Source organism: Sus scrofa, chromosome 12 (genome assembly GCF_000003025.6).
Source record: "Sus scrofa isolate TJ Tabasco breed Duroc chromosome 12, Sscrofa11.1, whole genome shotgun sequence".
Classification (NCBI taxonomy): domain Eukaryota; kingdom Metazoa; phylum Chordata; class Mammalia; order Artiodactyla; family Suidae; genus Sus; species Sus scrofa.
The window spans coordinates 37,485,132-37,557,220 of NC_010454.4; the positions used below are offsets into that span (position 1 = coordinate 37,485,132).

The following is a 72,089-nucleotide window of genomic DNA, read 5'->3' on the forward strand; positions in this document are numbered from 1 at the left end:
CGAACCCACATCCTCATGGATCCTAGCCAGGTTCGTTAGCCACTGAGACACAAAGAGAACTTCAGGATCCAGTGCTGCCATTTCGTGCAGCCTGTTTCGGATGTGGCTCAGATCTGGTGTTGCCTTGGCTGTGGTGTAGGCTGGCAGCTATAGCTCTGATTCAACCCTAGCCCAGGAACTTCCATGTGCTGCATGTGCAGCTGTAAAGACATTAAAATTTTTTTAAATTTCACTTTCTAGAAAAATTCATCACAGCAAAATGAATGGGTTAAGGATTCGACATTGCTGTGAGCTGTGGTGTAGGTTGCAGACGCGTCTTGGATCTGGTGTTGCTGTGGTTCTGGTGTAGGCCAGCAGCAACAGCTCCAATTCAACCCCTAGCCTGGATATCTTCATATGCTGTGGGTGCAGCCCTTAAAAAAAAAAAAAAAAAAAAAAGAGCCACCAACAAAAATCCAGCAACATCAGCAACAGTTCACTGATTTATTAGCTGAACAAACATATCCATATAATCAATGAAAACTGTACGATATATAAAATAATTTAAGAAATGTTGGGAATTAGCAGCACCATCCGTTATTGAAATAGCAATAAAAACTTCACATATTTTTGCAAACACGAGAAGAGGATAACTACTTTTAAGACCTACTAATGCCACTGAATAGCTAGGATGATTGAGAAGGGCATTTTTAGCAAACACGCCTCCTTCTACTTCAAAGATCTGGTGAGCAAATCTGATAATTAATGTTTTATTTTTTATTTTATTTTTTGATACTTAATGTTTTAGAAAAAATGCTACTGAATGAAATACGAGATACTGCATAGTATTTTAATTAGGACAGGAAGTCTAACATCCAGCTATTGTTGCATGGCTCAACACTTCTGCTTCTATGAAAAATTTAGTTCTTAATTATGAAATTAGAAATAAAAATAATTTTTAAAAGACCACTAGTTGTCTCTAAGAAACATTAAGCGGAACACAGGTCACTATGAAAATACATCACTTTTCCAGTTTGCGTAATAATTTACTTTAAAAAGTTGTGTAGCTTTCATCACAAGTGACTTATACAAATTTCTTAATAACCATTTTTAAAAGTTTAAATGTATTTCTAAAATCTAATAGAGTCTTCTGATTTTTTTGTTTAAACCTTTAGCCCTGTTGTTACATTTACCATGTATCAGAGTAAGAGACTGAGTTTGTGTGAAGGATACAAATTTACACACATTTTACAGTAACTTATACCCTAAAATCTACAAAATTCACATTTATAATACAAGCAAGTACAAGGCTAGGATAAAACAGAATTCCAAAAAGTCAAACTGTTTACTATTTTTTATTCTGCCCCCTTAAAAAAAGTTCAACTTCGGCACCAAATTCAAAAAGCCCTCTTAGAAGTCTGGAAAAAAGTTTTCCAGACATATTTCAGCAAACACAAACAGTTTTTCTGTGCTGGTGAAGTAAAGGATTTCCAATTTTCTTCTGGCCCCTAAGTCTGCGCCGCATGGTAAGTTTAACAGAGTTCTTTCGCTGTGAGGTTGTGGGGAGGCTGGCAGGCTGAGCACCGCTGTTTCGACTTAAGCCATTTCTTCTATGCTTCTTCATAAGAGGACCAGAGTTGGATTCTTCTAATGTCCTTTTGAAATTTGCTGGAGGGGTTCTTTCAACTTCTTGGGCTTTCATTTGACCTGGGGTCGACATTTTTAAATTTTTTTGGTCCATGACACTGTTTGTTGAATTGGTAGGCACAAGACCAACTGACAGGCTATTATTCAAAGAATCGTGTATCCTTAGAGTCAGGGCTTTAGTGCAATTTTCTTCAAGTGGCTCTGGATCTTTTGAGGATATGACTGCAGGCTGGATATTCCCTCGAGCCATCTCAGTGGGGACTTCTAAATAATTCTCTGAGAAGGCACTGCTACGGACAAGGGCAGAAATATGGTCCTTAGAGTTCAGCCGTGGCCACGGGTCCTCCTCCAGAGACTGGAAAACAACAGGGTAAAACAAGTAAGAAATAACTTATCCTACAATTAATTCAGCTTAACCACAGGGAGATAAAGGGACTTCATTAGAGTGACACATTTATTTGGGGGATTTCTTTCCTATGTTTTAATTTCTAAATATTTAATAGTGTGGAAAATCCATCTCCTGAACACTAGCTGCTGTTCTGTGATTTGAGAAAACTGGACATATGGGGGGGGAACATACTAACTATGGTGGGGGCAACTTTCAAAGATAAAAGTGAAAGTCATGTGGAAACTTTCCAGCATTTTTTTTTTTTGCTTTTTAGGGCCACACCCATGGCATATAGAGGTTCCCAGGCTAGGGGTCGAATCAGAGCTGTAACCACAGGCCTACGCCACAGCCACAGCAACGCGGGATCTGAGCCACGTCTGCGACCTACACCACAGCTCACAGCAACGGCAGGTCCAAGCCACATCTGTAACCCACGCCACAGCTCACGGCAATGCCAGATCCTTAACCCACTGAGCGAGGCCAGGGATCGAACCCACAACCTCATGGTTCCTAGTCAGATTTGTTTCTGCTGTGCCATGAAGGGAACTCCCCAGATAAGAGTATTCTTATAAAATAGATATCTTCCACTATAATATTTAATAAAGTCATTGCTTTAATACTTTCTCAAAGACCAAGCTTAAGCCTCAATACTGTGTCTTCCCCAAATACATAACATTTCCCTCATTTTCTCTCTCAATCAAATCAAATTTATGAAAACATTAGCATATTCTTAAAAGCCCAAGTAAACTGTTTTTCAGAATGGTAAATGAAGGCATATTATCTGGTTGGCCTCTGGTACAAAATTAAAAAGTGGCCTAATAAATAAAATAATAATATTTCCATTAATGTTTCTGGAATCAAAAAAAAGAAAAAAGAAATTGAAGCAATCTAAAACATTTCAATCTAACCATTCACATGAACATGTTTTACCGAAAAAAATAAACGGATTTTAGGTCCAATGAGACTGGAAATAAGAAACGCTGAAGTTCCTAATTTGGTTCTGCCCCAAATAGAATACTGCTGCTGCTACTACTGCTACTACTTTTTTTTCTCTCTCTCTTAAATTAAGAATATACTCTTTCTTTTGGGGGTCATAGGTTCATTTGTACTTCACACAGTTTATTGAAAGCCCAATTCTCCTTATCCGTTTTCAGACATTGGGCAGCAACCCTATTTCAAAGTACCAGTGTGGAGAAAGGATAACAGGACAGTCTCTGTTCAAAAATATCAACAACCTGTCTTTGAATTTATCACCTCTGCATTAGGTCGATTCCAATGCCTACTTCTTACTACCCTGATCACAAACGTTCTGACTAATCCTAGAAAATTATATCTAGTCATAAGCAACTGCTGCTAAAAGTTCATCTTGTTTGAATACAGAAAAAGCATCTGTAACTAGACCAGGCAGCAGATAAGTTTTTTAGAAGACTTCAGACTATCAAATCACTAATTTAGGCACAAGAAAAAAGGTACTGATCAAGTTATTTATAAGAACAGAACATATTGCCCTAGTTTGTATAAGAAGGTTAGAAACTGGATAGAATTGATTTACAAAAGAAAAACAATGCGGGAGTTCCCATTGTGGCTCAGCTACAGTAACTTACATTTCTAAGCCCTCTTATGAGTTCAGAATGTTCGTGATTTTGCAAGATTACACCCTAAAAATACACACTTTAAAAGGTTCACTACTTCAGAGATCAACTTTCTTGAAAGCCCCATATAGTTTACAATCCAACAGTAAACAACTAATCACTAATTGTGCCTAGAATACAACTGAAACTAAGTGTTGATTTTCTGAAAGAAGTCTCTTCCTCACTGCTCCTTCCTATAGCTCTTGGCTTATTTTAAAAAACAGCTAAATTTAGTTTTGCCCTAAAAAAAAAAAAAGATGGAGAAAGAAATGTGTGCCATAGTAACATATCACTTAAACAGAAGTATCTTTACTCTATCTGTCCCAAAACAAAGATCTGACTACCGGTTTAAGCTTATGATTTAAACAGAAGTTGAAATGTCTATAGATAAATAAGCTAGTCACAGATGCCTAGTCTGAACATGCGTTAAGTCTTAAAAACCACTCAAAATCAACAAAAATATCATTATATTTATCTGGATGTTATTAAACACTGTATTATTATAATAATGAAATAAATCAGAGATACCTGTGAGTAGCCATGGTTAAGTGAATTAAGACAAACAAAACAATCTCTTGAGCAGAAATTTGCCTTTACTTACTTGTTAGGCTGGAGCCAACAATACTAGTTATTCTAAATGGCTCTAAATATTTTTTTCATATTTAGATTGGAACAAATGGTTAACGAATAACCATGTCTACATATTAGTGCATTCATAAATCTCCTAATCTTTACTTTGGTGTAATTATTAGATCATTATTTCTCAGAATTTTAAAATACGTTTTTTGGGGTTTATTGGCCATGCCCATAGCATATGGATTGAGCCACTGCAGTGACAATGCTGGGTCCTTAACACACTGTGCCACAAGAGAACTCCTAAAATATGTTTTAAAAATTATTTTTGGAGTTCCCGATGTGGCGCAGCAGAAACAACTCTGACTGGTATTCATGGGGATGCAGGTTCTATCCCTGGCCTCACTCAGTGAGTTGGGGATATGGGGTTTCGGTGAGCTGTGGTGTAGGTCGCAGACCCAGTCTGGCTCTGGTGTTGCTGTGGCTGTGGAGTAGGCCAGCAACTGTAACTCCGATTTGACCCCTAGCCTGAGAACCTCCATATGCTGCAGGTGCGGCCCTAAAAAGAAAAAAAGAAGAAGAAGAAAACTACTTTCAGGTAATACTAAGCAGAGAAATTCTGTCTATTATAACTTAAACAGTATAGAACTATGTACCTTGACCGGTGGTGTAGAACATGGGGAAGGAGTTATCACGCAGGTTTCTTGACTATTATAGGAAGGACTATCGGTCAGGTTCAGATAAAGCTCGTCTTCATTGGCGAAGTTTCCCTTACTGTCCACTCCCGGAGATATGCAGATCACTATGGCACTAGTGTTATCTGCTCGAAGCATTCGCTGCCTCCAGCGGCCTAGTGCTCGATTCACAAGCATTTTGGCACAAGATTGTCCATGCTCACCCTGTAATTAAAAGAAGGAAGATAACTCACACTTCATTGCCACTACATCTGGAGCAAAAAATTAGGTGTTCAACATGGCCTATATAATTAAATTTGCAAAATTTCAAACATAATCCACAGTCTCCATAACTACGTTAACATAGTAACTGCTCTAAATTTTAAAAAATAATAAAATAAGGCCTTATCCTGTGGTTAAATTTCGCCTTTATTTTTATCTTTTTGGTAGCAAGAAACTTGGTTTACATCTTAAACTTAATGAGGAAAAGTTATACAGAAGTTACCTTAAAGTAGAAGCCTAAAGTAATTATCAACAATTCACAAATGAAATAATCACATACTGCAAAAAAAAAAAAAAAAAAACTCATTGCAAAGGGATAATTTCCTCCACAAATAAGAGCTTTCTGCCAAAGACAATCCTAGCATAAAAACTGTCAAACAATATGAACAAAATTCAGAGATAAGGAAATAAAAATGGCCCTTCAATATATATAAACGGTTAATGTCACTCATATGAAGAAAAACCAATACAATAAGTGGTTATAGTAGGGATCAGGTACATACCAACAGAAACAGTTAAAAAAAAAAAAGAAAGAAAGAAAGAAAGAAACAAAAAAGCTTAAGTGATCTTGTGTTATACAAATAAATGTAGCTTGGAGTAAAATGTATAGCATCCACACATGGATTTAATAATTGCTAAGTTTCAAAGAACAGAAATGAAAATGATGTGCTCCAGAAAACAGAGCTTCATAACTTTAAAAGTACTGAAAGATGAAGAGAAGTGGAAATATTTGACAAAGAAAGATGTCATGAACTAAGTGGGAAAAAATTTAATTAATGTTAATTTATGTAATGTGATAAAAATGTATTAATGTATTAGAAGTGTAAAATATTAAACTACTATATTATAATGTATGCTCTATCATAAATAATGTACTATAGTACTATAAGCACTTTATTAAAAATTATGTAGTGCATATATATCATTTATTGTCAGCTATATCCCTGAAGTTTATATATTCAAACTGGATATATAACTGGGTTTTGTTCATCCTTTCCTTGGGAAACAGGGAATCTTTTTTTTTTTTTGCCATTTCTTGGGCCGCTCCCAAGGCATGTGGAGGTTCCCAGGCTAGGGGCCTAATTGGAGTTGTAGCCACCGGCCTACGCCAGAGCCACAGCAATGCAGGATCTGAGCCACGTGTGCGACCCACATCAGAGCTCACAGCAACGCCGGATCCTTAACCCACTGAGCAAGGCCAGGGATTGAACCTGCAACCTCACGGTTCCTAGTCGGATTCATTAACCACTGAGCCACGACGGGAACTCATGGGAATCATTTTTATTTGGGGTTGTCTGATCTTGGTCATGTTACAGTACTCCAACACTTTGATGATAATGGCAAACTGCAAAACTCCTCTCAGCTACTTTAAAATCTTAATATTACGCCATTCTGGCATTCTGAAGAAAAGTATCACTTTGCATTTTTTTTGGTCTTTTTGTCTTTTTAGGGCCACACCTGCAGCATATGGAGGTTCCCAGGCTAGGGGTCGAATCAGGGCTGTAGCTGCCAGCCACAGCCATAGCCACGCAGGATCGGAGCCACCTCTGCAACCAACAGCACAGCTAATGGCAACACCAAATCCTTAACCCACCGAGCAAGGCCAGGAATTGAACCCTCGTCCTCATGAATACTAGCTGGATTCATTAATAACCACTGAACCATGATAGGAACTCCTTACAATGTTTTTTAAAAATGCTTTTTCTTCTTTACTTTTCTCTTTTATTTTGGCTGTGCCCACGGCATAGAGAAGTTCCTGGGCCAGGGATCATCCCATGCCACAGCTATAACCAGAACCAGATCCTTTAACTGCTGAGCCACGAGGAAACTTCTCCCCCTCCCCCCGTTTTTTTCATTTTAGGATGGCACCTGCAGCTTATGAGCCATGACGGCAACTCCCAACATGCTTCTTCTTGATAACAGCTTCTAGCCACCAGTAAGAAATTTGAGTGTCAGCATATTTTCCCTCCTTAAAAACCCTAGTTGTGTTAATTCTACCACTGACATATTTCTTTTTTGCTTGTATGTGTGGTATGTTCTGTTTGCTTTACCATTACTGCCTTAGGTCAAGCTGGCACAAATTTTCATTTGGAACATAACAGCAGCTTCCAAAGAGAAAGCCTAATAGATCCATTAGTAAAAATCAAATAAGATACACTGGCAATGAGAATCAATATGTGAAGAGAGGTGGAAACAGTCCTTATAAATAGGATTCCATTCATCAACATTTACTATTTCTCAGGATTCTTCACGAATCACTGCTGATACCCATTTTCTTTCATTGCCAGCTCTGCATGAGTTTTATTAAAGGGCTAAGTGGTTTTCCTACATCTCTTAATAAGTAGAATCCTCAGGAGTTCCCACTGCGGTGAAACGGGATTGGTGGCATCTTGGAACACTGGGACCGAGGTTTGAGCATCGGCCTGTCACGTGGGTTAAGGATTCAGCATCACCACTGCTGCGACTTAGGTCACAACTGTGGCTGGATCTGATGCCTGGGCCAGGAACTCCATATGCCATGGCGTGGCCAAAAACAGAAAAAAAAAAAAATTAAAAAACCCCAGAATCCTCGTATATTATTATTTACCCTCTATTTTACATTCCACCCTGCAATGGGTGTGCTTTCTAAAATGCAGCTTTTCAGTAACTCTACTACGGACCATAACGACCTAACTTCATGACAGATCATTTAAAACCATTTTGCCTCCTGTCTTCCACTCACATCAAGTTACTTGTGAAAACCGAATTTTGTTTTGTTTTTTTGTTTGTTTGTTTTTAGGGCTGCACTTGTGGCATATGGTAGTTCCCAGGCTAGAGGTCGAATCAGAGCTATAGCTGCGGGCCTACACCACAGCCACAGCAACTCGGGACCCATACTGTGTCTGGGACCTATACCACAGCTCACGGCAACGCCAGATCCCCGACCCACTGAGTGAGGCCAGGGATTGAACTTGCATGCTCATGGATATTAGTCGGATTTGTTTCCGCTGTGCCATGACGGGAACTCCATGAAACTAAGTTTTGTGTCTCTTCTCTTTGACTTACACATTCTATTCCTTTGCCTGGAAAGCTTTGCTCTCCTTTCTTGATCTCTTTACCTGGCAAATTCAGCCCCACCTTTAAGACTTGCTCAAATACCACTCTTGTCCATGACATTTCCTTATGGAGTCTTGCCAAGTTTCCTATTTTCTCCCTCTCAGTTCTGATAACACTTGTTCTAAGTATTGTTGTATGATGCTTCCTTCACTAGTCATACTAAAAACATAGGTGTTTATGAATAGGTTTTCCCAACACACTACTCACTAGCTCTCGGCCTCATCATTCCACTCTGTCATAGTAAAGAATTCTAAATCCAATAGACAAAACAGTCTATTTTATTTAGTCTTTCTTTCACATCTAACATCACTGATCGAATGCATCTTACTAGCCTCAATTTCATAAAACTGAATAGACATGATTCTTAAACGACTGACAGTCAAATGGTATTGACAGCTATCTATATATCCTATTTGTAATAATATGGTGAATGCTAAGCAAGGACCACATCCTATTTACCTGTGCATTCTTTACACCTAGCACCTAATATGTTAGTTGAGAAAATGAATGGAGGCTATTTAATTTTTTTTTTTTTTTTTTTGTCTTTTTAGGGCCCCAGTGGAGGCGCATGGAGGTTTCCAGGGGTCTAATGGGAGCTGTTGCTGCTGGTCTACGCCAGAGCCACAGCAATGTAGGATCCGAGCCACGTCTGTGACCTACACCACAACTCACGGCAACGCCGGATCCTTAACCCACTGAGCAAGGCCAGGAATCGAACCCGCATCCCCATGGTTCCTAGTCGGATTCGTTTCCACTGTGCCATGATGAGAACTAATGGAGGCTATTCAATACAAATTCTTTTATATTGCCTCCTTGTCATCCTAAAATAGAACCCATCCTAGAAAAAAAAATCATCTTTTCATAGCTCACGCCCTTGAGCCACCGATTCCAGTTACTTCCATGGCTCTGGACCTTCAGTCCACCAATATCCCTACTTCTCTCATACTGTCAGTCTTCCTCTTAAGACTATAAATATGCCTCCCCCTTTTTTTTTTTGCTTTTTAGGGCTGCACCTGCAGCATATGGAAGTTCCCAGGCTAGGGGATGAATCTGAGCTACCAGCTGCCTGCCTACGCCACAGCATAGCAACACGGGATACAAGCCACATCAGCAACCTACACCTAAGCGCACAGCAACCCCAGATCCTTAATCCACTGACTGGGGCCAGGGATCAAACCCATGTTCTCGTGGATACTAGTCACGTTCACTATCGATGAGCCACAACAGGAACTCCTAAAACTGCTTTTAAGACCCTCATTATCTTTTCAAGCTTTCAAGTTAACAATGGCACATTCCCTTGTCTTCTTCAATACCCACGACATCTATTTTCCTAGACTCCCCAAGCATTCTTTCATCATTTCCAATCTGCTGGCTAATGCCCTCACTTCACCCGAAACTCTTCATCCTCAAAGGTCACTAATAAAAGATCCTGTCAAACCTAACACCCTGTCTGCATCTACCTGCCTCTACTTCTTTGTAGAACTTGACCTTGCTGACTACTACACCAAAACTTTCTCTCCTTGTTTTCAAAAACACTGTACTTTCCCAAATCTTCTTACTTTGCTCAGAATGAAGAGAAAATCAATTTTCAAGCAAGCCAGGAAGGAAAGATAAGGGTATTCTTATTAACCGTTTTTTCTGGGTTTGCAATTATCTAAATATAGGTGACACAGAGTTACCATGTGACCCAGTAATTCCACTTCTAGGTAGACACCTGAGAGATCTGAAAACATGTCCACACAAAAACTCATATATGAATGTTAACAGCCCTGACATTCAAAACAGCCAAAAAGTGCAAACAACTCAAATATCCATCAACTGATGAATGGATGAATATTATATATCCATCACTGGAAAATATTCAACCATAAAAAGGAATAACTAATATAAGCAACATAAATGAACCTTGACCATGTTTTGCTTAAGTGAAAGCAGACAGACACAAAAGGTCACATATTGTATGGTCTCATTTATACAGCCAAAACATGCAAATACTCAGATATGAAAAAAAAAGAATTGGTACCAGAGTACCAGAATGACTGTGAATTTTGGCTTTTGTTTTTTGGGAGGTTTTTTTTGGCCATGCCTGCAGCATGTGGAACGTTTCCAGGCCAGGGACTGAACCAGTACCACAACGGCAACCTGAGCAGTTGCAGTGACAATACTAGATCCTTATCCCACTGCACCACAAAGGAACTCCATGCTAATGGTTATGGGGCTTGTTGGGGGGAGCAGTGATGAAATACTGTGGAATTAGTGGTGACATTATAACTTTGAGAATATCCTAAAAACCACTGAACTGAATACTTTAAAAAGGTAAATTTTGGTGCTCCCTGGTAGCCTAGTGGTTGAGGATCCACCATTGTCACTGCTATGACTCAGGTCACTGCTATGGCACGAGTTCAATCCTTGGCCCAGAACTTCTGCATGCTGTGGGCACAAACAAGAGACATAAAAATAACAGGATTTCCCATTGTGGCTCTGTGGACTAAGAACCTGACATAGTGTCTGTGAGGATGCAGGTTTGATCCCTGGCCTCACTCAGTGGGTTAAGAATCTGGTGTTGCTGCAAGCTGCAGCATAGTCACAGATGTGGCTTGGATCCAGTGCTGCTGTGGTTGTGGTGTAGGCCAGCAGCTGCAGCTCTGATTCAAACCCTAGCATAGGAACTTCCATATGCCACAGGTAGGGCCTTAAAAAGGAAAAATAAAAGAAACTTTTAAAATTTAAAAACAAAATAAAAGGTATATCTCAATTTTTTAAAACAAGGATTGTTGAGAGTTCCATAGGCCAGTTAGTCAAGGGCTGTTAGCAGTTGTGTGTTTTGTTATCTAGTTTAATTTAACTATTCCCTGTCTCACTCCCCTAATGAGCTGCAGTCTACATTTTCCTTTCTTCTACAGCCAAGTAAAATGCAAAAATCTACTCAAGGTGAACATCCCTAGTTTATATTCAAGACCCACAACAAAAGTACTAGAACAGAAGTTCCCACTGTGGCACAGTGGGTTAAGAATCCAACTGGCGGAGTTCCCGTCGTGGCGCAGTGGTTAACGAATCTGACTAGGAACCATGAGGTTGCGGGTTCGGTCCCTGCCCTTGCTCAGTGGGTTAACGATCTGGCGTTGCTGTGAGCTGTGGTGTAGGTTGCAGACGCGGCTCGGATCCTGAGTGCTGTGGCTCTGGCGTAGGCCGGTGGCTACAGCTCCGAATCAACCCCTAGCCTGGGAACCTCCATATGCCGCGGGAGCGGCCCAAGAAATAGCAACAACAACAACAACAAAACAACAACAAAAAAGACAAAAGACAAAAGACAAAAAAAAAAAAAAAAAAAGAATCCAACTGGCTCAGGTCACTGAGGAGGCGAAGGTTGAATCTCTGGCCCAGCACAGCCTTGCCACAGCTATTGCTTGGATGTGATCCGTAGCCCAGGAACTTTCATATGCTGTGGGTGTGGCCGTTTAAAAAAAAAAAGGACTGGCGCAATATGTAGATAATAATATTGAATTGAGTTACTTCTCACCATCAAGTATTTTTTCTCCTCTTGGTCCTGGCACATTGAGACAGCATCTTGAGGTGGAATCATATTCCAAAGTCCATCACTCCCCAAGATAATATACTTGTGCTTCTGGGGGTCAAGAGTGTGGACACTTGTGTCTGGTTCAGGTGACACCACAAACTCACCACTGAAGAAATCATAGCTCCACAAATCACCTGGGGAGCAGGAAGCAGAAAAAGCAACAATATTATTTGTTGTCTATCACATCAACAGAATAAAGGACATCCCCATGTTCATCTCATGTACAGAAAAGCATGTGGTAACATTAAAAATCCATTTATGATTTAAAAAAAAATTATTAGCAAACTAGAAATTTTAAAAGGTTAACTCCCTTATAAAAGTATGCCTTTATCATCATTTATCTTCCAGTTCTATACACCAGCTATCCTTCTCAACACAGTAAGATAATAAATATAAATCATATATATGAATTGGAAAGGAGAAATTAAAAATATCATTCCTTGTAGACAATTTTATTTTTACATGGGAAACCAAAAAATTAGACAACTTATCAGAATAGAAACACTCAGCAAAGTTGTTAAATACAAACCCAATATATGTCAGTTTGACTTATTTATTTTTTTGTCTTTTTGCCTTTTTGCTTTTTTTATTGTTTTTATACAATAACAAGAAACAGAAAATGTAATTTTTTTTGGTCTTTTTGACTTTTCTTCAGCCGTTCCCGTGGCACATGAAGTTCCCAGGCCAGGGGTTCAATGGGAGCTGTAGCCACCGGCCTACGCCAGAGCCACAGCAACTCGGGATCCAAGCTGCGTCTGTGACCCACACTGTAGCACACAGCAACACTGAATCCTTAACCCACCGAGCAAGGCCAGGGATTGAACCTGCAACCTCACGGTTCCTAGTCGGATTGGTTAACCACTGAGCCACGACGGAAACTCCAAAATTTTTTTTTTTTTAAGGGCTGCACCCAGGCTAGGGGTGGAATTGGAGTTGCAGCAGCTGCTAGCCTACACTGCAGCCACAGCAATGCCAGATTCGAGCTGCATCCGTGACCTACTCTACAGCTCATGGTAACACTGGATCCTGAAACCCACTAAGCAGAGCCAGGAATCAAACCCGGGTCCTCATGGACACTAGTCAGGTTCATTACTGCCGAGCCAGAATGGGAACTCAGAAAATGTAAAATTTTAAGCAATTCCATTTACAACAGTGAACTAAATGTAAGGTACTAGGAAATCAATTTAAAAAATGGTGTCCAAATCTTTCATGGTGTCCATTATACTACATATACAATCAGATTTCAAAACATTAAAAAGACTAAATAGGAGTTCCTGTTGTGGTACAGCAGAAACAACGCTGACCAGTAACATGAGGTTGTGGGTTCAATCCCTGGCCTCGTTCAGTGGGTTAAGGATTCAGCGTTGTTGTCAGCTGTGGCATAGGTAACAGTCACGGCTTGGATCCTGTGTTGCTGTGGCTGTGGCGTAGGCTGGCAGCTGTAGCTCCGATTAGACCTCTAACCAGGGGAACTTCCATATGCTGTGGGTGTGGGCCCCCCCCAAAAAAAGTGAATAAATGGAGAAATAAACCATAATCAAAGATAGAAGACTTATTATGAAGATGTTAATTCTCCCAAAAATAACTTATAACGTCAATGTAATTGCAACCAAAATCCTAAAAAGACTTTAGAAGAATTTCACAAGCTGATTCTAAAATGTATAAGATCCTAAGATGTATAGGATCTGAGCCCCACCTGTGACCTATGCCACAGCTTGCAGCAACACCAGATCCTTAACCCACTGAGCAGGGCCAGGGATGAACACTCAACCACACGAATACTAGTCAGGTTCTTAACCAGCTGAGTTACATCAGGAATTCCCCCTCCCTTTCTAAACTTTTTTTACAGGCTGCACTTGAGGCATATGGAAGCTCCCGGGCCAGGGATCAAATTCGTGCCACAACAGACACAATGCCAGATCCTTAGCCTATTGCACCCCAGCAGGAATTCCTTCCTAGTTCTTCTTGACTAGCTCCGCATATGACAATGCCTAGACTTCTGCCTTTTAGATTAGATGTAAACCTCAAAATGTTTAATGGAACTTTTAGTTTACTCAGGGCATCCAAAAGATAAAGGAGTTCCCATTGTGGCTCAGTGGTAATAAACCCGACTAATATCCAGGAGGATGCAGGTTCGATCCTGGCCCTGCTCAGTACACCAAGGATTTGGCACTGCCGTTAGCTGTTATACAGGTTGCAGGTTTGACTTGGATTCCAAGTTGCTGTGGTGTAGGCCAGCAACTACAGCTCTGATTCAACCCCTAGCCTGGGAACTTCCATATGCTGCAGATGCAGCCCTAAAAAAAAAAGAAAAAAGAAAAAGATAAATGAAACTGAAATAGAAAAAAAATTATAGAAACTACTGTTTTGTGATACATAAAATACAGTAATAAGTGGGACAACATAAACTCCTCTTTTGTTCCCCAAAACAGGAAGGAAGAGATAGAAAGGAGGAAACATTAATTTCTGCCTCTTTTGTTTGTTGTGAAATACTTTGGGGGATATCCTAAATTAAGAGTAAAAGGTTTTCAACAAGAGGATAAACTGTTTCTGCCATCTTTCAGTAAATCTGACTCTTGCTAAATAAGCTCTTTGCCCTCTCCCTTCCTTATTTATAGGAAGCGCTCTCTGAGAGAATCAGAGTTCATTCACTTCATCTACTTATTTATTTATTGTTGGCTGTGCCTTCAATATACAGAAATTCCCCAGAGCAAGGGATGGAACCCACACTGCAGCAGCTTCCCGAGGCGCAGCAGTGACAATGTCGGATACTTAAGCCACCACACCACAAGGAAAACGCCTCTCATTCTCAGCCACAGCCTATAAAAATGTAGTATTTTCTCATGATATCTATTCCTTTTATTCTCACTTCTCTGTTCCATCTACCCTAGCCTTTCATCAGACTCTCTTCTATTCGCCTTTATTCCTCCTATCACAATGCTGTTGACAAACGCAGTTCCTGTGCCTAGAACACATTTTCTTCCTCTATCAACTTCTAGTAATTCTTCACAACTCAGCTTAAACATCACTTCTCTGAAGTTCCTGATGTGGTGCAGGAGAAACGAATCTAACGAGGAACCATGAGGTTGCAGGATCAATCCCTGGCCTCGCTCAGTGGGTTAAGAGGATCTGGCATTGCTGTGGCTGTGGCGTAGGCTGGCGGCTATAGCTCCGATTAGACCCCTAGCCTGGGAACCTCCATATGCCACGGGTTCAGCCCTATGAAGCCAAAAAAAAAAAAAAAAAAAATCACTTCTCTGGCCTCTCAGGTAATATACTCCTACTCTAAGTTCTCATTAACACACATACAAATACTTTATAGGTATAATTTTTCACCTCTTTTTATGATCAGTTGATGAACGTCTTTTCCCTTTAGGATCTGTCACTCAGCACATATTGCACGCAAATATCTGTTCAATGAATGAATTGCAATATTGAAACGCAATTCCATTAGGCAGCCACTAGGAGGCAACTTTGCTACATGTGCACTTCAGTAATTGTGATCTTCACCAGTGCCTAGATGGTACCAATTTTCAAAAGCAACCTTCTCTCTTTCCCAAAAACTAGAAAAATAGCCATAAGACATAAGAATGGGAGTTCCCATTGTGGCTGAGTGGGCTGCAAACCTGACTAGTATCCATGAGGATGTGGGTTCAATCCCTAGCCTCAGTGGGTTAAGGATCTGGAGCATGCATGAGCTGCAGTGTACGTTGCAGATGTGGCTTGGATCTGATGTTGCTGTGGCTATGCTATAGGCCAGTAGAAGCAGCTCCAATCTGACCTGGGAGCTTCCATGTGCTGTGGGTGTGGCCTTAAAAAAGAGAAAGCAAGCAAGAAAGCTAGAACTTAAGTATTTCCTACATTTTGTCCACAAGTGCCAGAACGAGGACTGGAAAAGTAATATAACAAAGTATTTCTTCCAGCTTAAATGTTCAACTCTAAAGAATATTACCTTTTGGAGTTCCTGTCACGGCTCAGTGGTTAACTAGAAACCATCAGGTTGCAGGTTTGATCCCTGGCCTTGCTCAGTGGGTTAAGGATCCAGCTTTGCCGTGAACTGTGGTGTAGGTCACAGACACAGCTCCGATCTGGTGTTGCTGTGGCTGTGGCGCAGGCTGGCGGCTACAGCTCCGATTACATCCCTAGCCTGGGAACCTCCATATGCCACGGATTCAGCCCTAAAAAGACAAAAAAAAACCCAAACAACAATAACAACAAAAAAACTGTTGTAGGACCCTACTTAGAGCAATCATATTTTCTCTCCTGCAGGGAGTTTTTACTGTTCTTGTGGATCTTTCTCATCAACTGCTATTTTTTCTTATTTATTTTTAATTTTTTTGTCTTTTGAGGGCCGCACCTGTGGCATATGGAGGCTTCCAGGCTAGGGGTCTAATCAGAGCTGTTGCCACAGGCCTACACCACAGCTACAGCATCGCTAGATCTGAGCTGCATCTGCGACCTACACCACAGCTTGCGGCAACGCCAGATCCTTAACCCACTGAGCAATGCCAGGGATCGAACCCACAACCTCATGGTTCCTAGTCGGATTCATTTCTGCTGCACCATGACAGGAACCCCATTTCTTTCCTTTTAAAAATAACAATACTTTCTAGTCTAGCAAAACCTGCCATTTTTCTCCATCCCAAATTCTGAAAAAAGTGTCTAATCTTTTTTTAATGGCCACAGCAGACATTTAATATTTAGTGAAAGAATAAACAAACATGAAGAAATGAGGACTCTGTGTGTGGTTTTAAAACACGACCACATATTCTTTTTTTTTTTTTTTTTTTGCCATGCCTGCAGCATGCAAAAGTTCTTGGGCCAGGGCTCAAACATGAGCCACAGCAGTAACAATACAGGATCTTTAACCCACTGTGCTACCAGGAAACTCCAATGTGCACATATTCTTTTTTTTTTTTTTTTTTTTTTGTCTTTTGCCTTTTTTTTTGTTGTTGTTGTTGTTGCTATTTCTTGGGCCGCTCCCGCGGCATATGGAGGTTCCCAGGCTAGGGGTCGAATCGGAACTGTAGCCACCGGCCTACGCCAGAGCCACAGCAACTCGGGATCTGAGCCGCGTCTGCAACCTACTGAGCAAGGGCAGGGACCAAACCCGCAACCCCATGGTTCCCAGTCGGACTCGCCAACCACTGCGCCACAACAGGAACTCCCACATATTCTTTGAAACTACTTTTTTCTTCTTTTTCCCTGCTTTTTAGAGCTGAACCCAAGGCATATGGATGTTCCCAGGCTAGGGGTCGAATCAGAGCTACAGCTGCTGGCCTACACCACAGCCACAGCAACATGGGATCCGAGCCGCATCTGCAACCTACACCACAGCTCACGGCAATGCCAGATCCCTAATCCACTAAGTGAGGCCAGCCAGGGATTGAACCTACATCCTCATGGATACTAGTAGGGTTCGTAACCCGCTGAGCCACAAGGGCAACTCTAACACTACTCTTTTTAAAGAAGTAGAGCACAATTCCCCTCCACTTACTGATGGGTGAGACTTAGGGATTCAGTGCTAACAATATCAACAACAAAATATATATATATATGGGGCAAGTGATGAAGTGTCATTATGATACTAGATCACAAAAACATATTGTGGGAAGTACCTTGTTCTCAGATCACTCGCTCTGGGGAAGCCAGTGATCATGTCATGAAGACTTTTCAGATGATCAAAGTCATAGCTGACAGCTTGACTGCAACCACATGAGAGCCCCTGAGCCAGAACCACCTGGTTAAGTCACTCCCAGGTTCCTAAGTAACAGAAACCATGTGAGATAATAAATGTTTTGAACTACTCAGTTTGGGAGTATTCTGCCAGATAGCAATAGATAACTAATACAGTGGAATTTTAATAATCTGGTCTAATTATTTTGGGGAGAAATTCAGTAATACCTGAAGCTAAAGATGTATATGTATCTATGAACTGAGCTTTCCAAGTGGTATGCCTTGGATGGCCTGAGTGTGAGCTTGGTCTAGTAGGGTGAATCCTGGGTGGCTAGAGCCTTTAGGCCAGTTACTTCCAGCCTCAATTAGCTTTTCTGTTTTTTCATTTTGTTTTGTTTTTTTAGGGTCACAACTGTGTCATAAGGAGGTTTCCAGGCTAGGGGTCAAATCGGAGCTGAAGCCGCTGGTCTATACCACAGCCACACCAACACCAGATCCGAGTCATGACTGTGACGTACACCACAGCTCATGGCAACGCCAGATCCTTATCCACTGAGCGAGGCCAGGGATTGAACCCATTTCCTCATGGATACCAGTCAGATTCATTTCCGATGAGCCATGATGAGAAGTCCAAGAATTTTTTTTTTAACCAGCTACAATAATTTTTATTTAACTGACCTAAAATTTGCTTCTCCTTTTTCTAGTTCCTCAGACCTATTTAAAAAAAAAAAAAAAATCAGGCTAATTTCTCTTCTAGATGACAAAACTTCACAAATATTAAACCAGCTAGAAGTTTCCTCAGTATTTCTATTCCAGGCTACAAATATCCTTCCAACTTATAGTGTGTAAGTTCAGGAGAGTAGCAGCATCATCTAGCAGAAAGAGCTTATACTCTTAAATTGAATTAAGCCATAATCAAAATGCCAACTATGTAGACTTGGTCAACTGACTATTTCAGCTAAGGCAGTTTCTTAATTAATAAACTGGATATTCTACTGTATTATAGCATTTTAAGACTGGTTTTTTTGTTTGTTTGCTTTTTAGGGCTGTGCCCGCAGCATATGGAAATTCCCAGGCTAGTCAGGTTCATTAACCGCTAAGCCACAGAGGGAACGCCAGGTCTGCATTAGTTTTTATGACTAAAATACATTTAACACTGTGGGATTATTTTATGCTCATAAGCAATCAACTAAAACAAAAAACAGGAGTTCCTGTTGTGGCTCAGTGGTTAAGGAATCTGACTAGGAACCATGAGGTTGTGGGTTCGATGCCTGGCCTTGCTCAGTGGGTTAAGGATCCGGCGTTGTCGTGAGCTGTGGTGTAGGTCACAGACATGGCTTGGATCCCGAGTTGCTGCGGCTCTGGTGTAGGCCAGCGCTGATTAGACCCCTAGCCTGGGAACCTCCATATGCTGTCAGTGCGGCCCTAGAAAAGACAAAATAAAATAAAATAAAATAAAATAAAATAAAACAAAAAACAAAAAAAAACCTTCTCATTCTCTTTCAAATGAAATGTTATGAAAGCAGACAGTCTCCCAAAGAATATTCTGAACTTAAACCTAGCACTTTATATTTATTAAATTTCAGATTACTGTCAGCTTACTTTAAAAAATATTTCACCTGGAGATCATTTCAAATGTACAAAGTTATAAAAATAAAACTGTGAGAAAGAACACCCATCTCTGCTCAGATTCACCTACTGTTGACATTTTTGCTCCGTCTGTTTTCTATCTACATATAAAGATTCTGTGTGTATATATAAACAATATTTTATTTTATTTATTTATTTATTTATGTCTTTTTGCTTTTTCTAGGGCCGCTCCCACGGCATATGGAGGTTCCCAGGCTAGGGGTCGAATCGGAGCTGTAGCCACTGGCCTAGGCCAGAGCCACAGCAACGCGGGATCCGAGCCGCATCTGCAACCTACACCACAGCTCACTGGCAACACCGGATCCTTAACTCACTGAGCAAGGCCAGGGATCAAATCCGCAACCTCATGGTTCCTAGTCGGATTCGTTAACCACTGAGCCACGACGGGAACTCCAACAATATTTTAAATAATGGCCTTTTATTCCTAACTACTTCAAAGAGTATTTTTGAAGAATAAGGACAATGCAGTTATTAGCTCCATAAATTTACATTAATGTAACATTTATCTAATATACCATCTACCAAACATATTCTGAATTATCAGATGGCCAAATAATGTCCTTTACAGGATCCAGGCATAGGATCAGGAATATCGTTTACTTGCTAACATTTATTTAGCCTTCTTTAATCTAGACTGAGGCTATGCATTCTTTTTTTCCTTTTTTTGGCCGCCCCACAGCATACTGAACTCCCAGGCCAGGGATGAGATCCAACCCACAGTTGGCAAACCACGCCACAGAAAGGGCAATACCAGATTTCTAACCCACTGCGCTAGGCTGGGATCAAACCTGAGTCTGAGCGCTCCAGACGTGCTCCTGATCCCACTGGGGCACAGCAAGAACTCTGAAGCTATGCATTCTTTTTTTTTTTTTTTTTTTGTCTTTTTGTTGTTGTTGTTGCTATTTCTTGGGCCGCTCCCGCGGCATATGGAGGTTCCCAGGCTAGGGGTTGAATCGGAGCTGTAGCCACCGGCCTACGCCAGAGCCACAGCAACGCGGGATCCGAGCCGCGTCTGCAACCTACACCACAGCTCACGGCAACGCCGGATCATTAACCCACTGAGCAAGGGCAGGGACCGAACCCGCTACCTCATGGTTCCTAGTTGGATTCGTTAACCACTGCGCCACGACGGGAACTCCGAAGCTATGCATTCTTAACCAGAGTACTGCATGGTGATACATGCATCACACGTCAGGAGGCATATACTGTCCAACTACTCCTCATCAGTGAGGGTGATTTTCATTATCCAGTCAAGGTACTTACTACCTGATTTCTCTACTCTCTAATTACTACGTTTTCTCTCTGGCAACTAAAAGTAGTTAATGTTAACATTTTACCGTGTAAGTACTTTTGAATATTCGTATAATATACAAAAATGAGGACTACCCCCCACCCTTTTTGTCGTTTTGCCTTTTCTAGGGCCGCACCATGGTGTATGGAGGTTCCCAAGCTATGGGTTGAATCGGAGCTGTAGCCGTCAGCCAGAGCCGAGCCGCATCTGCGACCTACACCACAGGGATCCTTAACCCACTGAGCAAGGCCAGGGATCAAATCCACAACCTCATGGTTCTTAGTCAGATTCCCTAACCACTGAGCCACAATGGGAACTCCCCAGGACTACCCACTTTATTTCGTTCTCTAGGTAGTTAACAAATGTTGAAACAAGCTAAGGAGGAGTTCCCATTGTGGTGCAGCAGAAACAAATCTGACTAGTATCCATGAGGATATGGGTTCAATCCCTGGCCTCGCTCAGTGGGTTAAGGATCCAGCGTTGCCGTGAGCTGTGGTATAGGTTGCAGATGTGGCTTGGATCCCGTGTTGCTGTGGCTGTGGCACAGGCTGGCAGCTGTGGCTCCAATTCAACCCCCAGCCTGGGAACTTCCATGTGCTACAGGTGCAGCCCTAAAAAGACTAAAAAAGAAAGAAGAACCAAGCTAAAGAAAAAAAAAAAAATTAGCATTACATCAATCAAGATCTCCCTCTTTAAACGTACATCAATCTATTAACCAATACCTTTTGACATACCCTGAAAAAAGCTCATGTAATGTTTATTATTCAGCCTCCATCTCCCCACACGCTTATGCCATCCCCGAAAAACCAACAGAATATGTCATAGAGAAACTTAACCTTGTAGCAGGTCATAAGAGAAATATCTAGAGATCTGAGCTTAATAAGCCAAAAAATGTGGTAAGATTACTAAAAGTTAACAGCAGCCAGGATTCTAGGACTCCATAAGTCCAATGCTCAGGTAGCAGGAACTAGGTGCTTCCACTGTACTTCCAAATGGTCAGACTACATCTTGCAAAATGTCCTCAATTCTGGAATCATATTATTGAAGGAAACATCTAGAGGAATATGCCAAGACTAATGAAGGGTCTAAAATTAGCCTAGAAGAACAGGGTAGCCAGTTCTGAATGGGTAAATGACTGTCATTATGCAAAAGGAAAAATAAATACACGGCACTGCCCTGTCGGAACACTTCTGTGGAGGCAGATTTTAACTCACAGGAGAGTTGCCTAATAATGCAACAGTCTGTACTTTGAAACATTTCAAGTAAAGATTACTGAAGACATTCAAATGGGTTGAATTCCTTTTTGTCTGAATTACTCCGAGCTATCTCTCTGAACTGAGTAGGAATGTCTAAAACAGGAAAACCAGTTGTTTTTTCTGCTCTGTCCCTCCTTCACCTGTTCTTTCTCTTCTCAATCACTTAGGGGTTTCAAGGCTTACTTGAAATACTTGGCACATACACACGTCACATATACAAAATAACTTGGCATCTACTTTTCTAAAGTGAAAGTTCACTGTAGTTTTGGACCTGGAATAAGACCTTGCCCTCGGTCTGTGCTGAGTTCCCCATGAAATAAAACCCTCCATTCTTTAGTAATATTAATTCCTTGCATCCCATGCCTTCCTTCTAAGCTCACTAATGTTACAAATGCCAATAGGTAACTCGAAATTTGCCATCCTCCTGAACTGTTAACAGCAGCTGACTATATCACCTTCCCCTCTCTTTTTGCCTTGCCAACAACCGGAGAATCAAATATCAATCAATTCACTTATGTCTACCATGAGTGAAAGGGCTGGGTAACTCAGACAAAAATTTGTAAAATATGTAAAGTGCCTAAAATACTGCTACAGGCCCCTAAATGGAGTCCTTGGCTCCAGTTTTACTGCCTTATAATTTTAGCCATTATGACCTTTTAAAAACAAACCAGATCATGTCACTGCCCTACTTGAATAAACAACAGCAACAACTTTTATGGATCATTTACTATGTACCAGGCACTATTTTAAGCACTGTACATGAGTTAAGTTACCCAATACTCCAATAGTATGGAGGTCCCCTGTGATTGGAACCTAGCAATTCTGGCTCCAAAGTCTACCTCTTAACCACTATGGTTTCTTATCCTACTCTTCAATCCCCTTCCAAAAGCATTTAAAATAAAATTCCTCCTTGCAGGTCCCATCGTCTCTCAGTGGTTAATGAATCTGACTAGGAACCATGAGGTTACAGGTTTGATCTCTGGCCTTGCTCAGTGGGTTAAGGATCCGGCGTTGCCATGAGCTGAGGTGTAGTTTGCAGATGCAGCTCGGATCCCGCGTTGCTGTGGCTCTGGCATAGGCTGGCTGCTACAGCTCCGATTAGACCCCTAGCCTGGGAACCTCCACATGTTGCGGGAGTGGCCCTAGAAATGGCAAAAAGACAAAAAATAATAATAACAATAAAATTAAAAAATAAAAAATAAAATTCCTCATCAAGGTCTAGAAAGGCTTGTAGGATTTAGTTCTTACCTACCACTCATAATGTTTTTACCAAACTCCTTACTTTAGCCTGCACCACAGCATTTTTTTTTTTTTTTCCTTTTTAGGGCTGTGGCAAATGGAGGTTCCCAGGCTAGGAGCCAAATCTGAGCTACAGCTGCCGGCCTACACCACAGCCACAATGCCAAATCCTAGACACATCTACATCCTACACCACAGCTCACGGCAATGCCAGATCCTTAACCCACGGAGCAAGGCCAGGGATCGAACCTGCAAACTCACAGTTCCTATTCGGATTCGTTTCCACTGCACCACAAAAGGAACTCCTGCACCACTACTTCTTAATCAGGTAGGTGTCCTCATCTCCATCTTCATCTGTGTTTTTTTTTTGGCTGCCCTGCAGTATGTAAAAGTTCTCATGCTGGGGATCAAACCTGGGCCACAGCAGTGACCTGATCCACTGCAGTAACAACATAGGATCCTTAAACTGCTACTCCATAAAGGAACTCCCTACGAGTTTACTTTTTTTTTTTTTTTTTAATTTTGTACTGGAGGCATATGGAAGTTCCCCAGGCCAGAGACTGAATCCGAGCCACAGCTGCAGCAATGGCGGCGGGTCCTTAACCTAGTGTGGCACAGCAGGAGCTCCCACGCTAAGTTATCTCTATAGCTGTAATCTTCTAGCCTTTCTTCTAAAATTGGGTAGAAGAGAAAAAAAGTACGTTCATTTTGTCATGGACAGTTTACTTTGCTTGCTAAAGAAAAAAAGCTTTGAAGTTTCCTAAGAAAAATATGATGGGCTGAATAGGGAAGGACACTCAGAAATAGTGTGAAAGCTAACATCAAGCCTGGTCATATATTACTTCCTTAAGAATAAAGAGGAATGGAAGTTCCTGTGTGGCGCAGTGGTTAACGAATCCGACTAGGAACCATGAGGTTGCGGGTTCGGTCCCTGCCCTTGCTCAGTGGGTTAATGATCCGGCATTGCCGTGAACTGTGGTGTAGGTTGCAGACGCGGCTCGGATCCCACGTTGCTGTGGCTCTGGCGTAGGCCGGTGGCTACAGCTCCAATTGGACCCCTAGCCTGGGAACCTCCATATGCTGCGGGAGTGGCCCAAGAAATAGCAAAAAAAAAAAAAAAAAAAAAAAGAATAAAGAGGAATTAACAAAACATTCAACATAACTTATGATCAAAGAACAACTGGCACTGCAATCCATACTTTACCTTCCCCTCAATTAGGTTTTAAATCATTTACTATCATATCATATTTCTACCTTCATTATGTGGCAAATGAGGTTAATTCTCAGGCTTCTCTTTATTTTACCACCACATATTGTAGAGAATCCAAGATTATTTCACCAAATATAAGTTGTACTTACCAAGTGCTCTTGCTACTGCCAGAAAAGGAATCTGGTCAATGACTGTGCTCCTTCTGACAGGTCCATTGTGGGTGAGCCGAGGTCGTTTCCAAACTACACGATTCACTCCAGATTTGTTCATCACACTAAAAGATCAAGTTCATATAAATACTCTAAATGATTAAAATATGACAACTAAGGCTAAATAAGCAATGTGTTAAATAACATATAAAATCATATTACATCACAAAATAATGACTTGTCTGTTTTAGATACAAAGATGCATAAACCAAAGCTCCTATTTAGAAGGCAGAAACAAAACAGGGTAGATTAATTAGAAGAATTTGGGAGTTCCCTGGAAGCTTAGCAGGTTAAGGATCTGGGATTCCCACCACTGTGGCTTGATTTGATCCTTGGCCCTGAACTTCCTCACGTTGTGGCTGTGTCCACACACACACACAGTAGAAAGGGTCCCTCAATCTATGCCTGAATGTCTGAAATGGGAAACAGGCCCTTCAACCAATTTAAGCATAATCTTTCTAGAATTTTTTTTAAAAGCAAAGAGAAGAAAAGTATTCCTTCCTAAAAAAAGTTGAGGGAAAGAGTGACAAAGAGAATTTCTAAGAAACTGTATTAGCCTGCCTGATATTCACCTGACAGATACCTGCACAAGTCGGAAGTTGACTCCTGACTCTCAAAGACAGACTACATCAAGATAATCAAATTAAGTTCTCACACTCAGGGCCCACGTGCACACTGAAACACTTTGACTATAATCTGAATTTCATTTGATCGACAGCAGGCCAGCTGACAGGGTGTGGTCTTCTTGACAGTCACCGTTCTCGTTACCAGTGAGAACTATGACACCCTGATGTAGACACGAGTCTCTTAATAGTTTACTATGTTGACTATGAGTAGCATGACTGTCCTCCTAAACTGATGAACACTGAAACTAAACTAGTTTCAAAAGATGGAAAGCTGGGGAGTTCCCATCACAGCTCAGCGGTAACAAACCCAACTAGTAGCCATGAAGACAGGGGTTAGCTCCCTGGCCTCCCTCAGTAGATTAAGGATCTGGTGTTGCTGTGATCTAGGCTGTAGCGGTGACAATATCGACCCTTAGCCTGGCAACTTCCGCATGCTGCAGGTATGGCCCAAAAAAGACCAAAAAAAAAAAAAAAAAAAAAAAAAAAAAAAAAAAGATACGGAGTTCAGTGGTTAACAAATCCTACTAGGAACCATGAGGAAGCAGGTTCGATCCCTGCCCTTGCTCAGGTTGAGGAGCTGGCGTTGCTGTGAGCTGTGGTGTAGGTCGCAGATGTGGCTCGGATCTGGCGTTGCTGTGGCTCTGGCATAGGCTGGCAGCTACAGCTCCCATTCGACCCCTAGCCTGGGAACCTCCATATGCTATGGGAGCGGCCCTAGAAAAGGCAAAAAGACAAAACAAAAGATATGAAAAGCTTAAGAAAGGACACATGGTGACCATCTCCACAGGAACGTCACTTACGAAATGCTGTATACCTCAGCAGTACCCAGCCAGTTAGCTTCCATCTATGGCTTTTCTATTTCTGCTCTAACTTCAAAGGAATGACGATATTAGAAAGAGCTGAGACAGAGAGAAATTTCCTGCAATGACGGAGATGTTCACTCTGCACAGTCCAATACAGCAGCCATGTCTGGCCACTGGGCACTGTCATCACGGCTAGCACAAATGAGGAACTGAATTTTTATCTATTTATTTGTTTTGATCTTTTTAGGGCTGCACCCACAGCACATGGACGTTTCCAGGCTAGGGGTCAAATCAAAACTGCAGCTGCTGGCCTATACCACAACAACAGCAATGCAGGATCCAAGCCATGTCTGCGACCACAGCTCATGGCAACACCAGATCCTTAACCCACTGAATGAGGCCAGGGATGGAACCTGCATCCTCATGGATACTAGCCAGGTTCTTAACCTGCTGAGCCACAATGGGAACTACAGGAACTGAATTTTTAATTTTATATAATTTATGTTTAAATTTAAATAGTCATATATGGCTAGTGGCTACCATACTGGACAGAATAGGAGAAGAATGAAGCAAGTACAGAATGATCAGACAACTCTGTCTATGTTAACGCAGAGAAAAATTCAAGAGAGCTGCTCACTCACTATCCCCTTTAAGAATCAGTTTGGAGAGTTCCCATTGCAGATCAGTGAAAAGAAATCTGACTAATATCCATGAGGACACAGGTTCCACCCTGGCCTCACTCAGTGAGTTAAGGATCCAGCGTTGCAGTGAGCTGTGGTGTAGGTGGCAGATGTGGCTTAGATCCAGTGTTGGTGTGGCTGTGGTGCAGGCCAGTGCCTACAGCTCTGAATCGACCCCTAGCCTGGGAAGCCCTTAAAAAAAAAAAAAAAAAAAAAAAAAAAGTTTGCTTTGTAATACTGAAAGCAACATTGTTGTGTGTCATAGTGGAAGTCAGAGTATCAAAGGTAGTCACTTTGTGATTTTATGCTTTCTTCAATGCCCATTCTCAAAAAGCAAACAGGAGAGCAAAGACTAAATCTACCATTCACAAAAATCTATGAAACGTAAGTTATACGAGGAGAGGGCAACATTCTGCCTTCGTAACACTTTATGCTGTTTTGTTCTTTCCTAAACATGCTCCCTACAAAACAAGGCTTAATACTTAATTACAGCAGCTACCCAAATTGCTTCCAATATAACTCTACTACACGCTCTCTTAATACTTAACATTCAAAGATATTATGGTGTCTGTGTTTCTGAGAAAAAGGAGACAAAATAATGGCACTGGTTAAGAGTTTTAAAGCCAGTATCAAAAACCCAAAGCAACGTTGTAAAAGATGCTGCTTTTATCGTACTCCCTGCTATTGTCCTGTATGATTAAAAGGCATATACAAAGGATCAACCTGATTTGCAGAGCAGCAACAGAAGGCTGGAAAAACAGAGCACTGGCCCGTTGCCTAGGATGAGGACAGGGGGAAAGGAGGAAATAACCTATAATCAAACAGCTCAATTTGTGCAAAAAGATTCCTGCTCCCAAATGGCAAAGAGCATCTGTCCAACTAGCCACATAGTATTTTAAGTTATAGGACAAAAAATATAAACTCTAAAAAATTACTAAATAAAAATATAATTTTAAAATTCATAGAGAAAAATAGTCAAGTAAAGTATTTTTTAAGACTGATGAGAAGAGTTCCCATTGTGGCTCAGTGGTTTAAGAACCTGACATATTATCCATGTGGAGGCGACTTCAATCCCTGGCCTCCTTCAGTAGGTTAAGGAGCCCTGGCCTCACTCAGTATTAAGGATCTGGGAGTTCCCATCGTGGCGCAGTGGTTAACAAATCTGACTAGGAACCATGAGGTTGCGGGTTCGGTCCCTGCCCTTGCTCAGTGGGTTAAGGATCCGGTGTTGCCGTGAGCTGTGGTGTAGGTTGCAAACGCGGCTCGGATCCTGAGTTGCTGTGGCTCTGGCGTAGGCCGGTGGCTACAGCTCCGATTCGACCCCTAGCCTGGGAACCTCCATATGCCGCGGGAGCGGCCCAAGAAATAGCAAAAAGACAAAAAAAAAAAAAGGGATCTGACATTGCTACAAGCTGCAGTGTAGGTCACAGATATGGCTCAGATCCAGCATTGCTATGGCTGTGGTGTAGGTCAGTGCTGAAGCTCTGATTTAATCCCCATATGCCACAGGTAGGGCAATTTAAAAAAAAAAAAAAAAGAAGGTACTAGAAAAGTGGCTTTCAAAAGTGCATTTAACTAGGAGTTCCCATTGTGGCTCAGCAGTTTATGAACCCAGCTAGTATCCATGAAGATGCAGGTGTGATCCTTCCCTCATTGGGTTAAGGATCCAGCATTGTGGTGAGCTGTGATGTAGGTCAGAGACATGGCTTGGATCCCACGTTGATGTGGTGTAGGCCAACAGCTGAGGCCCCAATTCAACCCCTAGCCTGGTAACTTCCATATGCCACGGGTGCAGCCAAAAAAAAAAAGGGTAGATTTAACTACATTAAAATAAACTTCCATGTGGAAAAAAATGCCAGGAGCAGAATCAAAAGACAAACTGTGAAAAAAAATCTGAAACTTATCCCATACATTAGTCTAATTTCTCTAATGTATATAAGTGGCTCCTACACACTAATGCAAAAAAAACACAAAGAATGTAAACAAAAATACACAGAAAAGGAAATATAAATGGCTCAAATGAAAAGATAATCAATCTTAAGATCAATCCAAATTGAAACATCACCAAAATACTTTTTCTTTTTGAGCCGCCTCATGGCATATGGAATTTCTGGGATAGGGATCAGATCCCAGCCACAGCTGCACTGTAGCAATGCTGGATCCTTAACCCACAGCACCACAGGAGAACTCCCAGATGCCTCTTTTTTTTTAACCTAAAACTGAATACAATCAAAAAGTTCTATAAGTACGTTGTCAAGAACATCCACATATACTGTAGACAGACATATAAACTGGTACAACCTCCATGGAGACAGTGTGTGTGTGTGTCTGTGTGTATTTTTTTTTTTTTTTTTTTTTGCTTTTTAGGGCCACACCTGCGGCATATGGAAGTTCCCAGGGTAGGGGTCTAATCAGAGCTACAGCTGCTGGCCTACACCACAGGTGCTGCAACGTGGGATTCGAGCCTCATCTGTGACCTACACTTCAGCTCACGGCAACGCCGGATCCTTAACCCACTGAGCAAGGCCAGGGATCAAACCCGCATCATGGATCCTAGTCAGGTTCATTAACTACTGAGCCACAGAGGGAACTCCCCATTCTCATATTAAAAATTCCTGGCTGGGGTAGGAGGAATTGAGGAATGTGGTCAAAAAGTACAAGCTTCCAGTTATAATTACATACCATATGGATATAATGTACAAATGAGGACTATAGCTAACACTGCTATATGTTATACAGAAAAATTATTAAGACAATAAATCCAAAGTGTTTTCATCACAAAGAGAAATTTTTCTTTAGTCTCTCTTTTTTTAATTGTATCTCCACAAGACAGATGTTAGCTGTACCTACTGTGGTGATTATTTCACAACCTAAGTAAACCAAACCAAACCAAACCAAACCATCATTTAATGCATCTTAATTTATACAATGTCATATGTCAATCATTTTTCAATGAAACAGGAAAAAATTGTGTGTGTATATATATATATATATATATTTTTTTTTTTTTTCTCTTTAAATAATACCACAGGAGTTCCCACCAGGGCACAGTGGGTTATGAATCTGATTGCAGCAGCTCAGGTTGCTGCAGAAACACAGGTTCAATCTCTGGCTGAGCCCAGTGGATTAAAGGATCTGGAGCTGCTGCTGGTGCAGTGCAGTTAGCAACTGTGGCTCGGATTCAATCACTGGCTTGGGAACGTCCATATGCTGCAGGTGCAGCCATAAATTTTTTTTTTTTTTTTGTCTTTCTGCTTTTTCTAGAGCCACTTCCGTGGCATATGGAGATTCCCAGGCTAGGGGTGTAATCGGAGCTGTAGCTGCTGGCCTACACCACAGCCACAGCAGTGTGGGATCTGAGCCGTGTCTGCAACCTACACCACAGCTCACGGCAACACCAGATCCTTAACCCACTGAGCAAAGCCAGGGATCGAACCAGCAACCTCATGGTTCTTAGATTCGTTAACCACTGCGCCACGACGGGAACGCCATATAATTTTTTTTTTAAAAAAAGGTAAAAAAAAAAAATTTCCCCATATATATGAAGTTCATACTACCCTACCTTTACTTTTATGTGTAAACATTTTGATAACACCATAATTTTAAAAAATTTATCTATAAATATTATTTTAATGGCCCATATCATAGTCAATGTTACAAACATATAATATACTTAATCACTTTCCAGCTGTTGAGCCTTCAAGTTATTTTCAGCTAAATTACCAATCAGTAAACACTATATTCAATAACTCTACTCAGATATTTTGGTCCACATTTCTTATTTCTTCTTTAGGGTAGATTCCTGAAATTACTGAGTCTATATTTTAAAGTTAGTAGTATGTGTTTTATTTTGTATAGGTCATACCAATATATAATCCAACCACCAGGATACCCATTACCACACAAATTTTGCTAACCCAATAGCAAAAAATAGAATTTCATTTCAAATAATGTTAAACATTCTTTCAAATGTTTATACTACTCTTTTGTGTTTTTTTGTTGTTTAAACTTCCTCTCCTTTATCCACCTTTCTGAAGGTGGTAGGGTTTCAGTATTTTCTTATTGCTCTTTTGAACTCCTGGTAATTTAAAGATGTTAATTCTTTTCTTCAATTTATTATATCTCTGTAAAAGACTATTTTGATGTAATATAAATAAGAAAAAGGAAGCAAGTAATAGCATCAAGGTAATATTTTATTTAGTCTTTTTAGGGCCACACCTACAGCATATGGAGGTTCCCAGGCTAGGGGTCAAATCGGAGCTTCAGTTTCCTGTCAACGCCACAGCCACAGCAATGCAGGATCTCCAACCCACTGAGCAAGGCCAGGGATCAAACCTGTGTCCTCACTGAATGAATTTTTTTTCTTTTTAGGACTGCACTCATGGCATATGGAAATTCTCAAGATATGGGTTGAATCAGAGCTATAGCTGCCAGCCTACACCACAGCAATGCAGGATCCAAGCCACGCCTGCAACCTACACCATAGCTCACATGGTGAATGCCGAATGCCCAACCCACCAAGGGATCGAACCCACATCCTCATGAATACTAGTCAAATTGCTTCTGCTGCACCACTATGGGAACTCTTAGAATGAGTATTTAGAAAACACTGGATTCTGTTTAACTTGCCTTAGATCTTTGATTTTTAAAAATTAGTATTGGGTTAATTTTTAAATTTTCTTATTCATTCCTCTGATTTTTAGAATAATGTTACATTTTACTTTGTATCAAAAAGTATTACTCTGAAGTCAAATTCAGTTCATAGTTTACAAACTGTCTATACATTTTAAGACGAAAGTTGAAATAGGGGTTTTACGCACATATGACTTAGAATCAAAGGGAAAAGCTGAAGGCTAATTCTAATAAAATTCCACTCCCAACAGATTAAAATTGTTCTACTCTGGAACTCTAAGGGCTGCTCTGTCCAAATTCTAAAGGGCTTGCTGATCTGATCAGTATTTATGTAAAAGGTTTCCAATAAATCCTTGTATGTATTGTTACTTGAGTGCCATTAAAATATTATTTCCCTTAGGAGTCAGTATCAGAAATAAAACAATAATTCAAAATAATAAGATAAATATGAACATACACAGACTTTTCACAAGCAAACTAAATATCTGTAATGCTGAGAAAGTAACTTCATTAAATGGAGAAGTAGGTTAATCTGGGTAAGCAAAGAAGAAAAGGACCACAAAGAACCAAAAGAAGAAGGACAAAAGAGCACAATGATTACCTTCCACCAAGTCCTTCGATTCGTTCTCTTTCCTTGGGAAGTTCTGGCTTATGATCCTGTGTCACCTCCACAGCTCTGATAAAATCATCTTTTGGGTCATCCTGAATTCCAAGAACCACCCCTGAGTCACCCACGTGAGCTACATACATCTTCAGGCCCCGTATGATGACCACACTGGCAGTTGTCCCTGATGTGCTGGGAAGACCTGTCATAGTCTTTGGCCATTCTGCTGTAATTAAAAATAAAACATTTTACTCTTCCAGGTGTAAACATTAATACTGTGGCAGAATACAAATGGCAACATAGGGGGCGTTCCCATGGTGGCTCAGTGGAAGTGAATCTGACTAGTATCCATGAAGACGCAGGTTCGATCCCTGGCCTCACTCAGTGGGTTAAGGATCCAGTATTGCCATGAGCTGTGGTGTAGGTCACAGACTCAGCTTGGATCTGGCGTTGCTGCGGCTGTGGCATAGGCCATCGGCTACAGCTCTGATTCAACCCCTAGCCTGGGAATTTCCAAATGCCATGGGAGCAGCCCTAAAAAGACTTAAAAAAAAAAGAAAAAAGAAAAAAGCAACGTGCGCTGAATTACCATCTTAAAATTTAAATTAGCTTGGGAAATGTTTAAGAAAAATATTTTGAAAGCTATTAAAGAACTTGTATTAATTCACTGACACATTAATAAATTAATTTTATAAACATTATGATCATCAAGGCAATCCTAGGAGAAAAATATTACAGGACACATCTACTAATTTCACATAGGTTTTAGTCCTAACCACATTTAGTGGCAAAGGCATTGTAAGTTTTGATACCATATTGCCAGCGACTTCTTTATTAAACTTTCTTCAAAAAGATTTTCAGAAAAAGCAATTTGTTTTTGAAGTAACTGTTAAATATTCACAACCTAGTAAGTAACATTTATGGAGCACCTACTGTATACCATATTCTGTGTTATATGTAATACTAACAACAAGCCTAAAAGATAATGAAACTAATCCTGCCTATTTTGCAGATGAGGAAACTAAAACTTTGAATGGCTAAGAAATTTTCTCAAAATAATTCAAGTATTTAAAGTGGCAAAGATCCCACATATTTAATTTCAAAACCTATAATGACTGATTATATTCACTATGATTTAAAAATTCTGAAATATTCTGTACTATTAAACAAACTACAAGTTATAGCTCAAGATAGCAAACTGAGTTCAAAAACTGACACATTCTACCCATCAAAATCCTACTGAAAGGACAGAATATATGTAAATATTAGAAAAAGTCCATAGCAGTCATGAAACACAGAGAATGATCATAAGAAAATCTGAGGAATTCCTGGAATTTTAAACTAATTGAATTATAGTGAGGGAAAAATCAAAATGCAAAATCTGTAATACAACATAAGGAAAAAGCACAGTCAGTAAAGAAGGCAGTGCATCAATCAGTATTCTCTGTAAGATAGAATTCCAGAAAACTTCAAACTCAGAGGCAGCAGCAAAGACTATAGACAGGAATGGATGATAAAAGCTTGGCCGTCTCCTAGGTCAGTGCCTTAACTCCCTGCATGGTAAAAGGTAAACATTTTCATTCCTAAGCTGGTAACTAAATATCTCTCTGGTGCATCTGCGGATAGCGACAACTGGGTCTCAAAGGGGATGAGGAAGAAGAAATACACCCCCCCCCACGCACACAAAAAAATGGATGAAGTGCCACACAATGTTTATAGACAAAAGGTTTCTCTAACATATTCTAGCTAGCTGGGTTTTTTTCCCCTATATTACATATGCTGAAAAGACATCTCTTGAACCCTACAGTGTATCTCCCCATCACATACCTTCCCAGTGATGGAACCCACGCTACTGTGTGATCTCACAACAGAGATCTGCTTACAGTACACGAAATAAATGACCTTCACAAGTGAGGGAAACCAGAACAGCTATCAATATTGATGAAGCTGGAAATTCACATACACACAAGCATATACAAATGTAAAACCATCTGTAACAGTACCAGACACATAGAAAGTGCCTGTGGGAGTTCTAGGCAAGGGCCTGAAGCCGAACCACGGCAGTGACAATGCCAGATCCTTATATCCTGCTGCTCCACAAGGGAACTCCATATTTCACACTTTTATGTTAAAAAGAAAAAGAAATTTAAAGCAGGAAGAAGGCATCAATTTTGCAAGCAGAGAGCTCCCTAGCACATCCTTTGCAGTTTGGTTACAGACGTCATCCCTAGAAGCTTAGCCTGGAATATTGTATATGTTTATTTAGCCCTGATTTCAATTATTTTATGGGTTAAACTAGAGCTCTTGCTAAAATTTTCCTTTTTAAACAAGCTAGAAGAAATTGTTTTCTGCAGCTAAGAACCTGAGGGAAAAAATCATCACAATAAATGTGAGTGAGGTGAACAGCCAGAAAGAAGAGTTCTAAGATGACTCAAATTTAACTACAGTATACAAATAATTTGGCCGTTTTCAAAAAGCACCTAGAACAAGATGGAAAGGAAGAAAAAAAGCTAAAAATAAAAAAATATATTCAATGCAATATTAATATTTAAATCACATTTTTTGGTCAAAAGTACTAATATATCATCGAAGATATTCTGCAATTATCTAAAAATACTGAATACTCCATGCTTTCCCTATTCATTTTAAATGTCACCTTTTATCATGTTTTACATTTTGCCTCATATCTATTTCTGGACTCATCCAACTAATCTATTTATGGTTCTTTCTAATAATTTGGAGTATAAGCATCCCCCAATTATTCTTCTTTTTCAATATTCTCTTAAGCATTTTTCCAGATGAATTTTAGAAGCAACTTGCAAAACTGAAAAACAAAGCCTATGGAGGTTCTGATTGAAACTGCAATAAATTTACATATTAAGGAATCTCTTCTCTTTACAATTTGTCTTCCTTAGTCTTTCTTGTTTTCTACTTTACATTCTGTACCTTTTTTTTTTTTTTTTTTGGTTGCGCCTGCAGCATTAGAAGTTCCTGGGCCAGGGACTGAACTCACATGGCCACAATGACCCAAGCCACTACAGTGACACCAGATCCTTAACCCTCTGAGCCACAAGGGAACTTCTTTACAATTTAATCTTTTAATTTTCAACAAAATGACTTAAAACTAGGAGCATAATAAAAGGACAGTATCAGATAGTATAGGAACTCTGGCTTAAGTATCCTTTAAGAAATGTGTTTAAGTCATTAAAATAAAAACTAATAAACTTTACACTGAAATATAAAATTTCTGTATGAGAGCTTCCTTGCCTGCCCACTTGCATCTCTTACTAGCATCCTATTCTAATAAATCTGTTTCTGACCTAAAAAATAAAATAAAATTTCTGTATGAAGTAAAGCTATTATAAACAAGTATAAAATGTATATGTTCCTTAGGATAAACTTAACATTTAGGGTACTTACGTACTTAACCATGTACCAGTTAATATATACTGACTCATTTAACTTTCAGGAGGTAGGTACTATTATTAACTCTTTTTTTGTTTGTTTTGGCTATACCCATAGTTCCTGGGCCAGGGAGAAACCTGTGTCATAGCAGTGACAATTGAGAATCCTTAACCACTAAGCCACCAGGGAACTCCTTATTAACTCCATTTTAATAAAGATGAGGGAGTTCCCATTGTGGCTCAGGGGTTGACATACTCGACTAGTAACCATGAGGTTGTGGGTTTGATCTCTGGCCTTACTCAGTGGGTTAAAGATCTGGTGTTGTTGTGAGCTATGCTGTAGGTTGCAGACGTGGTTTGGATCCCATAGCTTTGGTATGGAGTAGGCTGGCAGCTACAGCTGTTTCGACCCCTAGCCTGGGAACCTCCATATGCCGAGGGTGTGGCGCTAAAAAATTAAATTTTAAAAAAAGATAAGGATACGCTGGCACACAGAGGTAAGGCCACACAGGTACTAAGTGCAGAAGCTGGGACCCAAACCCAGGCAATACAACATACTCCTGATTACTACGCTAAGAGTTCTTACAGAATTCTAATGTTGGGAGTTCTAAATTCTTCTAAATAGGGCGTTCTAAATTTTTCTAAACAGGAATAAAGAGGAGTTCCCGTGGTGGTGCAGTGGAAACATATCCGACCAGGAACCATGAGGACCTGGTTCGATTCCTGACCTTGCTCAGTGGGTAAGCTGTGGTGTAGCTCGCAGACATGGCTTGGATCCCGCATAGCTGTGGCTGTGGCATAGGCCAGCAGCTATGGCTCTGATTCGACTCCTAGCCTGGGAACTTCCATATGCTGCAAGTGCAGCCCTAAAAAGCAAGAAAAAAAAAAAAAAAAAAAAAAGAATTCTAATGTCAAAGTAGTACTGAATAGTAAAAGTCTTAAGGAAGAAATTTGAAAACTTGTATCAATAACCATCAAAAGATATAAGTATTCTTTTACCAAATAATTTGACTTTGGGAACTTTTTTTTTCTGAGGAAATAATCCAAATGGAGGCAAAGGCTGCTGCTTTTACTTTAGCCTTTATTTATAGTATTAAATCTAGTACATACCTGTCTAGCCCACATTCTCCCTTCAAGTATTAGCATCCCGGTTTTGTTCTGGGGTACAAAGCCTACCCTGCCCCCCCCCCCTTTTTTTTGGTCTTTTTAGAGCACATGGAGGTTCCCAGGCTAGGGTTCAATCAGAGCTACAGCTGCCAGCCTACACCACAGCCAGAGCAACATGGGATCTGAGCCACATCTGTGACCTACACCACAGCTCATGGCAACGCCAGACCCTCGATCCACTGGGTGAGGCCAGGGATCGAACCCATGTCCTCATGGATGCCAGTCACATTCACTAACCGCTGAACCACGACAGGAACTCCTGTACTTCTTTAGTGGAATTGAAAATCCTGCTGGCTCCTGGCCTAGGATGTAGGCAAATGACCTAAACTATTTCACTCTTTCAGGTATTTGCATCTTTAGACAGAAAAGCATAAAGTCAGAAAACTGTGGGAGCTGACTGATCCCAGAGAATGAAAACTTTCAATGAGCGTCCACTAATTCTGATCACCTACGGCCTCAGACAAACCCTGGTTCTGTCCATTTTGAGACCTGGTTTAGCCCTTGGTTTGATTCTGTGAGCTATCAAATGCCTTTCCAATCAATAAACTCCAATGTTCTTTTCCTTCCTTGTTATAGACTGAGTCAGTGTGTGCTATTTTCAAAAAATTGTAATACAGGAGTTCCCGTCGTGGCGCAGTGGTTAACAAATCCGACTAGGAACCATGAGGTTGCGGGTTCGATCCCTGCCCTTGCTCAGTGGGTTAACAATCCGGCGTTGCCGTGAGCTGTGGTGTAGATTGCAGACGAGGCTCGGATCCCGCGTTGCTGTGGCCCTGGCGTAGGTCAGTGGCTACAGCTCCGATTGGACCCCTAGCCTGGGAACCTCCATATGCCACAGGAGCGGCCAAAGAAATAACAAAAAGACAAAAAGACAAAAAAAAAAAAGTAATACAAAACTAGTATCACAGAGTAGGTTGCAGGCAACTGACCCTCAGAAAACTGTCAATTAGCTATGGAACCAATTTGAGACTCTTGTTCAAATTCTAGATAGTAACCAGTAATTAAGACAGGGCTGAATTACCGATAAAGAATAATGATAAGCAGGTCGAATAGTTAGCATACTAGCTTAGAACTTTGGCAAAATTTTTCTAGGTCAGCTAATGCAAACATAGACCCAACTCTGGCCTAAGATTCCACGATTAAGAAACAATTTGATATGACTGTTACAAGGTGAATTATGTCCCTCCAAAAAAAAGGTATGTTGAAATCCTATTACTCAGTACCTCAGAATGTGACCTTGATGTTAAAACACATAGGGAGGAGTTCTCTTGTGGGGCAGGGGGTTAAAGATCAGGCATCATTACAGTGGCCTAGTTGCTGCTATGGTGTGGTTAGATCTCTGGCCCAGGAACTTCTGCATCCTCGGGTGTGGGAAAGACACACACACACACACACACACACACACACACACACACACAAACACGACAGCCATGTGACTAGAATGATGCATCTACCAGTCAGGGAATGCCGGGAACGCCTGATAAACAGGAAGCTATAAGAGGTAAGGAAGGACTCTCCCTTAGAGCTCTCAGAGTAAATAGAACATGGCGCTGCCAAAATCTTGATTTTGGACCTCAGGTCTCCAGAACTGTGAAACAATAAATTTTTGCTGTTTTCAGCCAACCAATTTTGGTACTTTATTATGGCAGTTCCAGAAAACAAACACAATAATACAGAGAAATAATTCAAAGATTTGGGAAGATGGGACGCTTAGATTACATCTTTTATATGCACATGTATCCTACTTACCCGTCCCAAGAAAGGTTGGCAAGAGTCTCCAACTTTAATACTTAGGGAAGCAATCAGGTAAATACCAAAATCTCTTCTTTACTGATTGACCGACTGATTAATTTTTGCCTTTTTAGGGCAGCACCCATGGTATATGGAGGTTCCAGGCTAGGGGTCGAATCGGAGCTACAGCTCCCAAGGCAACTAAGGATCCAAGCCACGTCTGCAACCTACACCAAAGCTCATGGCAACGCTGGATCCTTAACCCACCGAGCGAGGCCAGGGATCGAACCCGAAACTTCATGGTTCCCAGTTGGTTCGTTTCCGCTTCGCCACAACGGGAACTCCCAAAAATCTCTTTTTAATTGACGTATAGCTGATTTACAATACTGTGTTTGTTTCAGGTATACAGCAAAGAGATTTGGTTATACATATATCTGCATTCCTTTTTAAAATTCTTTTCCATTATGGGTTATTACAAATTTTGAATACAGTTCCCTGTGCTATACAGTAAATTCTTATTGTTTTATCTATTTTGTACATAATAGTGAAACACCAAAATCTTTTAAATACATTTTACTGACTTCTCTCTCTAGGCAAGAAATACTAAGGCAAGAGGCTGCAATGAAAACAATCTCTATGGGGTGGGAGAACCCCAAGGTGAGAGATCACATAGGAGCAGTTAATTACCCAAAGTAAAATTGTAGACTCACCAACACAGGGTAGAAGAAAAACTGGATCTCCAGAATGGTCTTTCACCAAAAAAAAAAATCTTCCAAGATTAAAGAATTGTTACCTTTCTTCAAAGTAATATGTGGCCATTTCCACTTAGCTATACACCAAGAAGAAAGAAATACCCACAACACTGACAAACTACTGAATGATGGCTCTAAGATAATTCTGGAGCTACAGAACACAGCCACAGTCCATTGATAATGAGGTCAGGTACTACAAAGGACTCTCTTTTTTCTTCAATTTTTAGCCACCTGGCAGTATATGGAGTTCCCAGGCCAGGGATCAGATCCAAGCTGCAGCTACAACTCTGGATCCTTAACCCATTGTGCTGGGTTGGGGATCAAACCTTCGTCCCAGTGCTCCCAACATGCCACCAATCCTGTTGCATCACAGCAGGAACTCCTAAATCTGGCCCACCTCAGACTCAGTGAAATCCCAAACCTACCCCACAGCTAATTTGGTCAGTGACTCATAGCTTCCCCTCATAGCTCTTCACTGATTGGTCAGAAAGTCTATCATGGTAGAAAAGGCCAAGTGCAAGACTTTGGAGCGCCCCACCAATGATACTCCCTTCCGAAATAATAAAGAATTATTGATTGTAAATCAACTATAATAAAAAATGCTTTAAAAGAATTATCACAGCTCTCAGAGAATCATAAAGATTGCTGTCACCATTAAAACACGACAGGTGGCATGGTGATCTAATGTATTCCACTCTATAGTTTGACCACTGCAAAAGTCTGATAGTTCCTGGAAAATGACAGAGAATTATAAGCAAATTGTGATTCCAAATGATGCTGAAGTTTCTGATTTATTCTCTTTATTAAGACAAATAAATATAGTCTTGGCTCTCTGGTGTGCATCCAGCAGCAGATCTCTGATAAAACTGCTACCTAGATTCCTGGAGGTATCCAGGTTTCTCATCCGAAACCTGCTTCTTCAGGTTAACTCTTTTTTTTTTTTTTTTTTTTTCAGGAATAATCCAAAGAATTTTTCTTGAACAAAGAAGAGAGTAAACTGTCAACAAAATATTCCATCACTCCCAAATACTATCATAGTATCTAGTTTCTTTTTTTTTTTTTCGTCTTTTTGCCATTTCTTGGGCCGCTCCCGCGGCATATGGAGATTCCCAGGCTAGGAGTCGAATTGGAGCTGCAGCCACCAGCCTAGGCCAGAGCCACAGCAACGCTGGATCCGAGCTGTATCTGCAACCTACACGACAGCTCATGGCAACGCTGGATCATTAACCCACTGAGGAAGGGCAGGGACCGAACCCACAACCTCATGGTTCCTAGTTGGATTCGTTGACCCCTGCGCCAGATGGGGACTCCTAGTTTCTTTTTTTTTGACCACACCCTCAGCATGTGACATTTCCCAGCCCAGGGATCAAATGCATGCCACAGCAGTGACCTGAGCCACAGCAGTGATAATGCTGGATCCCTAACCGCTAGGCCACCAGAGAATTCCTACAGTATCTGATTTCTTCAAATGGGCATCTCCTACAGAACCGAAATGGGCCATCAAAATCAATTAACCCTGATACCATACTACCATCTAATCCACAGATCTCATTCAAATTTCATCAATTACCCTAATAATATGCTTTATAATAAGACGATAAAACTCAGGATCCCTTGTTATATTTACTTATCATGTCTCTTTAATCTCTTTCATCTGGAACAATTCGTCAGTGTTTCCTTAATGCTTTTTAGGAGTACTTGGCCAATCATTTCAAAAATGACTCTCAGTGTGGGATCTGTGTCCTGTTTCCTCATGTCTGTAATCAGATTATGCCTATTTTGGCAGGAATATCACAGAAGTGTTAAAGATGATCTTCTCACTGCAGGCAGTAAACGATTTCAATTTGTCCCATTAAAAGTGATGCTACCCTTGATCATTTGTTAAGATGGTGTCTACCAGGTTTCCCCTTATATTTCTCCTTTTGTAATTAATAAATGTTTCATTGGGAGATTATCTGGAATAATGTAAATATCCCCAGAGTGGGTTGAATGGTGCCACCTCAACCCCAATCAATAAAAGACATATCCACCCAGAACCTGTGACTGTGACCTTGTTTGGAAAAAGGATCTTTGCAGATGTAATTAGGTTAAAGATTTTAAGGGGAGATCATCCTGGATTAGAGTGGGCCCTAAATCCAAAGATGAGTGTCCTTAAAAGAGAATAGAAGGAGGAGATATAAAGACAGTGGAGACTGGACAACATATCTACAAGCCAACAAATGCCAAAGACTGCTGCCAGCCACCAGAAGCTAGGAAAGAGCATGAAACAGATTCTCCCTCAGAGCCTCCAAAAAGGAATCAACCCTGCTTACATCTGGATTTCAAACTTCTGGCCTCCAAAATCATGAGAGAACAAATTTCCGTTGTTTTAAGCCACCCAATTTCTGCTAATTTGTGACAGCACCTCTACAAAACAAATACAGCAATTCTGTTCCTCAAATTTTTTACATAACTAGTTTTGTAACATTTATGATGTTTCTTGGCTGAACAATTGATTATGATGGTTATCAAATGTGAATTTTTAGTTCCATCATTCCTTCTACATTCATCAGCGGACTTTTATAAAGTAATGATGATTAACAAAAATGGGGAAAAACAAGTACTTGTCAAGTAGGGCAAATTCGTTCAGAACATATGATGTGTGAGAGGGTGAAGGTCTAGGTTCAAAAGCCTATGATGTCCACATTAACAAAAAAAAAGTCAAAAATCATATGATCATCTCAATAGACGCAGAAAAAGCATCTGACAAAGTTCAACATCCATTCATGATCAAGACCCTCGCCAAAGTGGGTATAGAGGGAACATTCCTGAATATAATCAAAGCCATTTATGATAAACCCACAGCAAATATAATCCTCAATGGGGAAAAACTGAAAGCCTTCTCACTCAAATCTGGAACAAGATAGGGATGCCCACTCTCACCACTGCTCTTCAACATAGTTTTGGAAATCCTAGCCACAGCAATTAGACAAACAAAAGAAATAAAAGGCATCCATATAGGAAGAGAAGAGATCAAACTGTCACTGTATGCAGATGACATGATACTATACCTAGAAAACCCTAAGGACTCAACCCCAAAACTCCTTGAACTGATTAATAAATTCAGCAAAGTAGCAGGATATAAGATTAACATTCAGAAGTCAGTCGCATTTCTGTATACCAGCAATGAAATATTAGAAAAGGAATACAAAAATACGATACCTTTTAAAATTGCACCTCACAAAATCAAATACCTCGGAATACACCTGACCAAGGAGGTAAAGACCTATATGCCGAGAACTATAAAACTTTAATCAAAGAAATCAAAGAAGATGTAAAGAAATGGAAAGATATTCCATGTTCCTGGATTGGGAAAATCAATATTGTAAAAATGGCTATACTACCCAAAGCAATCTACAGATTCAATGCAATCCCTATCAAATTACCCACAACATTTTTCACAGAACTAGAACAAACAATCCAAACATTTATATGGAACAACAAAAGACCCAGAATCGCCAAAGCAATCCCGAGAAACAAAAACCAAGCAGGAGGCATAACTCTCCCAGACTTCAAGAAATACTACAAAGCCACAGTCATCAAAACAGTGCGGTACTGGTATCAAAACAGACAGACAGACCAATGGAACAGAATAGAGAATCCGGAAATAAACCCTGACACCTATGGTCAATTAATCTTTGACAAGGGAGGCAAGAACATCAAATGGGAAAAAGAAAGTCTATTCAGCAAGCATTGCTGGGAAACCTGGACAGCAGCATGCAAAGCAATGAAACTAGAACACACCCTCACACCATGCACAAAAATAAACTCAAAATGGCTGAAAGACTTAAATATACGACAGGACACCATCAAACTCCTAGAAGAAAACATAGGCAAAACACTCTCCGACATCAACATCATGAATATTTTCTCAGGTCAGTCTCCCAAAGCAATCGAAATTAGAGCAAAAATAAACCCATGGGACCTCATCAAACTGAAAAGCTTTTGCACAGCAAAGGAAACCAAAAAGAAAATAAAAAGACAACTTACAGAATGGGAGAAAATAGTTTCAAATGATGCAACTGACAAGGGCTTAATCTCTAGAATATATAAACAACTTATACAATCCAACAGCAAAAAAGCCAATCAATCAATGGAAAAATGGGCAAAAGACCTGAATAGACATTTCTCCAAAGAAGATATACAGATGGCCAACAAACACGTGAAAAAATGCTCAACATCGCTGACTATAAGAGAAATGCAAATCAAAACTACCATGAGATACCACCTCACACCAGTCAGAATGGCCATCATTAATAAATCCACAAATAACAAGTGCTGGGAGGGGCTGTGGAGAAAAGGGAACCCTCCTGCACTGCTGGTGGGAATGTAAACTGGTACAGCCACTATGGAGAACAGTTTGGAGATACCTTAGAAATCTATACAGAGAACTTCCATAAGACCCCGCAATCCCACTCTTGGGCATCTATCCGGACAAAACTCTACTTAAAAGAGACACGTGCACCCGCATGTTCATTGCAGCACTATTCACAATAGCCAGGACATGGAAACAACCCAAATGTCCATCGACAGATGATTGGATTCGGAAGATGTGGTATATATACACAATGGAATACTACTCAGCCATTAAAAAGAATGACATAATGCCATTTGCAGCAACATGGATGGAACCAGAGAATCTCATACTGAGTGAAATGAGCCAGAAAGACAAAGACAAATACCATATGATATCACTTATAACTGGAATCTAATATCCAGCACAAATGAACATCTCCTCAGAAAAGAAAATCATGGACTTGGAGAAGAGACTTGTGGCTGCCTGATGGGAGGGGGAGGGAGTGGGAGGGATCAGGAGCTTGGGCTTATCAGACACAACTTAGAATAGATTTACAAGGAGATCCTGCTGAATAGCATTGAGAACTTTGTCTAGATACTCATGTTGCAACAGAACAAAGGGTGGGGGAAAAACTGTAATTGTAATGTATACATGTAAGGATAACCTGACCCCATTGCTGTACAGTGGGAAAATAAAAAAATTATAAAAAAAAAAAAGTCTATGAAGTAATAATAGTTTTCTTCATATTTAGTTACAACTCGCTTTCCCTCTCTTTCCTCTTATCCCTCTCACCTGCCTTCTGTACTCTGTCCATTTCTGACTCTGTCTTTAATGAAAACTATCTGCCAAACCCAGAACAATTTAAGAACAGTTTCTTCATGACTCATTCATTTGGCCATCTTCTTTGAAGTAAGTGCTCTGATCTTTAGTTGAAAAAATCAAAATAGGAGTTCCCATCGTGGCGCAGTGGTTAACGAATCCGACTAGGAACCATGAGGTTGCGGGTTCGGTCCCTGCCCTTGCTCAGTGGGTTAAGGATCCGGCGTTGCCGTGAGCTGTGGTGTAGGCTGCAGACGCGGCTCGGATCCCGAGTTGCTGTGGCTCTGGCGTAGGCTGGCGGCTACAGCTCAAATTAGACCCCTAGCCTGGGAACCTCCATATGCCGTGGGAGCGGCCCAAGAAATAGCCAAAAAAAAAAAAAGAAAGAAAAAAAAAGAAAAAATCAAAATAAATAGGAGTTCCCGTCGTGGCACAGCAGAAACGAATCTAACTAGTAACCATGAGGTTACAGGTTCGATACCTGGCCTTGATCAAAGGATTAAGGATCCGGCGTTGCCGTGAGCTGTGGCAGACAAGACTCGGATCTGGAGTTGCTGTGGCTCTGGCATAGGCCGGCAGCTACAACTCTAACTAGACCCCCAGCCTGGGAACCTCCATATGCCGCGAGTGCAGCTCTAAAAAGACAAAAGAAAAAATAAATAAATAAACCTTCCATATTTCATCTTCCTTTACAAATACTTCGGCAAATTCCCTATAATCATATCAGAGATAACATTTCATTTATTTCAACGGTATGGTGTTACCTTTCTAATGGCTCTCTTGATAACATAAATCAATGAACCATGATACAAAGGAATGAAAACTGCATTTTGTTCACTATCTTGTCTGGACCATCAAAAGAAAAGGGTAGTAAGAAAATTATTTCTAAAAAAAAAAAAAACAATAACAACTACAGCAATGCCAGATCCTTAACCCACTGAGAGGGGCCGGGGATTGAACCCACATCCTCAGGGATACTGGTGGGATTCATTCGTTGCCTCTGAGCTACAACAGGAACTCCCCTGGCTAATATTTTAAGTAAAATATTAGTGTTTCCACTGTAGTACAGCAGGTTAAGAATCTAGCGTATGCATATACCATATCCAGCCTCAGGAGAAAACGATGACATATGCTACAATTTGGACAAACTTTAAAGATACTCTCTGCTAAATAAAATAAGACACAAAAGGCCAAATACTGTATGATTTCACTTGTATGAGGCACATAGAATAGGTGAATTCATAGCTAAGGAAAATAAAATAAAGTTTTACCAGGGGCTGGGGAAGAGAAAAATGGGAAATTACTGCTTAAGGGTGTAGAATTTCTGTTTGAGATACCAAAGAAATCCTGAAAATGGACAATGGTGATTGTGGCACAATACTGTGAACATGCTTAATGCCAATGAATTGTACACCTAAAAATGGCAAAAATAGTAAATCTTGTACGTATTTTATCACTTTTTTTTTTTTTTACAGTGGCAGCATTTGGAAGTTCCCAGGCCAAGCCAGGGATCAAACCTGCACCTACAGAGTGGTGGGATTCTTAACTCACTGTACCACAGCAGAACTCCTATCACAATTTTTAAAAGGGGAAATATTTTTAATTTTAAAAAAGTAAGAAAGTCAATTTAATCATTACACAAAGAAATTCAAAGAAATTAGAAGCTACTAAGCAAGGAATTGCATGATTAGCCCTAAGAGATTAATTATAAGATATGCCATACAGTATCTTTGCCCCAAAAGACCTCTTTCAGCTGAGACACAGATAAAACAGCAGTTATCTCAAAATGGTGAGTGATCTTTACAGGGATTCTACAAGGCCAAAGCTATTCTCACAGTAATAAAGAATTTATTTGCCCTTTTCACTGTGTTAACATCTGCACTGATGGTTCAACAGAAATGGTTAGTAGAGATCTTGTTATTAGAGATCAGCGATAACAAACCCAACAGGCATTCATGAAGATGCTGGTTTAATCCCTGGCCTCACTCAGTGGGTTAGGATCTGGTGTTGCCATGACCTGTGGTGCAGGACCCAGATGCAGCTCGGATCTGGTGTTGTTGTGACTCTGGCGTAGGCTGGCAGCTGTAGCTCCAACTGGACCCCTAGCTGGGAACTTCCATATGCCTCAGGTGCAGCCCTAAAAAGACCAAAAAAAAAAAAAAAAAGCAGTGGTTAGTAAAACTGCTGGTGCCTCAGCAGTTGTCAAAGCAAACTAAAAGTCACTGTATTTCGCCACAGTTACCCACTTAAGAGTTTTTTTTAAAGGAAAAAAGAAGGAAAGAAAAGAAAAAAGACAAACAAGTTTCAATTAAGAATGTCCTTGAGGAGTTCCCATGGTGGCTCAGTGGTTAGTGAACCTGACCAGCATCCATGAAGACGTGGGTTCGACCCCTGGCATCGCTCAGTGGGTTGAGGATCTGGCATTGCCATGAGCTGTGGTGCAGGTGGCAGATTCGGCTCGATCCCCCATTGCTGTGGCTCTGGTGTAGGCCAGCGGCTACAGTTCTGAACCTCCATATGCCTCAGATGCAGCCCTAGATGACAAAAAGACAAAAAATTTTTAAAAATAAAAGAATGTCCTTGATGGAGTTCCCTGGTGATTCAGCCAGTTAAGGATCTGGCATTGTCACTGCTATTTGCTGCTGTGGCACAAAAGAGTTCGACCACTGGCCCAGGAACTTCCACATGCCACGGGAGTGACCCCCAAAAAACTCCAGAATGTCCTTTGATGATGCAATAAGTTAACTTTATTTTAAACTTCCACCCATGTCTTTTTAACATCCTGTATGACAAAAAGGGAAGCATGCATAAACACTTCTGTTGCATGCTATGGCTGTCTAGAGAAAAAGTGAAAAGCACTTGTGATTATGCAAGTTATGAAATGAACTAGCCACATTCTTCACAGACCATCATTTTTACTTGAAGGACTGATAAAATGTGTTAATAAACTTTGGCATTTTGGGAGTTCCCATTGTGGCACAGTGGTTAAGGAATCCGACTAGGAACTATGAGGTTGCGGGTTCTATCCCTGGCCTTGCTCAGTGAGTTAATGATCCAGCATTGCAGTGAGCTGTGGTGTAGGCTGCAGACGTGACTCGGATCCAGCGTTGCTGTGGCTGTGGCGTGGGCCAGTGGCTATGGCTCTGATTCGACCCCTAGCCTGGGAATCTCCATATGCCGTGGAAGCGGCCCTAGAAAAGACAAAAAGACAAAAAAAAAAAAAAAACTTTGGCATTTTGTACATTTTCTTCAAAACAAAGTGCTTTTCACTTCAAGAAAAGCAACTGACAGTATTTATTGCTAAGTGACAAATTTCTGCCTCTTAAGAACTCATATTTTAGGAGTTCCTACAGAGGCGAAATGGGATTGGTGGCATTTCTGCAATGCCAGCACACAGGTTTGATCCCTGGCCCAGCACAGTGGGGTAAAAGATCAGGCACTGCCACAGGGTGGCCAAAAAAGAAAAAAAAAAAAAAAACCTCACATTTTAGGAATTCCTGCTGTGGCACAGTAGGTTAAGGATGCAGTGTTGCTGCAGCTGCAGCGTAGGCTGCAGCTCAGAATTGATCCCTGCCCCAGGAACTTCCATATGCTGGAGGCCAAAAAAAGCCCTCATATTTAAGACTTTGTATATCCACTACGATGAACTTGATAGCTTCCTAGTCTTAAATTTCTGATGAGATCAGTGATATTAACAAATGTGATGCTTTAATATCATATGATAAATGCATCAGGAGTTCCCGCCGTGGCTCAGTGGTTAATGAATCCAACTAGGAACCTCGGGATTGTGAGTTTGACCCCTGGCCTGCTCAGTGGGTTAAGGATCTGGGGTTGCCATGAGCTGTGGTGTAGGTCGTAGCCTGGGCTCGGATCTGGTGTTGCTCTGGTGTAGGCTGGTGGCTACAGCTCCGATTAGACCCCTAGCCTGGGAATCTCCATATGCGTCAGGTGCAGCCCTAGATGAGACAAAAAGACAAAAAATAATAATAATAATAATTAAAAAAATAAAATAAAATGCATCTATACTTGAAAGATATGCATAATTCAGTGAACCATTATTTTCCAAATTCCTAATGAATGGCACCATGTCACAAAATCACAACTGGGTAAAAGACTGATTCAAGGTGCAAGAGACCAATGGCTCTTAATGTCAAAATGCAGAAGTTCAATGGATAAGGTTTCAGATTCTATTTTGAGTAACCTTAAGAAGCTACCAATTTGGTATGGAATATCACAATCATCTGAAAATACAAACAATTCCTCCCTTTTCCTACTACATACGTTTGCAAGTCTGCCTTTTCACTTACATACGTCACCAGACAACACAGCATAAGAGAGTGAATGAATGCAGAAACAGGTATGAGAATATTTATTTCAAATTTTCTTATTTGGGGGAAAAAAGTAATTTTTCACTTAAAAATATGTCAACATATATGTTTATTTTTAATAGATTAATAACTTTAATTTCTCAATTTTTAACTTCTCATACAGTAAATATGATAGATATAGCCCACACAAACAAAAGCTCTTTAGGGTTCTAAGTCCTTTCAGTACAAATTTACGAGAGCAAAAAGTTTGAGAAACACTACTATAACCCAATGAGAACTACAAAAGTGGAAACTTGACATAGGAAGTTTCCTTTGTCAGGACTTCCATATACTCAGCGTACTCTTTTTCCTTAATTCAAGTTTTGCGGATAGAGTATGAGATTAACTGTGGAACAAAGCAAACTTTAACATTTGGTGCATAAGGCTCTAAACCCATGCCTCAAAGGAGTGAAATCTTGGCACAAGAATTATGTTAAAAAAAAATACACATTCAAAAATAAATAAATAAATAAATAAAACACAGACATTCATTAATAAAGCATGGTTTCTGCTTTATTAAAAAATGCTCAAGTAAAAGGGTTTATACTTGGATCCTTTTGGTGAAAACATGTGGCAAATTCATGCTGTTTCAACTGTACTGCAAAATAAACAGAATTCCAAGTAGTACTTTGTGTCTAATCTTCCTCTATCTTGTCTTGCTGTCCCTCCTACTTGCCCTGCAAGCAATGAAATGACATATTTCTGGAATATACTGCAGTGCTTTCAGCTCTGCTCTGCCTACACAAAAACAAAACAAATCCATAATAGGGACCTCTGGGATTGGATGGAAAACAGCCTCCCACAGGCGGACTGGTTATGCTATGAGTCAATCAAATAATTCTTGGCAGAAAGCCAGGCAAATAGAAAACAGACTCTGAAAGAGCCTAGTCTACAACTCCATCAGAATACCTTTTTAAAAATGTTTTGTATTTGACCAATCTTTACACTCTATGTCTCTCTTCTGGAAATAAAGCAACACTATGCCACCATATAAACAAGAGGATTTTTTTTAATGACACACAGTATCATTTTTTCCTCTAAAAAATAATTTATGCCATTCATTCACAGCAATGGGTAAGCAACTATAACTCAACTTATGTTAGGTACAGAAACAATGGCTGCTTTAGAAAACATTTAAGGCTTAGATGAAACTGCAACTAAACCAAACTTTTAGAAATTAAGGTCTCTAATTCCTTTTAGCATATCAGCAATTCCTTATCTCTTGCTACTTTGACGAGCAGCTACAATTTAGCTACAAAGAACTTTTAACTAGGAACTGCTGAGAACTATCTGACAGCAATTAGCTAATAGCAACTTCAGCAAAAAAAAAAAAAAAGTGCACTTTAAAAAAGCCCTAGCTGAATTTAACACGTATTCTTAACGTAGGATCAATTTAGGCGGTAAGAATGCATTCGGCGCTGGTTTTCATGAGCAGTACAAGCATAAAGATCCTAGAAACACTTGATGACCACCACACACACGAAATTCCTTCCAAGCCTTTAGGTCGCCGGATAACTTGTTAGCCTAACAGTTTACTCTAACTACCAGCCACCAGGGGTCAATTTTGGAGGACTGACACCGCCCGTAGGAGACAACCGAGTCTTTCAAAAGCAAAATTGTGACAAATTCGAAGGAAACGCTCTAATTTTTGCCATCTCCCGCTTCCTTTGCGTGTTTCAGGCAGCACCGTGTCTTCAATGAATCTTTTGGCCAAATCTGGCGCCAGGTTTCAAACATGTTTTCGCTGGCCGCCACCAAAGTGAAATCGCGAAGGGAGAGGACCGCTCCCCCACTGATCCTTGGCGGGGATGGGGGGTGTAAATAAAACGTGGAGCGTTTGCACAGAGACAGTAATCCTGTCCTGCCCAAAGCTACTTTGTTTGCCCGGACCTCCACCTAGAAGAGTCTTCACTCCCACCGATGGACACTGAGAGCGCTCTCGTTGTGGGGACCTGCAGTGCTGCAGCTACGGCCCCCAACCTGGCGCTACAGTCTCCTGAAAAAGAGGCGGGCGCCAAATAAGCCGGGGAACTTACCCAATTTCTTCCACATGGCGAGGTGACAAGCAAGGAAGCCCTTGCGGATGGCAGCGCACACCTTCGCCGGCTCGGACGAGGTGAAGCCCTTCTGTTTTTTGATGAAACCCCACAAGTGCTCCCGGGCAAACTGTGCCGCCTCCCGCCCGCCGTGCCCGTCGCACACGGCGAAAAAGGCCACCGAGGAACGGCGGCGGCAGCAGCGGCCGGGAGCTGGCGAGGCCCCGGCGTCCGGCGGAGCGTCGCGAGCTTCTCGGGCTGCCACCGCTGGGCCTTTCCCCGAGACTTCGCCTCCAGGAAGGGCCGGCGGTGTCCGCTGCGGGGGCGACGGCTGAGAAAGCGACCGCCGCGGCGAGGGCTTTTCTTCAGTTGTCGGCTCGGGCTCCACCACGATCTGAGTAACGTCCTCCATGTACTTCCTCCCGCCCTGGTCGGAGAAGACGCTCACTCCCAGTGAGTACAGCCCCGCCATGGCCGGCTGGCCGAGATCCCGCCGGTCCCACGCAGCCCGCCGAGCGGCGGGAGACACTCGGCGCTAGCCGGCCAACTATTGTTTATCTTCGACGACGCCGAGAAGGGGGAGGGGGCGGTCCCGGAGGTGGGGGGGCGCGATGTCGGGACTTGTCCGCGAGAGCTGGGCCGGAGCGCCCGGGCAAGCGGAGCCTAGCAGCTGCGCCTGCGCAATGCGCCTCCCCCGCCTGCCCGCGCCCACCACACAAATCGGACGTTCTCCCCGGCTGACGTCACTCGGCTCTCTGGGGCCGACCAATCCGGAGTCGAGTTGGGGGCGAACACGCCCTCCGCCCCTCCCTTCTCCCTACAACGGCCGCACTCCCTCCTCCCTGCGCGGGCGCGAAGCCAGCGCGCTACCCGGCTGGCTTTCGCTTTGCAGTGGGCGGTTTCGTCCTCCGGCTTTTCGGCGGGTGCTAAACGCTTATCTAGCGCCTTCTCTGTCACCTTTTTGCTCCGTCCCCGCGGTCGAATTGCAGCCTGCTGCCCAGGGCGTTGCGTTGCTTGCCTGGTGGGAAAAGCCGTGTAGGCTCGGGCCTCGCACGAGTGTGAAGAATCTAGAGAGAAAAACCTTCCATTTCTTGAAGTGGCGGGAAACCTCAGTTTGGAAGGTGGTTTGTGAATAGGCTGGGAAAAGCGTGGCACTGTCGAACTGGACTTGGGTGGGATGGATCCGACTGGGAGTTGTGAAAGGAAATCCACTTTGTGTTAAGAAAACACGGGAAATTTCCACCATTGGCTGCACGGTCTCGTTTCACATAAACTAGGTATGTCGGACACTTAAACGGCTTATGTTTTAAGTTCTTTTCAGCTTTTGCTAAAAGTAGTACTTTCCCCGATGAGCCCTGGATGCAGCATTTTAGTCCTTCGGCGGAATCACTTGAACAGACCACTTGAAAATAGGTTACAAAAACTGCCCAGCGCTCGAGTGCTCCAAGACCTTGGTTATCGTCTCTCCTCTTCTCCCATGGGTTGCAATCTAAGCCCTAAAACCTTTGCCCGGATTTCGACGGCATTAAAATAAGCCTCAGAGTTGGCAGGTCAGTTTGTTATCAACAGCAAATGTTCCTGTGAGTCAAATTAAAGTTCACTTTTTCAGTTTTCGGCCACTTCACCATCACCTCTCCTGTGTGCCCCTTCCTGTACAGCCTTAGAAATTTCCAAATGAAATGCTCCTGGTACTGAACTGGGAATAGGGAAAAAAACTGCTCTCTCTCTTTTTTTTTTTTTTTGTCTTTTTGCTATTTCTTGGGCCGCTCCCACGGCATATGGAGGTTCCCAGGCTAGGGGTCTAATCGGAGCCGTAGCCACCAGCCTACGCCAGAGCCACAGCAACGCAGGATCTGAGCCGCGTCTACAACCTACACCACAGCTCACGCAAGGCCAGATCGTTAACCCAATGAGCAAGGGCAGGGACCGAACCTGCAACCTCATGGTTCCTAGTCAGATTCGTTAACCACTGCGCCAGGAGGGGAACTCCATGCTCATTTTTTTGACATCTGGCACAAGAAATACAACTAGAAAAAAAATCCTCCCAATAAAAGAAGTAAAATCACCCCGAAATGGAGAAAATCTGAATAGATCCATTAAATTAAAAATGTAATCAAAGATAAGCCCTATGTTAAAATGCACCAGACCAGATGGTTCCAGAGTGTAAAAACACTTGGAAAAAATCCCAGCTTGTTTTGAAAGGTGATCATAATCCTGTTATCAAAACCTAGTAATTATAACACTAGAAGGAAATCTATAGACAACATTTTATACTAAATGCAAAAAAAGGTGAAATATTAGCAATTCTAATCCAATAATCTCCATAACACAAGACCTGCCAAAAAGAACAGTTTATGTAGCTCTATATTATTCCTCTTAAATAGTTTACCCAACTTCCCTTCCCCTTGTAGAGATTACAAAGGGATCATTACTTCATTCTCTATAATCCTTTTCCCTCAGTCACAATCAGTAGCCTCAGGGTCATCCATCATTACCCTGATTAGCATCTCCATGCTACTCTCTTGATTCAGTACCCTGCTCTTCACCAGTCATCCTAACCATTTCTCTCCACCCTTTAGGTTTCAACATCTGTTATCAGCCATTTCCTCTTTGTTTTTCACTCTTCTCTAAATGTTCCCATCAGCTTCCTGTTCCAACCGAAAACTGGTTGATTGCCTAGCAAAACTACCTCCCTTACAACTTTTCAAGTAGATTATTTTTCCTCTCAACAGATATTCTTATCTTCGAACCGTCTCATATTGCCTACAAATCATTTCCCTTCCTTCCTCCTTCAAAAATCTAAGCTCTCTCTCCCTTTTTTTTTTCTTTTTGCCATTTCTTGGACCGCTCCCTCGGCATATGGAGGTTCCCAGGCTAGGAGTCGAATTGGAGCTGTAGCCACCGGCCTACACCACAGCCACAGCAAACGCCGGATCCTTCACCTACTGAGCAAGGTCAGGGATCGAACCCTAAACAGTACCTAGTCAGATTCGTTAACCATTGTGCCACAATGGGAACTTCAACCTAAGCTCTTTTAAAATTAGTGACAACTGCCACAACACCAAGATACTGTAACACCCCTTCATTTGTTCCTGGCTCACTGTCTAATTTGCTTCCACTATGCTTTTTGTTTTGTTTTGTTTTGTTTGTCTTTTTAGGGCCGCACCTATGGCACATGGAGGTTCCCAAGCTAGGGGTGGAATGGGAGCTGTGGCCGCCGGCCTACCCAACAGCCACGGCAACTGGGGATCCCAGCTGTGTCTTCTACCTACACTACAGCTCACAGCAATGCTGGATCTTTAACCCACTGAGGGAGGCCAGGGATCGAACCTTCTCCTCATGGATACTAGTCAGATTCGTTTCCGGAGTCAGGACAGGAGCTCTTGTCTTCCACTATTCTTGTCGCTTCTTAGCCACTTTATTTTTCAAAATGTTATCCACATTTTCTGTCCAATACCCTGGCTTCTCAGCTCTTCATCTTCCTCTTCATGGTGACATGGCCTTGCTACCATTAAGAGCAATCCCTCTATTGTGTTCTCATTTCTCTTTCCTCTATTGAGATCTTTACTCCACCAGGTATCTTTTTTTTTTTTTTTCTTTTTTTGGTCCTACCTCATCAATTCATCAATTTCTCTTTTTCCACCAAGTCATTTCCATCTTTGTAAAAACGTGTCCTGGTTTCTCCGCCTCCTCCCCCACACCCATGGCTTGCAGAAGGTGCCAGGCCAGGGGTCAAACCCTTGCCCCAAGCCTCTCTCTAGATTCTACTTCCAATTCCTACCTCATAACTTCTCCTTAACCCATTCTAATCAAGTGCCATCCCTGTAATGCTGCTAAGACTATTTTTAGGACATAACCAGACCTCTCTGCTTCCAAAGCTAATGATGATTTTTCTGTTCTTAGGAACTTCTATTCCAACTGATGCAGCCAGTGGAACCACTATTTCCTTCCTGAAACTTAGTAGCAAGTCAAACCATTGCTTCCTTCTCAAAATTTTGTTCTCTTGGCTGAAAAGAGACCACACCATTCTTCATTTCTTCCTACCTCATTGATTGATCACCCCTTTTCACTTTCCTTTGCTGATTTATCCCCAGCTAGACCTCAGGTGGTTGGGAGTGCCCAGGGCTTTGTCATGTTGGGCGTGCCCAGGGCTTTTTCTTTTCCTATACACTCTTCCCAGGTAATATCATCCAGGGCCAAAGCTCTAAAAACTACTCGCTGATGACTCGCAAATTTATATCTCCAATCTAAACTCTACCAGAGTCCCAGACTCTGTATGCAACTGACACTTGACAGTTCCACATAGGTGTCTAATGGCCATTTCTACTTAACATGGCCGTAACAAACTCTTAATTTCTTCTTCATGTCTCCTCCTCCCTCAGTCTTACCCATATCAGTAAACATGGCCATTCCCATGCTGTTCAAACCACCAAACAGGAGTATTTTGATTCTCTCTTTCCTCCATCTCCACCCTCCTAGATCCCCAACCCATTCCAATCCTTCTAGTTCATCTGCACATCCTTTTGACTAAATCTTCAATATCGGTACTGAACCCACCACTTTTCACTATGTCCACCATTACCATTCCATTCCAAGCCACTATTACGTACGACTTGGATCACTAGATTAGTCTCCTCTCTTTCACTCTTGGACCTCTGCAATCTTTTCCCCACTAGCTTTCTATCTAATCTTTCAAAACCGTGAATGAGGAAGTTCCCTTGTGGCACAGCAGGTTAAGGGTCTAGTGCTGTCACTGCAGCCGCTTGAGTTGCTGCTGTAACTCAGGTTTAATCCCTGGCCCGGGAACTTATACATGTTGTGAGCACAGCCAAATAAAATAAAATAAAATAAAATGTGTCCAGAAGAGGAAATGGATAGGAATAGTCAAAATGTTATTGAAAAAGAAGAATATTAAGATGGTTAGTGGTCCTGCAAATATTGGAATATTTTATAAAGTTGAGAGTGGCAGAGAAATGGCAAATTGACCAATAGACAATAACACAGAACAGAGAGAGTTCGTAAGAGGATCAATATATATATTTTAAAGGAGAATGAGATGGATATGACATTTCAAACAATTGAGGGAAAGACTGATTATTCATTAACTGATGTTAGGACACCTGGCTATCTCTTTGTTGGGACAACTTGCTATCCTTGAAATGGAAAAAAGGAGTTCTTGTCCTGGCTCAGTTGAAACGAATCTGACTAGTAACCACAAGGACATAGGTTTGATTCCTGGCCTCGCTCAGTGGGTTAAGGATCCGGCATGGCTGTGAGCTGTGGTGTAGGTCACAGACTTGGCTCAGATCTGGTTGAGATCTGGTGTTGCTATGGCTGTGGTGTAGACCAGTAGCTGTAGTTTGTTCTGGACCCCTAGCCTGGGAACCTCCATATGCTAAAGGCACAGCCCTAAAAAAAAACAAGAAAGGAGTAAAAAGGTGAAGTCCTTAATACAGGCCAGTTCTAAAATAAAATGGCAGGTGGACTAAAGTCCTAAATTAAGGGAAAATATATAAAAGTGCAAGAAGAAATGAGATTTTTTTACTTTTCAGATTGGCAAAGTTTGATCATATATAGAGCTGGGAAAGGTGTAGAGACACGCACTCTAATTAACCATTAATTTATTTCTAGTTTCAGTCCGTATCAACTGAAATTTAAACTACATATATCTTTTGACCTAGAAGTTCCACTGCTAATAACTTATTATATAGGCACTTTTGCAAAAGGTACATTTATAAGGATTTTTGTAGCAGCATTGTTCATAATAGTAAATTTATATATATATATATATATATATATTTTTTTTTTTTTTTGTCTTTTTGCTATTTCTTTGGGCTGCTCCCTCGGCATATGGAGGTTCCCAGGCTAGGGGTCGAATCAGAGCTGTAGCCACTGGCCTACGCCAGAGCCACAGCAACACGGGATCCGAGCCGCGTCTGCAGCCTACACCACAGCTCACGGCAACACCAGATCCATAACCCACTGAGCAAGGGCAGGGACCGAACCCGCAACCTCATGGTTCCTAGTCAGATTTGTTAACCACTGCGCCACGACGGGAACTCCAATATATATATATTTTTTAAATGCTAGAAGAAAATATGGGATAGACTGTGCTAAAGTGCCTCTTGAACTTTTTCTTTGACCCAAGCCACTACAGTGACAATGCTGGATCCTTAATCTACTGCACCATAAAGGAACTCCATCTTTAACTTTTCTTTCTTACGTTTCCAGTGGTGTTATGCTTAAAATATCCTTTTCGTTTCTGAGATCCGTGAAATAGGAGTAAATTTTCATGTTTTCTTCTAGTATCTTTGTGGTTAAAATGTGTTTTTATATTCAAGTTTATTTGGAATTATCTTGGCATGAAATGGATTTGAGTTTCTTTCGAATAGTTGTTTTCCAATGTCTTTTATAAAATGACCCATTTTTTGATCTATCGGTTAGTGACACTCCCATTATTAAATAATAAGTTTTTATATACTCTTGGAGCTATTTCAGTTCATCTAATTTTTTTTTTTTGGCTGCACACTGCACACACAGCAGAAGTTGGCCAGACCAAACCTGCACCATATCAGCAACCCAAGCCACATTGGTAACAATGCTGGATCCTTAACCAACTAAGCCACCAGGGAACTCCTTAATGTAACTATTCTTATTCACTAATTTGTTGATTTGGGAGTCATATTTTGCTTCTAATTATTGAGTTCAAAATGTTAAACATATACTACAAGGATTAATCTTAGAAGAAAAATAAGACTATAATTAATTTGCTGTTGTTTCTTCCTATGGCAGGTAAATAGTAGCATCTACTTAGTATAGTTCATTGCTCATCTATTAGAGCCACTCTGTGTACTTAGACTTGTGAGGATAATGTGTCTCAAGAGGTTAAATTCTATAACCTTGCCTTTACTCTGACCCTGTTGTTTTTGCAACTCAGTATTTAGCAAAATAATCAGTCTAATCTGGCTGCCGCTGTCACATTCATCTTGTGCAAAAGTAAATTGGTAGGAGACACAAAATTAGAAGCACTGCTGCCAGAGTCCCAAAGGTGTCAAACCTGTATGTGTTCTTAATTAGCCATGGAAATTCAATCTGTCATGTTTTCTGCAGATAGCTGGTTTTGGTCATTAGTGTGGAAAGAATATTCATACCTTTTCTCTTTAGATAGTTCTACTTACATACTTAGGCTCTTTTTCTAAAGAGAACTAGCCTACTTTTGAATTTATTAATGCTTTTCCTTGATGAAAATTTCCATTTTTATCATTTTCTGAAAAGTTAAACAGAAGTTATATGGCTAAGTAATTTGGGAAAGGCATTTTTTTCCTTGAAGTACTGTGTACTATTAGTTGTACTCAGCAGTATTGTTTACTATGCTTCTGTTTGAGGTTTTAAGCTCCAAATAGTGTGCCCTTCAAAATTAGAGACAAAATCAGAGAAGACCACCTATAAGATAGAAACTAATAAAATTTAAAGATCACATTCATTTTTAGATGCTAATGTCACAATTTTTGTTTCTTTTTTTTTCTTTTCTTTCTTTCTTTCTTTCTTTTTTTTCTTTTTTTTTCTTTTTTTTTTTTTTGTCTTTTTAGGGCTGCACCCGCAGCATATGGAGGTTCCCAGGCTAGGGGTCGAATCGGAGCTGTTGCTGCCGGCCTACACCACAGCCACAGCAACAGCAGATCCAAGCCGCATCTGCGACCTACACCACAGCTCATGGCAATGCTGGATCTTTAACCCACTGAGCGAGGCCAGGGATAAAAAACCTCATCGTTCCTAGTCGGATTCATTTCCGTTGCGCGGGAATGCCATAATTTTGGTTTCTGAGATAGGGTAGGAGCAGATTATTTTAGAATACTCACTGCCTCTGCTGTGCCAAACGGAACTATAAAGCATAAGTTTTTTTTTCACCGTTTTTTTCTTCCATCTAGTCTGTGGGACTTGGAACTTAGAAGGGACTTCAGGCGTTCCCTTAGTGGCACAGTGCAGGTTAAGGATCCAGTGTTGTCACTGCTGTGGCTCGGGTTTTGATCCCTAGCCCCAGAATTTACACGTGCCGTGGGTGCGGCCAAAAAAACAAGGGACTTCCAAACTGACTTTTAAAGATAAACTTTTTAAAAATTTATTTATTGAAGTATAGTTGATTTACAATGTGGCGTTAATTTCTACTGTACAGCAAAGTGATTTGTTTTTTTACATATATATAGAGTCACACACATACATTCTTTTTCATATTCGTTTCCATTATTGTTTATCACAAGATATTGAATATTTGCCCTGTGCTACACAGTAGGACCGTGTTGATCCATTCTATATATAATAACTTACGGAGTTCCCGTCGTGGCGCAGTGGTTAACGAATCCGACTAAGAACCATGAGGTTGTGGGTTCAGTCCCTGCCCTTGCTCAGTGGGTTAACGATCCGGCGTTGCCGTGAGCTGTGGTGTAGGTTGCAGACACGGCTCGGATCCCGAGTTGCTGTGGCTCTGGCGTAGGCTGGTGGCTACAGCTCCGATTGGACCCCTAGCCTGGGAACCTCCATATGCCGCAGGAGCGGCCCAAGAAATAGCAACAACAACAAGAAAAAAAGACAAAAGACAAAAAAAAAAAAAAAAAAAGAAAAAAAAGAAATAACTTACATCTGCCCATCCCAGTCTCCCACTTTATCTCCCCCCAAACCACCTCCCCCTTGGCAACCACACGTCTGTTCTCCATGTGAGTTTGTTTCTGTTTTGTAGATAAGTTCATTTGTGTCATATTTCAGATTTCATACATAAGTGATATCATATGGTATTTGTCTTTCTGACTTTCTTGACTTAGTGTGATAATCTCTAGGTTCATCCATGTTGCTACAAATGGCATTATTTAATTCTTTTTTACGTCCGAGAGTTGTATGCCATTGTGTATAGGTACCACATGTCCTTTATTCATTCCTCTGTCAATGGACATTTTAAAAAAAATTTGTCTTTTTAGGGCTGTTCCCTCAGCATATGGAGGTTCCCAGGCTAGGGTTGAATCGGAGCTGTAGCCACCGACCTACACCAGAGCCACAGCAATGCAAGATCCAAGCCGCGTCTTCGACCTACATCACAGCTCAGAGCAACCCACTTAACCCTAACCTACTGAACCCACCGAGCCAGGCCAGGGATCAAACCCACATCCTTATGGATGCTAATCAGGTTCGTTAACTGCTGAACCACACTGAGCCACAAAGGGAACTCTTTTTTTTTTTTTTTTTTTTTTTTTGTCACTGGACGTTTACCTTGCTTCCAGGTCTTGGCTATTGTAAACAGTACGACAGTGAACGTTGTGGTACATGTATCTTTTCAAATTTTAGTTTTTTCCAGTTATGTGGGATTTCAGGATCATATGGCAACTCTATTTTTAGTCTGTTGAGGAAGCTCCACACTTTTTTCCATAGTGGCTGCACCAATTTACATTCCTACCAACAGTGTAGGAATGTTCCATTTTCTGCACAGATTTATTATTAGTAGTATTATTTTATTTTTTTGTCTTTTTGCCATTTCTTGGGCTGCTCCCATGGCATATAGAGGTTCCCAGGCTAGGGGTCTAATCAGACCTGTAGCTGCCGGCCTACGCCAGAGCCACAGCAACATGGGATCAGAGCCACAGCAAGGCAGGATCCGAGCCGCGGCCACGACCTACACCACAGCTCACGGCAGCGCTGGATCCCCAACCCACTCAGCAAGGTCAGGGATTGAACTCGCAACCTCATGGTTCCTAGTTGGATTCCTTAACCACTGCACCACAATGGGAACTCCTATTTAAAGATTTTTTTTTAATGATAGCCATTCTGACCAGTGAGAGGTGGTATAAAAGTAACCTATTAGATCACCTATTTTAGAGAAAGGAAGCTTGTATTTTTAAATTAATATTGGCTAAGTAGCAAGAACAGAACACTTAATACTTACAATTTGCTTTAGATTTAATGCTTTTATTTTTTTTCTCCTGGGATGTTCTCTTATCAGAAAAATCCTGTTTTTTTTTTCTTCCAGCATATGCTTTAACAAAAAAATCAATTCCACTTTCTCACTAACTTGGTGCAAGTTACTTCATACTATCTCCTCTGTTGTAAAAAAAAAGTAGTGAAATCAACTATAATGGTAATAATTAAAATCATTTTTTAAAAAAAATAAAAAATAGGGAGTTCCCGTCGTGGCACAGTGGTTAACCAATCCGACTAGGAACCATGAGGTTGCAGGTTCGGTCCCTGCCCTTGCTCAGTGGGTTAAGGATCCCGCATTGCCGTGAGCTGGGGTGCAGGTTGCAGACGCAGCTCGGATCCAGAGTTGCTGTGGCTCTGGCGTAGGCTGGTGGATACAGCTCCGATTCGACCCCTAGCCTGGGAACCTCCATATGCCTCGGGAGCAGCCCAAAGAAATAGCAAAAAGCCAAAAAAAAAAAAAAAAAATGTAATCATTGAAAATGTTTTAACATTTTTAGCTTGTGGGCTGTAAAAACAAAACAGGTGGCTGGCCAGATATGGCCCAGGAGCGGTAGTTTGCTGATCTAGACTTATCCTCATTCAAATATGAATAATGAGAAAAACACTTGATCTGTGACTGTTAGGAAACGCAGAAGAAAAAGCGGCCCTAGAAATGGCAAAAAGACAAAAAAATAAAATAAAAATAAATTAAAAAATAAATAATAGGAGCTCAGATCCCGTGTTGCTGTGACTCTGGCGTAGGCTGGCAGCTACAGCTCCGATTCGACCCCTAGACTGGGAACCTCCATATGCCTTGGGTGCAGCCCTAGAAAAGACCAAAAAAAAAAGACAAAAAAATAAAAACAACATCAAAAAATAGTGTATAGAAAATGTCTAGGATAGTACCTGCATACAGTAAGCACTCAATAAATGTTAGCTCTTCTCATTGTTATTGATGACTTATTTCTTTTCTTTTTTTTTTTTTTTTTTTTTTTTTTGTCTTTTTGCCATTTTTTGGGCCGCTCCCATGGCGTATGGAGGTTCCCAGACTAGGGGTCGAATCGGAGCTGTAGCTGCCAGCCTACGCCAGCGCCACAGCAACACGGGATCCGAGCCGAGTCTGCGACCTACACCACAGCTCACGGCAACGCCGGATTCCCAACCCACAGAGCAAGGTCAGGGATTGAACCCCCAACCTCATGGTTCCTAGTTGGATTCGTTAACCACTGCACCACGATGGGAACTCCTGATGACTTATCTCTATTAAGCTTCTTGATTAGGTTTTCTCAGTATTATTTTTCACTTTACTCTCCTATAATCTGCCCTCCATCCTCTTTTCCTTCCTGAACCGTCAACCTCTTATCTACTAATTATCAAATTCAATTCCATTTCTCTTGCTCATTGACCTCTGTGCTTAATTTATAGCTTTCACCACACATACTCATATGTACTTTAAACATTTTAACTTACATTCACATCTATTCATTTGCCAATCTTTTGATGTAGGGCCAAGGCCTTTACTTTGAATATGAGTCCACTGTTTGGAGTTCAGCATCCCTCCTTCTCCCATAAACCACATCAACAGTGTATCACCGATGACTTTCAGTTTTGACTTTCTTTTTTCTTTTTTTATAGGGCTGCTCCTGCGACATATGGAAGTTCCCAGGCTAAGGGTCTAACCACCTGAGCTACAGCTAGCTGCCAGCCTACACCACAGCCACAGCCACACCAGATCTGAGCCGTGTCTTTGACCTACACCACAGCTAAGGGCAATGCTGGATCTTTAACCCACTGGGCGAGGCTGGGGGTCGAATCCGCAACCTCATGGTTCCTAGTCAGATTCGTTTCAGCTGCACCATGACAGGAACTCCAGTTTTGATTTCTTTAAAGTGGAACAAGAACATAAAAACTGATACTGAGTGCTCTGAATGCAGAATCCTGCTGTGTTTTATGACTTACCCAACCCACCACCCATCCTTTACAGTAGTCTCTCTCACTCACACCTAATTCACAGCCATTTATTTTACAATTGATTTGCCTTTATCACATCTTTCTAAATCATTCAATTTATTTTTTTTAATTTTTTTAATTACTCAAATAAATTTATCACATCTGTAGTTGTATAATGATCATAACAATCTGATTTCACAGGATTTCCACCCCACAGCCCAGGCACATCCCAAACTGTCTCCTCCAGAGACCATAAGTTTTTCAATGTCTGTGAGTCAGCATCTGTTCTGCAAAGAAGTTCCGTCTGTCCTTTTTTCAGATTCCACATGTCAGTGAAAGCATTTGATGTTGGTGTCTCATTGTATGGCTGACTTCACTTAGCATGATAGTTTCTAGGTCCATCCATGTTGCAAAAAATACTGGTGTTTCATTCTTTTTAATGGCTGAGTAATATTCCATTGTGTATATGTACCACATCTTCTGGATCCACTCCTCTGTCGATGAACATTTAGGTTGTTTCCATGTCTTGGCTATTGTAAATAGTGCTGCAATGAACATTGGAGTACATGTGTCTTTGCGAGTCGTGGTTTTCTCTGGATAGATGCCCAGGAGTGGGATTGCTGGATCAAATGGTAATTCTATTTTTAGTTTTCTGAGGAATCTCCATACTGCTTTCCACAGTGGTTGCACCAATTTACAATCCCACCAACAGTGTAATAGGGTTCCTTTTTCTCCACACCTTCTCCAGCACTTATTGTTTGTAGACTTTTGGTTGATGGCCGTTCTGGCTGGTGTAAGGTAGTAACTCAGAGTGGTTTTGATTTGCATCTCTCTAATAATGAGTGACGTTGAACATCTTTTCATGTGTTTCTTGGCCATCTGTATGCCTTCTTTGGAGAATTGTCTGTTTAGATCTTCTGCCCATTTTTTGATAGGCTTGTTTTTTTTTTTTTTTTTTTTGGTATGGAGCTGCAGAAGTTTATAAATTTGGGAGATTAATCCCTTGTTAGTTGATTCACTTGCAAAGATTTTCTCCCATTCTGTGGGTTGTCTTTTCATTTTGTTTAGGGTTTCCTTTGCTGTGCAGAAACTTTGAAGTTTGATTAGATCCCATTTGTTTATTTTTCTTTTTATTGTCAACACTCTGAGAGGTGGATCTGAGAAGATGTTGCTGTCGTTTATATCAGAGAGGGTTTGGCCTATGTTTTCCTCTAGGAGTTTGATAGTGTCTGGTCTTATATCTAGGTCTTTAATCCATTTGGAGTTTATTTTTGTGTGTGGTGTTAGGGAGTGTTCTAATTTCATTCTTTTCCATGTGGCTGTCCAGTTTTCCCAGCACCGCTTATTGAACGAGCTGTCCTTTCTCCATTGTATATTCTTGCCTTCTTTGTCATAGATTAGTTGGCTTTAGGTGTGTGGGTTTAATTCTGGGCTTTCTATCCTGTTCCACTGATCTATATATCTGTCTTTGTGCCATTACCATGCAGTTTTGATGACTGTTGCTTTGTAGTATAGTCTGAAGTCCGGGAGCCTGATTCCTCCAGCTCCATTTTTCTTTTTCAGGATGTCTTTGGCTATTCTGGGTCTTTTGTGCTTCCAAACAAACTTTAAAATATTTTGTTCAGGAGTTCCCGTCGTGGCGCAGTGGTTAACGAATCCGACTAGGAACCATGAGGTTGCGGGTTCCGTCCCTGCCCTTGCTCAGTGGGTTAAGGATCCGGCGTTGCCGTGAGCTGCAGTGTAGGTTGCAGACGCGGCTCGGATCCTGCGTTGCTGTGGCTCTGGCGTAGGCCGGTGGCTACAGCTCCAATTCAACCCCTAGCCTGGGAACCTCCATATGCCACGGGAGCGGCCCAAGAAATAGCAACAACAACAACAGCAGCAAAAAAGACCAAAAGACAAAAAAAAAAAAAAAAAATTTGTTCAAGTTCTGTGAAGAATGTCCTTGGTAATTTGATAGTGATTGCCTTGAATCTGTAGATTGCCTTAGGTAGTATAGTCATTTTGATAATATTAACTCTTCCAATCCACGAGCATGGTATATCTTTCCATCTATTTGTGTCATCTTTGATTTCTTTCATCAGTGGCTTGTAGTTTTCAGAGTATAGGTCTTTTGTTTCTTTAGGTAGTTTACTCCTAGGTATTTTATTCTCTTGGATGTGATGGTAAGCAGGATTGCTTCCCTAATTTCCTTTTCTGCTTTTTCATTGTTAGTATATAGAAACGCTGTTGATTTCTGTGTATTGATTTTGTATCCTGTGACTTTGCCAAATTCGTGGATGAGCTCTAACAGTTTTCTGGTATAGTCTTTAGGATTCTCTAGGTATGGTATCATGTCATCCGCAAATAGCAATAGTTTTACTTCTTCCTTTCCAATTTGGATTCCTTTTATTTCTTTTACTTCTTTGATTGCTGTGGCTAGGACTTCCAGAACTATGTTGAATAGTAGTGGTGAGAGCAGACATCCTTGTCTTGTTCCTGATCTCAGCGGGAATTCTTTCAGCTTTTCACCTTTGAGAATGATGTTTGCTGTCGGTTTGTCATATATGGCCTTTATCATGTTGAGGTAGGTTCCCGTTATGCCCACTTTCTGAAGGGTTTTTATCAGAAATGGGTGTTGCATTTTGTCAAAGGCTTTTTCTGCATCTATTGAGAGGATCATATGGTTTTTATTCTTCAGTTTTTTAATGTGGTGTATCACTCTGATGGATTTGCGGATATTGAAGAACCCTTGCATCCCTGGGATAAATCCCACTTGATCGTGATGTACATTCCTTTTAATGTATTGTTGGATGCAGTTTGCTAGTATTTTGTTGAGGATTTTTGCATCGATGTTCATCAGTGAATTGGCCTACAGTTTTCTTTTTTTGTAGCGTCTTTGTCTGGTTTTGGTACCAGGGTGATGGTGGCCTCATAGAATGAGTTTGGGAGTATCCCTTCCTCTGCAATTTTTTGAAATAGTTTCAGAAGGAGAGGTGTTAGCTCTTCTCTAAATGTTTGATAGAATTCTCCTGTGAAGCTATCTGGTCCTGGACTTTTGTTTGTTGGAAGTTTTTTTTGTTTTTTTTGTTTTTTTTTTTGTCTTTTGTCTTTTTTGTTGTTGTTTTGTTGTTGTTGTTGTTGTTGCTATTTCTTGGGCTGCTCCCGCGGCATATGGAGGTTCCCAGGCTAGGGGTTGAATCGGAGCTGTAGCCACCGGCCTACGCCAGAGCCACAGCAACGCGGGATCCGAGCCGCGTCTGCAACCTACACCACAGCTCACGGCAACGCCGGATCCTTAACCCACTGAGCAAGGGCAGGGACCGAACCGGCAACCTCATGGTTCCTAGTCGGATTCATTAACCACTGCGCCACGACGGGAACTCCTGTTTGTTGGAAGTTTTTTAATCACAGTTTCAATTTCAGTTCTTGTGATGGGTCCATTCATCTTTTCTATTTCATCTTGTTTTAGTCTTGGAAAATTGTACTTTTCTAAGAATTTGTCCATTTCTTCTAGGTTTTCCATTTTATTGGCATGTAGTTGCATATAGTAGTCTCTTATGATCCTCTGTATTTCTTTGATGTCCGTTGTTACTTCTCCTTTTTCATTTCTAATTTTATTGATTTGAGTCCCCTCTCTTTTTTTCTTGATAAGTATGGCTAGGGGTTTATCAATTTTGTTGATCTTTTCAAAGAACAAGCTTTTCGTTTTATTGATCTTTTCTATGGTTTTCTTTGTTTCTATTTCATTGATTTCTGCTCTGATCTTTATGATTTCTTTCCTTCTACTCACTTTAGGTCTTGTCTGTTCTTCACTCTTGAGCTGCTTTAGATGTAAAGTTAGCTTGTTTATTTGGGCTTTTTCTTGTTTCCTGAGGTGGGCTTGTATTGTTATAAACTTTCCTCTTAGAATGGCTTTTGCTGCATCCCATAGGTTTTGGAGTGTCGTATCTTTGTTGTCATTTGCTGCTAGGTATTTTTTAATTTCCTCTTTGATTTCTTCAGTGATCCATTGGTTGTTTAGTAGCATGTTGTTGAGTCTCCACGTGTTTGTGTTTTTTGCAGTTTTTTTCTTGTTGTTGATTTCCAGTCTTATAGCGTTGTGGTCTGAAAAGATGCTTGATATGATTTCAATTTTCTTAAAGTTACTGAGGTTGGATTTGTAGCCCAGGATATGATCAATCTTAGAGAATGTTCCATGTGCACTTGAGAAGAATGTGTATTCTATTGCTTTTGGATGAAATGTCCTATAAATATCTATTAAGTCCATCTGATTTAATGCTTCATTCTGGGCCTGTGTTTCCTTATTGATTTTCTGTCTGGTTGATCTGTCCATTGCTGTAAGTGGGGTGTTAAAGTCCCCCACTATGATTGTGTTATTGTTGATTTCTCCTTTTAAGGTTGTTAGCAGTTGCCTTATATATGGTGGTGAACCTGTGTTGGGTGTGTAGATATTTAAAATTTTTATATCATTTCTTGGATTGATCCTTTGATCATTATGTAATGTCCTTTCTTGTCCCTTAAAATATTCTTCATTTTAAAGTCTATTTTGTCTGATATGAGTATTGCTATCCAGCTTTTTTTTTTTTTTTTTTTTTTTTTTGTCTTTTTGCTATTTCTTTGGGCCGCTCCCACGGCATATGGAGGTTCCCAGACTAGGGGTCGAATCAGAGCTGTAGCCACTGGCCTACGCCAGAGCCACAGCAACACTGGATCCGAGCCACGTCTGCAACCTACACCACAGCTCATGGCAAGGCCGGATCATTAACCCACTGAGCAAGGGCAGGGACGGAACCCGCAACCTCATGGTTCCTAGTCGGATTCGTTAACCACTGCGCCATGACGGGAACTCCTCCAGCTTTCTTTTGAGCCCCTTTTGCATGAAATATTTTCTTCCATCCTCTGACTTTCAATTTTGTATGTGTCCCTAGAAATGAAGTGGGTCTCTTGAAGACAGCGTATATATGGGTCTTGTTTTTGTATCCATTCAGCCAGTCTGTGTCTTTTGGCTGGGGTGTTTAGTCCATTCACATTTAAGGTAATTATTGATATGTATGTTCTTATTGCCATTTTATTAATTACTTTGGATTTGTTTTTGCTGCTCTTTTTCCTTTCCTTCTTCTCTTGTTCTTTTCTGCCTATAGAAGTTCCTTTAGTATTTGTTGTAAGGCTGGTTTAGTGTTGCTGAATTCTCTCAGCTTTTGCTTATCTGTGAAGGTTTTGATTTCTCCTTCAAATCTGAACGAGAGCCTTGCTGGGTAGAGTAATCTTGGTTGGAGTAAACCATTCAATTTAATTTTCACACAGAGGACTTTATTTTTCTTCCACTCATATTTCAACATGTTATGCAACATTTAATTAAGTATGTAATTAAACAAGAACAACTGGAAAAAACAGGTTTCTGAACCAGCATTGACTCAACGAGTGGGAGCAGTAGTGTCTGGATGTATCAGAGAATCAAAATCTAGTCCCAAAGATTCAGCATGCATTCGGCCTCAGTGTCTTTTTTTTTTTTTAGAGGCAAAGGAGAGCACTGATTAATCCGGTAAATCATTTGGGTGGTGATTGGTAGAAAGAGCTTCTATTCTGTAGTCATTCTTGGAAGGGCTTTCATGAAAAGTGAGGTAAAGAAGTGAACTCATAGAAAATGACTGAGGAGTTCCCGTCGTAGCGCAGTGGCTAACGAATCCGACTAGGAACCATGAGGTTGTGGGTTCGATCCCTGGCCTTGCTCAGTGGGTTAAGGTTCCGGTGTTCCCTTGAGCTGTGATGTAGGTTGCAGACTCGGCTCAGATCCCACATTGCTGTGGCTGCGGTATAGGCCAGTGGCTACAGCTCTGATTCAACCCCTAGCCTGGGAATCTCCATATGCTAAGGGAGTGGCCCAAGAAATGGCAAAAAGACAAAAAAAAAAAAAAGGATCTGGCATTGCTGTGGCCGGCAGTTACAGCTCCAATTAGACCCCTAGCCTGGGAACCTCCATGTTCCGTGGGTGTGGCCCTAGAAAAGAAAGAAAAATGACTGATACTGTCTTTGTAATGAGAATAGTATAGCTTACTCTGCTTACCTACATACAATAAACTAAAAATGAAATTAAATATAATACTCTAAGAGTAGATTTTTTTTTTTTTTTTCCTGTTCAGCATCCACCCACCTTTCTTTTGGTAAAATTATACAGTGATTTTCTTCTCTCTCCCTGACTCTCAAGCTATCTCATTGGGTAGCCCTGGTCCCAACACCAGCTCTAGGAGGGATCCCAGATTGGGGTTAAGCTGTTCAGTGTATTCTGTCCCATTAATGAATTCATAGCCTGATCAGAAGCTGGTGAGATATGAGGACACATTTGCTGGGGCTTCTGGGAGAGAAAAGCTTCTCCCTAATAATGGAACCACTGCAAGAAACTTTTACCCAAGGATTTGGTGACTGCTGCAGCCATTCAGAACCAGTCTGAATATGAAGCTTAACACTCAGAGGAAGAAGATCTGGGAGCTAGGTCCTGGCGATATTATTTAATCTTTGAATGATGTAATTATCCCTGGACCCACCAACAGTGGGGGGGGGGGTCTCAGGTTCTCAGTTTCCCTTTTAATGAAACCACTTTGCCTTGAATTTTTCCTCATTTGCAACATAAAGAATCTTCATTGACAAAAATAGAAATCTCCTGTTCCTCCTCCACAGAGAGCTGGAGATGGCCAGTAACTAGTATGGTTGGTCTTATTTGGGCTCTGAACCGTCCTGCATTCTTCTGTGTTGCAGTATTGCTTTCATTGCATTTGGTTTGTTCTGAGATTTCTGCTTCTTTGTGTTCCTTTTTGATATGTCCTAGTTTTTGCTTACATACTAATTCAAATTACAGTTTTTATATACTGGGCTTTTTTTTTTTTTTTGCCATGATGTGCAGTGGCTTGATGTAGGATCTCAGTTCCCAGACCAGGGATTGAACCCAGGCTGCAGTGCTGGAAGTGCAGAATTCTAACCACTAGACCACCAGGGAAGACCTAAGACTTTATTTATTGACTTGTGTGTAGCAGGAAATTGATTTTTGTGATTACTAATTTTATACTCCCAGAACTATTCCTATTACCTCCAGGCCCTTCCTTAATTCATAAAGTCATAAGTTCACTTTGAGCTTATGCCTCAGGCAGGTGATGTTAGAGAAAAAAAAAGTTATATATTCAACTTTTTTGTTTCAAAAGCCTTGGTATACAAAAATATGTAATTCATCAAAGCCAGTTTTTGTGGGTAATGAAGGTGATATTTTACAAACTTACAGGAAAACATTGCACCATTGTCTGCAATAGCAAAAACTGAAAACATCCATCAAAAGTGGACTAGAGGAGTTTCCTGGTGGCTCAGCAGGTTAAGGATCCAGCATTGTCACTGCTGTGGCTTGGATCACTACTGTGGTGTAGGTTCTATCCCTGACCGAGGAACTTACACATGCCTTTGGTGAGGCCAAAAAAATAATAATGTTACAAGATATAAAATGAATGATGTTAAATGAAAATAAATTGAAATGGCCATAGCATATTGTTTATACAAATTTAAACACACTTAAGGCAATACTCTTTTTTTGGTTGCACCTGCTGTACATGGAATTTCCCAGGCCAGGGATCCAGCCCAAGCCATAGCAGTGACAACGCTGGATCCTTAACTACTAGGCCACTGGGAAACTCCAAGGCAATGCTTTATATTGCCAAAGTAGCATAATTTGTGTAATATATAGAAAATATAAAGTAATTTAACATGTCTGACATCTAAAAAAGTATACTGGAAAAATAGAAACATATCCTGGTAGTGATTACCTTCGGGGAAAGGAGATGCATAATAGGACTTTGGGGTGCATAGAGAGAGATAAAGGAATGTCAAATTCGCCTATGATAGGGCTACTGTGGAGTGCAGGGGGTTAAAAATCCATAATCACAGAGTTCCTGCTGTAGCACAATAGGACTGGTGCTCCCAAGATGCCACAGCTACAGCTTTGGATGCAACTGTGGCTCGGATCTGATCCCTGGCCTGGGAACTCCATATTCTGCAGGGCAGGAAAAAAAAAAAAAAAATACAGCATTGCTGCAGCTGTGACAAAGTCTTCAACTGTGGCACGGGTTGGATCCCTGGCTCAGGAATTCCACATGGTGCAGATGCAGCCAAAAAGGGGGGGGGGGGGACACAGCTATGATATTTTTACTTCTTTTATTTAAAATATAACCAAAAACAGAGCCAAAAAGTATAACAAAAAAGTTAATTTTCAATCCTTGGTACTGAGGACACAGATGTTCATTTTATTATTCTCTAGATTTTTCTTTATTTAAAAGAAGTTCTCAGGCTTCCCATTGTGGCTCAGTTTAAAGGACCCAGTGTTGTCTCTGTGAGGATGCAGGTTTGATCCTTGGCCTTGCTTGATTGGTTAAGGATCCAGTATTGCTGAAAGCTGCAGTATATGTCACAGATGTGGCTCAGTTCCAGTGTTGCTCTGACTGTGGCATAGGCCTTCAGCTGTAGCTCCAATTTGATCCCTAGCTTAGGAACTTCCTTTTGCCGTGGATGTGGCCATAAAAGGAGAAAAAAAAGAGTTCTCAAAGAGCAACAGTAAACGATTGTATAGGCTATGTTAGGAGGAGAACTAAAAGAGAAACTGTAGAGCCTGGATACTGGTGTGTTCCAGATACAATTATCCTGTAAGCCTGGCCCTCTCTGTAAACTCAGCCTGGAGGAAGTCAGTCAAATTCCTCCAGATGCAACAGGGGGCGTGCCTCACTTTCCTGGGAAAGTAGTCACCAGCCTCTAAGCTTCACCCCCAGAATGGTGAGGCATCAGGAGAGTAGAAACAGATGCTTGTGGGATTTGGAAAGATGCATCCAAAAAGCCTCATGTCGGTTGCGTGTTCGATCCCTGGCCTCGCTCAGTGGGTTAACAATCCGGCATTGCCGTGAGCTGTGGTGTAGGTCACAAACATGGCTCAGATCTGGCATTGCTCTGGCTGTGGTGTAGGCCAGCATCTGTAGCTCTGATTAGACCCCTAGCCTGGGAACCTCCATATGCCGCAGGTACCGCCCTAAAAACCAAAGCAAAACACATGACCCAGAGTGTCATGAGAAACAGCCAAATAAGCAATCTCAGCAGATGCTAAAGCAAATGAGTGTTGACTTATGATCATCTGCCCCTTTCAATACTCAAATTCCACATATGGGAGACTCTGAATGGAATCAGCCCATAAGAATTATTTGAAAGAATATTCAATTTATTAAGATTATTTTTTCATTAATGTGGGGAAGTAGGGATAGTAAATGTAAACTTAATTATAGAAAATAAGTTTTCATTTCTTAGAGACCTGAGTTTGTATAGTGACTACATCTGGATGTCTATGATTCTATTCAGGACATTTTTAGAAAATATTAGGTAAGGCTGGAGTTATCCTGTGGTGCAAGTGAGTTAAGGATCCAGCATTGTCACAGCAATGGCTTGGATTGCTGGGGCTCGGGTTCAATCCCTGGCCCAAGAACTTCCACATGTCATGGGCACAGCCAAAAAAAGAAATATATATTAGATAAGGCTGTGTGATATACTTTACTAGTTCTCCCTCACCCCCTTTTTTTCCATCTTAAGCATTCTCTGGTCTTATTTTTGCATTTCCTTTAATAGAGAAATGTCTTTCTCCTGATGCAACTGGAAAGGAATTTTTTTTTTTTTTTTTTGGTCTTTTTGGGGCCGCACCCACGGCATATGGAGGTTCCCAGGCTAAGGGTCCAATCGGAGCTGTATCCAGCGGCCTACACCAGAGCCACAGCAACACAGGATCCAGGCCACGTCTGTGACTTACACCACAGTTCACGGCAATGCGGGATCCTTAACCCACTGAGCGAGGCCAGGGATTGAATCCGAG

At 41.1% G+C, this 72,089-nt stretch overlaps 1 protein-coding gene across 1 annotated transcript; it reads right to left on the minus strand.

Moving 5' to 3' along the window:
• Positions 470-51,028, minus strand: PPM1D (protein phosphatase, Mg2+/Mn2+ dependent 1D). Its single transcript, XM_005669013.3, has 6 exons — positions 50,336-51,028; positions 31,721-31,949; positions 24,319-24,443; positions 11,791-11,981; positions 4,875-5,117; positions 470-1,981 (listed from the first exon to the last, which is right to left on the minus strand). Exons 1-6 carry the CDS (start codon positions 50,805-50,807, stop codon positions 1,424-1,426), a joined length of 1,818 nt encoding a protein of 605 aa, XP_005669070.3. The 5' UTR covers positions 50,808-51,028; the 3' UTR covers positions 470-1,423.

Excerpts from the sequence above, each read along its gene's own strand:
- PPM1D (XM_005669013.3), bottom strand. The coding sequence starts at position 50,807 with ATGGCGGGGCTGTACTCACTGGGAGTGAGCGTCTTCTCCGACCAGGGC. Across the intron at positions 11,982-24,318 it reads GGCAGTAGCAAGAGCACTTG|GTGATTTGTGGAGCTATGAT; the intron begins GTAAGTACAACT and ends CCTGCTCCCCAG. Across the intron at positions 1,982-4,874 it reads GTTCTACACCACCGGTCAAG|TCTCTGGAGGAGGACCCGTG; the intron begins GTACATAGTTCT and ends GTTGTTTTCCAG.